This window comes from Dermacentor variabilis, chromosome 7, assembly GCF_050947875.1.
Source record: "Dermacentor variabilis isolate Ectoservices chromosome 7, ASM5094787v1, whole genome shotgun sequence".
Lineage (NCBI taxonomy): Eukaryota > Metazoa > Arthropoda > Arachnida > Ixodida > Ixodidae > Dermacentor > Dermacentor variabilis.
This window is the reverse complement of record NC_134574.1, coordinates 114,788,613-114,860,701: the sequence shown is the minus strand read 5'-3', so window position 1 is coordinate 114,860,701 and position 72,089 is coordinate 114,788,613. Positions and strand designations below refer to the sequence as shown.

The 72,089-nt window shown below is 47.6% G+C and overlaps 2 protein-coding genes across 2 annotated transcripts; both read left to right on the top strand.

The window, feature by feature from the left end:
* Positions 1-11,969: 11,969 nt before the first annotated feature.
* On the top strand, positions 11,970-34,655 carry LOC142587797 (uncharacterized). Its single transcript, XM_075699066.1, has 5 exons — positions 11,970-12,078; positions 18,559-18,688; positions 23,376-23,521; positions 30,524-30,656; positions 33,859-34,655. The coding sequence occupies exons 1-5, from the start codon at positions 12,024-12,026 to the stop codon at positions 34,115-34,117; spliced, it is 723 nt and encodes a 240-aa protein (XP_075555181.1). The 5' UTR covers positions 11,970-12,023; the 3' UTR covers positions 34,118-34,655.
* An 18,055-nt stretch (positions 34,656-52,710) lies between these two features.
* LOC142587796 (uncharacterized) lies at positions 52,711-67,259 on the top strand. The gene is made up of 5 exons (XM_075699065.1): positions 52,711-52,849; positions 57,133-57,265; positions 62,759-62,904; positions 65,919-66,051; positions 66,965-67,259. The coding sequence occupies exons 1-5, from the start codon at positions 52,798-52,800 to the stop codon at positions 67,227-67,229; spliced, it is 729 nt and encodes a 242-aa protein (XP_075555180.1). The 5' UTR covers positions 52,711-52,797; the 3' UTR covers positions 67,230-67,259.
* The last annotated feature ends 4,830 nt before the right edge of the window (positions 67,260-72,089 follow it).

The following is a 72,089-nucleotide window of genomic DNA, read 5'->3' as shown; positions in this document are numbered from 1 at the left end:
CCTCCAAGAAACAGTTATTTCGAAATGATCTTGGCAAAGCATGGCTGCAGCCTTTTCTGAATAAATTTGTTCTCGCTGTTAAGGTCCAGCTAGAAGACTGGAAGTTACGTCATACTGAAGGTTCCTAAGGAAGGCGTTTGCATACTGCCTTCATCAGAATACGGGATCAGTGTTGCGCATTGATCCTGTGACCATGAACCACGCACTTGAATCAAGGTTGATGCCGAGTTGAAAAGAGACTGCTTCATAAGAACTCGTTCTTGGACTATTGATGCCTGGTAAAGGGAGTTTTAACAGCTGGAAGAGAGGAAACACAGACAAGAGCAGAACGATAAATTCTGGTCAGTTTACTGGGTACGCAATGGCAGGAATGTATGCACAATACGGAGACATGTGCAAAGTGGAACATGAAATTGCATGGCATGCGAAAGGATAGTGATTAGTAGCTACTGACACAACCAGTTCTGCAAGAAGGTGGTCTTGTACAGCGCTAGTGAATGTTCACTGATGCAGTTTTCGATGTATTATTAATACAATACTCTTCTTTGAACTGTTACTGTCGAATTCTTACATTTAAAGAGAAAGCTGGGTTTTGTAAGTATCGTTCATCTAGCCTCTATCGACAGCGTCGTTGCACACTGAAGTCAAAACTCCAAGCTCCCGCAACTCTTGAAAATACCGCTGCAAGGTATACAGTCTTGTATTTGCTAATATGGTGGCTAATGCGAACCACACATATTGCACCCTTTCGGAATCCTTAAGTTTCATGAATATGTAATCGACTCCGGTCAACTGTGGGGTTTGACTAAAGGTTGTGCGCTACATGTGTATTTAATTGATAGCGCATGTGGACAGTGGAAGTGATTTAAAGCCGGAAGAATTGTGAGCACGGGGTCTTTCAGCTTCAGCAAGAGCATTTGCGTTTTGCAAATAACTGGAAGAAGGGACTTCGAACAACTAACCATTCAGAACACAGGAGTTGACGTTATCAGGCCTATATAAAAGAGATGGGAGAAGACCCTTTATATGATACGTGGATGGCGCCCACTCAAAAGATTCAGATAGCAGTGGACCCGAAACCGCGGACACGTTATAACCTGTAAATTTGTAGAATGTATGTGTCGTGATACACGTTGTATAAACTAGTGCTTCAGTGCACCATTCCAAAACTAAGTAACCTTCGCTTACATGGAGATAAATCGTGGATGTATCTTTCCAAATCTTAACGCGCGGCTCTTAGACGCCCGTTCCTGGGCTCATCGTTGATGTCCCTCGGCGCATGCGCCACTGCTCGCGCGTTCATCGTCTTCTTCCACAGCTGTATCCGATGTCGCTCATTATGCCAGAGTTCCCATACTGCCCCTCCCTCTACGAAGACGTTGACGGCACTAGTCCACTGCCAGTTTGGGTTAGTAACAACTTTATTAGGCAGTTTTAGAATAGCGTTTGTCGCATTACATATGTTAAACGTAAGCACATTTGCGGCACGTTACGATGCACGTCCTTTTAAGTCTTTTTGTTTACCATACGGGAACGCAAATGTAAACAAGATGTTAGAAAACATGGCGCCGCCTGGTGCCACGTGCCAGACGCACCCAAGTCAAGACAATCCATTCGCAGCCATCCTGCTGTTGTTTTGTGGACGCGTCCCGTTAGCCTTACGGGGTACAAAATCGCCGAACTATCTCTGAAAATGTACGCGCTAGGAGCTTATAACATCTTTCAGGTGAGTTTGGAGATAGCGAAAGCGCATTACAACAGTTACTGGCGATGAACGCAAGTGAGAGCGTAGCTATCACGAGAATTCACGCTGAAGAGGGAGCCATGGGTGCCGCCATGTCGACAACGCTATTTCTTAGCGTCTGCAACCATACGAACGTTAAAATCGCAAAATAACGTACGCTATAGCGCAGAAATGTTCCGTCGGGGTTTCGGCTTCGAGACTTAAACTTAGTCGGCCTCAAGGGGCGCTGCGATAGCGACGCTGCGCCTATTTAAGGCGCGGCGCTTCAGTAACCACTCTCAGCCTCGGTCCCCGTCTGCGTCTCTCGCTAGGCCGCCGTCCCGGCGTGCCCAATGTGGCCGGCGTAGCGTTCTTGGCGGCCACGCCGGCATAACATTGGCGACGAGGGCTAACCTTTCGTGCGCGCTGCTCATCAAGGGCTGCTATACTGCCTACAAGAATTGCCTTTCTGCTGCAGCGGACGCCGGACCCGACGCTACTAGCGTTGCACCTGCGCAACGCGTTCCCTCGCCATTCTTAACGTAACTGTGGCATCGAGGGTAATCTCCATGCATCGCGCCTACATGTCAGTTGCGCCTCCCAGCTGCATTCTCCGCCGCATCTTCCACTTCTGTTACCTTTCGTTCAAGCAGCATTTCGGCACTACCATTTCGCCACAGAGGGCTCCAAGGAAATTAACCTATACGAAGCGGCGCTTCAAGTGCTCGACAAGCACTTTCATGAAGAACACGCATCTTGCAGTCACGCCCACTTCAAACACAGAGTGCGAAGTCCTGCGGAGCCAACTCCGGAATTCATTCAAGATGTTCGACGGCTCGCCAAATCCTACAAGTTTGGCACCGCTACCGACCTGATGGTCCAAGACCAGATCCTTTGGGGCTTGCAGTCGCATCGGCTTCGCCGCCGCTTCAACCTAACTCGGCCATTGCTTTACCGTCAAGAAAGCATTGGAAATTGCGCAGGAAGAGGAACGCAGCGATAGAATAATGGCACAGCTCGGCGTTCTAAATGTAGGCGCCGTTTCACAGCGTCGGCAGCCACAAGATGACGGACACGACCAGCCACGCCCCCGCGCGTTCCCTCCCAACCAGGCAGAGATGGCGGACGCCCAGAGCGAGGGGGTAGACCTCCCCATTCAGGGAAGGAGGCGTATTCACGGCGTATTTAGAATTGCTCGTAGATACAGCGGGGCGTGCCACTTTTGACGGAGCTCGACGTTTCTACGCAGGTGCGAGTAAGAGCGGGCGCGAGACAGAAAATCTGGGTGCTTTTGCTCCTTGAATATATGACTCAACCTAGGCACTACGGAGGAGGTTTCTTAGAGCGCGTTGTATTCGTTTGTCCCCTAGACATGCCGGCATTGCGGAGTTCGGTCGAGTTGGTTTATACGCTCCGCGGCTGGCTGCCCGCGCGTTGAGGCAGTGGGCGCGGACGCCGCTTGGTGATCGCTGTGTCTGAAGGAACAATGTTTTGACTGGTGTTTTATAAGTCGCGGATCGCTTTTTTCGTCGCGACGATAGATCGGATTTTTTACGAGCACTGCTCCAGGAGGGCACATGTAACCGGCAAACGGAGGCCTCAGGAGAGCACCTGAGGTTATATTAAAGCAGGCGGCGCAGGATCTCCGGGGCACCCAAGCGGTAGCGGGGGGATCAAAGCTGGAAGCCGGGCGGCCCATGGGTTGGGGCCACAGAGGTGGAAGCGTGCCTGGGGGGGTTCGCATAAAACATTGGCTGTCCGCGCTAGCGGACAGCCGATCTTATACTCCCCTGGCACGCGCAGGCCGCTGCGAGCCCCAACCGACGGACCGGTCCGGCTTCCCCGTTGCCGCTTTGGTGTCCTGGAGGCGCCGCCAATAATGCGAAATAATGACACGTTGTTTTCATTAGTAAAAACATGATCGATTAAATATGATTGCGTCGAGCCGCCAACTTGCGATGCTAAGTTAAGCACAACCGCGCCCCGCGACTTCTGCCGGCACGCCTAGGGACAAGCGCATACACCGCGCGCCAAGAAGCTCCTCCGTAGTACCTAGGCAGAGTCGTATTTTCAAGGAGCAAAACTCCCCACATTACCTCTCTCGCACCCGCTCTCACTCGCGCATGCGCGCAAACGCCCGTCGTCTCCGCAAGTTCCACGCCCCGCTGTACCTACGAGCAGTTGGAAATACGCAACCGGGCGCCTACTATGCCTGCGCACCGTCGGCTCTGCCCGGCGGCTGCTTCCACTGTGAATCGCCGCATCATTGGGCGAATTATCCTGGTTGTCCTGCATGCCACAAATTTCGCCACACGCGTAACAAGAAATGACATTTCTTCCAACTGTGTCGTTCATCGGAAAGTACATCGGGACCAATCAATGAGCTGGAAACGCAAGAAAATACTGCGACCATTATTTATATTCAAGACGCTGTCAGCGCCCTATCGCGTATGCGTGTTCCCGTACAGGTGAACAACGTGACTCTACAGTTCATGGATGACACCGGAGTGGTTGTGTCACTGATGAATCTTCAGGGCTACAAGAGGCACTTATCACATATCCGGCTACTTCCATCGTATCTAGTCACCTAGAACTACACGGAGCAAGTGGTGAAGAATTTGGGATTTTTCTCCGCAAACGTCAAGTTTCAAGACAAGTGAGCTTCGGTGAACTTTCACGTGACTGAACTCGGTTTATCACTTCATCTCATCTTCACCACCGGAATTCGACATTGGTTCCCGCTGGACAGAATATCATCCGACTTCACTGAACTTGTGTAAACGGTGCAGTGGACTTTGACAGTGCACCACAGGCCAACGCCTGTTCGACTTCGCCACCAGCGAGAACGAACCAGTGTTGAGGGTTGGAACAGTCTACCACAGTTAAAGCAGAGTCCTTCCATGTTTTTCTGGTCACGAAACTCAGCCGTCACGCTATGGGAGAGGTTCATATGCTGCCCAAAGGTGCCGCGACGCGGCGCCACTGTGCCACAGAGGGCATCGTTCGCGTACCGAAACGCGCGCGCAGTGCGAGGCAAGCTGAGTGATCGGGTGCGTTATGTGCATGTGCTGCGCTATTTTTCGAGTGCTGGGCTGTTTGGTTGAAGTGGCGGGGTGGGACAACGATGCCGAACACGTGTTGCGTGCTTGGGTGCCGTTCCGGCTACAAGGGCACGACCGAAAAGGTGTCGTTGTTCTGTTTACCTAATAACAAGGAGCAGCGCGAGAAATGGAAGCGGGCCATACCGCGGCAGGATAGTGGCGGTTTTAATTTCGAATCGAAGTATACGCGTGTGTGCGCGAAACACTTTGACGCCTCGGACATCGTCACTGCGTACAATTTCAACATCAACGGCGACGACGTGTCCCTGGAGCGTGAGAAGCCGACGCTGAAGACTAACGCCGTTTCAAAGATGCTTTTAACAAACTTCTTGCATTGTGAATGGTGGACCATTTATGACCGGACGCCTCTGTACTATCTGTATTTCGCTCCGCTTGTTTTACATGATAAATAAATGATCGTGCTTGTATTTTGTTTTTGCACCAACACGTATTATTTCTTTTCTTAATCGAATTATAAAGTTTTTTTTTTCATTTTTCGACCATGATAAGAATATCAGGACCGGTGATTGCAACATTTTAACACATTGTAAATAGTTGCGAATTAAGAACCAAAATACCTAGTCTCGTCGTTTCTGCGTCGAAACCACGAGCAGCGTGAATAAGTGCTGGGCTTACTGACGCTTCTAAACGACTGCTTGCTAAGGCAATTGCCTAATTACAGCTAGTTTCAACTGAACCTAACACTTCAGGTTCGCCTTAATCCGTTGTTAAAAGCCGCACCGAAGACATTTAGTAGCGAAGTTCGTCTTGCATTATCTTATCAGAAATGGCATCGCTTTGCAAGAAATATTAAGCGCATGGAGCAGCTCAGTTCGCTTTTCTTTGTCATGAAGTATTCTACGGTAGCAGCCCTTTGCAATAGCAATTTCATTCTTTTGATCTCGTTATAAGATACTGCCCACAGAGTCCTTCTCTGCCACAGTTTAACAGAAACTGAACAGCTGTGCTCGGCGAACAATCTGGCGCTATGCGCAACGGAGAATTGGCGCTTACTCATCTGGTGATAAGTGGGACCATTGGCGTTTTGTTGCGAATGCGCGGTGTTTAATTTAAGGCAAATATTAAAAAGTGGAGCCCACGGAAGCGTTGAGGCGAACGGCGATGATGAAGAAATCCGGACCGAGACCGCCCGGCCGTGTACAGCGGACGCACTTCGACGGGGGCGAAATGCAAAACACCCGTTTATTTAAATTTAGGCGCATTTTAAAGGATCCCAGGTGATCAAAACTAATCCCGAGTCCCCCACTACGGCGTGCCTCATAATCGTATCGCGGTTCTGGCTCTTAAAATTCCAGATCTTTCTTTTCTTTCGGTCTGAGACCACCGCAAGCTCCATGTTATGAGCGGCTTTTTTTTTTTCGTCCCGTGCGCTCATCGCAGAAGACACGCTCAGGCAGTAATTTAATTATATTCAATGTTAAAAATAGTTACGTGAAACTAAAGCGATGGTTGAGGAAGTTGAGAAAGCTAGAATACCGAGGCTGCCCCACACACAACCACAGCGGCAGCGGCGTTCGCATGCCCTCTCATGCACGGTTGCGCCTCTAGCGGCGGGCGCTGGCGCTATATGAAACTGAGGCGGCAGTTTCGTGACCAGAAAAAACATGGAAGGACTCTGGTTAAAGCGTCGCGACGGCAAGCTCTACGGAAAACCCAGGTTAACTGTACATCACAGGTCAATATGCGTGTTGAGCGTATTCCTACCAGGTTTTTCTTTAGTCGCACGCATGCTTCGGCATATGCGCCTCTTGAAAATTCTTTTCTAAAACAGTCACATGCAGCAGTTACTTCGAATGCAGCAGCGAATTCCGCATTTCAGTGCAGTTCTGATTCGCGAGTGCGTTCTGACACAGCTCGTAAAGTCGCGCGAATGGGTGTTCCATGTTCGGCCGCAGGGCAAAAGAGACGGGCACGATTACTTATGCTGACTGAAGAGCGTTTCACAGGATCTGAGTATTCTGCTCAGGTACGAGTTCAGTGTCCGGCTGTAGTACTCAGCCAAAATGCACTCCTTGCTTCGCCTGATAAGTGTGTAACTGAACACACTGATTCAACGCAGGCACCTTCACAACGAATGAGTGATATGCCCAGTCCCTATACTTTCCCTGAAACACCTAATGCTAATGTCTCCGAGCCTTCGTGCTCGCATGCAGTTCTTCATAAGTCTTCGCTCCCAGCTGCGCCTGAGGAGCGCGTCTGTGAATCTTCGGATTCTTTTGGATCTTCTTGCACGCCCTCAGTCGTTTGACGGGCGCTTCAGTGAGCTAGGAAGTTGAAATGTCACGTCTTCATCTCCGCCCCCAGTTTCACCTTGTGGGTGCTTAGCTGAGCAGCAAAGCTTAAAAACAACTTCGGAGCTATTACTGGCACTTATAGACGAAACGCACTTTTATGTACCGAAATTGCCTTGGCGGTCAAAAAGGCCTGTTTTTAATTGTAAAAAAAAAAACCGCGATTGCTCTATTTGGCTACTTTTTGTTCCCCAGAGAGGAGAAAAGTTGGGAACAGATGCCAATGTATATCATTAACGCATCAATAATGATGATCCTCCTGCCTTCCGTTCAATACGCCTTCTGACCATTACTATTGTATGCATCACGTTGCTTCTACCCAGATTACTTTCCAAAAAAGCGGGATGGTATTAGGTCGGGGTTTCGGTTTCGAGACCGAAACTTACTCGCCCTCACGGGGCGCTGTGATAACAACGCTGCGCCCGCCTTCTGCTTCAATAAACAGCCGCTGTCCCCGTCTGAGTCTCTCTATAGGCCGCCAGCCCGGCGTGCCCAATGTGCCCGGCGTGGCTTTATTCGCGGCCACGCTGACATGACAAGAAACCCAGTAAACTTCGGAGCATACGCAGAACAATGCTACTTCTTTCCGTACGTAATGCGTTTACGTTTCGTTGCAAACGCTATTCTGAAACTGACTATTTTAGTCCTGCAGAGCTTTCGCGGACGGGCCTTAGGTCTCCCACATATATAGGGACGTCAAGGTGTTGCCTCGCCACCGCCTCGCGGGCCTGCTGGAAGGCCCAGAGTTGGTCGCCGAGGCTGGGGCTGCGCAAGGCAGCGGCCCACCGCTGCGGAAGAGTTCCAGAGTTAGCGCCGCGCAGGTTTTTGTTACAGTCCCAGAGCATCCGAGTTAAAGTGGCTATATTAGTGCGGCAGACATTGCATATATTTGTCGGGCATGTACAGGGGTAGAGCCTGTGGTATTGTGCCGGGCTAGGGTACATGAGCGTCTGCATTTGTCTGAGGTCCACCGCCAGCCCCCTGTCCAGCTTGTGACTGGGCGGAGGGAAGGTTGAGCGGGCCAAGCACAGTACCTTGGTAATTCCGTTGTAGCTTGCCAAGCAGTTTTTGATGCTATTCCATGGACGACGGTCGCCGGCGCGGTTCGCGAGCTTGCGCTCCTTGGCGTGTGCCGTTTCGTTTCGGTTGCGATGTGTCTCCGATACTTCTCCCATCTGCGCCGTAAACCACTGAATTCTGGTTTGATATTCTACCTCACTTCTTCTACCTTCTACTTCTACCTGACTTGGCGATTGTTCAGGACTCCGGCCGCTCTCCGTGAGATCCATTCTTTGGCGAAGTTTCTGACCATTTAACTCGAGACGCACAGAGCCGTCGCGCACGTCGGATCTGTGAAGGCGAGTCCCACCACCGCTTCCTCAGCTTCTTTTACGCGCTCGGACGCTACACTTGCCGATATGCGAGTTTTGCCTCTTGAATCGATGACCGCAACCGCGAATCGCGAGCTCTCTGCGTATTCCGCGGCGTCAACGAACCGTCTCCCCGTTTCATCTCCGTGGGTGTGGAGGAGAGCTCTGGCCCTGGCCACTCTTCTTTCGTTGTGTTCCGGGTGAACGTACCGTGGAATCAGGTCGACTCTTAGCGTTTGTCTGATCGCGTCCGGAATGGGGACTTTCTGGCCTTATGTGCGGTAACGGATACCGAGACTTTACGTGATCTGGCGTCCCGCTCTCGTGCCCGCTTATGTTTCTAGTTGTGAAGTGGGCTGCGCCTCGGCGATTTCACTCAGCGTGTTGTGAAGCTCGAGCTGGAGCAAGCGGTGCGCGCTCGTGGACTCGGATAGACCCAGTGCTATCTTGTACACCCTGCGGATGAGTACGTTGATCTTGGATTCTTCTGCCTTGTACCATTTGTGTAATGCCGCAACGTACACAATATGGCACATGGCGAAAGAGTCTATGAGTCGTGTGAGACTCGCCACCCTCATTTCATTTCTTCTGCCAGTGACCTTCTTGAGGATTCTCATGGCGTTAGCAGTGTTGTGCGGTAGTTTAGCAATCGTTTCCCCGTTGACGCCGTTGGCCTCGATTATCATGCCGAGGACCTCAATTCTCTGCTCTAGCGGAATGGTTGCTCCGTTGCTCGTGCGCAGTCTGATCTCTTCGTATTCTCGCCTGGTCTTCGCCGCATTCCTACAAACCTTGGGGGTCTGCCCCTTTGCGTGGAGCGGTAGAGTAGAAGTTCCGACTTTTTCGGCGAACATCGCAACCCCGTACCCACAATGTATTCCTATATTGTGTCGGTTGCTAGTTGCAGTGCCGTTTCGATGTGATCGTCGCTGCCTTCGTGCGCCCAAATGGTAATGTCGTCGGGGTATGTGGTGTGCCGGACGTCTTCGAGTTCTTGTAGTTTTTCTGCTAGCCCGATCATGACCAAGTGGAAGATCCACTGCCAGTCGGTGCGGTGATTTGGGTTTTAAATTCTTTGACTCAATATATCGCGAAATGAAAACACGCATCGGGCTGCACTCAAACTTCGGATTTGGGAGTGTCGTAATCGTCGGACAATTTTTTTACGCGCCAGCGTAACAGGCCAGCTCTTTAAATCGGCGCTGTTTCAGGCCGCGACGCTTTCTGTGCGGCACTAAGCCTGTTCTATGACTAATGTTGCTCATATTTTGTCTTATATTCTTTACAAAGTTATTCCTTGGAATATGGAGAATGAAAAGCAACAAAAATCATGAAACAAAAACCGGCAGCGCATGCCTGTTATGTTGAATTTTCTTAGACGGAAAAAATAAAAGTGCAAACCAATAGGAAAATATCGGCCCGTGCTAGAAGCCGCATTTTTGCCAGAAAGCTCACCTTCGTGCATATCCCTTACAGCCACCGTTTCCCGGTAAGCATTAAGCTTATATAATGTACAGTTGCCGGGAAGCATGAGAAGCAGTTAGAGATCTTTGAATGCTATCGTGTTTCGCTCTTAAAGGCGAAAGTTAAGATTACTACTCTTGCTTTCATATATATAACTTACGGGTAATCATATAGACGTGGTCATTTTAAGCGCAAGCATAACTGACCAGCTCATGAAATCGGCGCGCTGAGCACGCGGCAAAGCAACGCTACCTAGAGGAATTTGTAGGCAACGTTGAACGAAGCGGAGATTCAGAAACGAGGCCAAGCGTCGCGGAAGAGGAAGGTAGGCGGAGGCACGCTGGGTTGGCCTCCTCTCGCGGATGCTACAGGTTTTTATGCGATGCATACGTACCGTGTTCGTCTCGCGATAAGTTCGTCCTGGCGCGCCGTGCGCTTTGTGTGCGACTGAAGGCGTGCGACGACGAGCCGACGATGGCAGCACAGTCTCACGTGCGCAAGGAAAGGAAGCGCACCGTATTTTGTCGCGCACATGATACCGGGGGAGGAGAGGGAGGGGCGGCGTCGTACTTCGGCCGCGCACGGCCATGCGGGCTTTATCTTGAAAGCGATCTGCATTGTGGGCACAGTGCAGGTAGACCGACGGCGCGTAGCTTTGCGTGCGCTGTGTTCTCACCACTGAGTTTCAGCTGACGGGATAAACAGCACGAAGGTCACTACGCTCGCTGCTGCTGCCACGATTCCTCACAGCAACTTTTTAACAGCGATTGTGCACGGTCATTGAGTCTGAACTTTTCATGCGTGTCTGTGGGTGCTGACACCATGCTATAGGCAATTCAGATAGTAAGCGAATGTTTAGAACGGAGCGTTCTATATATACTCCAGTGGCTTCTGCGTACGACGCACGAAGGTCACTACGCTCGCTGCTGCTGCCGTGATTCCTCACAGCAGCATTTTCACAGCGATTGTGCACGGTCATCGAGTCTGAAGTTTTCATGCGTGTCTGTGGGTGCTGACACCATGCTATAGGCAATTCAGATAGTAAGCGAATGTTTAGAACGGAGATTTCTATATATACTCCAGCGGCTTCCGCGTATGGCGCGGCCGCGCGAGCCCTGTCTTGAATACGGTATGCGATGCGGACAGTGTAGGCATCTGAGCGTACCCATGGTCGAAAGCGTCGTGCGCGCCATAGCACCCACACGCTTGCGAGTCACCCGCGTTCCCGAAGTGAAACGTCACTTAAACTTTTTCTCTCTTAAAAAAATTTTTTTTCTAGAACCGCAGCTTACACGAACAGTCGTTACGTAACAAATATATGTAGTTCTCCTACAGAGTTGCCAACGACCGGGACCAGTGCCACAACGAATAACTTTCTCCTTGCGCGCGTCTTTATGACGAATCTTTTACCGTGCAAACACTCGCGAGGCCAAATCTCCGCGCAGACAACGCTCGCCAATGCCAGCGCTGGCTCCTCCCCGTCTCGAAGGAACGAAATAAATTCTGGGCTTGTCGCCGTCGGCCACCCGAAGCACGTGTGCTCGATGCAACAGCAGGGCAGTCCGATGAGGCAATGCGAAACCCCTTACAACGAGCGTCCAAACTTGGAACATCGTATCTAGCTTGCAAATGAACGTGTTCGAGGCGAGTCGATCTGCTCCGTCACGGTACCCACGTGTCATCGCCGAACACTTATTGCTTCTTGGCAGACATACGCGCCGTTCGATTCACGCGGGGCGTAAACCAGTCCCGCAACGTCCTTCCCTCGCCCGTCTCGGTCTGACTTAGTTTTTTTCTCTCCTTCCTTTTTTTGCGTGTGTGCGTGAGGTGGAAAGGCCATGACCGCCGCATACGGGTTTCGAAACACTACAGCGTGAGCGGAGACACAGACCTCTTGGCACCATCGCGACCTTCGTTTTGAGGCTAATTTGACATCGCTCTCTTATTCTATCCTTTCTTTCCTTGACGGCTATTTCGCATTAAATACCCCGCGCATGTGTGACTACCGTTCAGTTTGAGCGAGACACTAGGCGAGAACGCGCGTGCACTCGTGATGGCGGCCAGTCTTCATTTGGGCCTGCTCGTTCTGGGCACTGTATCACTACTTGGTGAGTTCAGCTCTGTTCTTGGGGGACGATTGTGTTCTTCCAGTTACAGCGGATGACTCCCCCCCCCCCTTTAGTGCAGTACCAGGCAGCCAAAGTCTACTTCATTGAAACGTCGGCGGAATCTTTCGTCAGCAGAGTAGTGTTCGTTACGCCGGATACGAAACCATCAATATTGTAGAAGATAGCTGTTCAGATTCAGTTTCACCGTCTTCTCTTCCTTCATCTGCCAGGGAAACTCACAGTGTTAATTGTAATGAATTCTCACTTTTCGGTGCCAAAGAGTCAATCTGGGCAGAAATATGTCTGCCAGAAAATTTCCTTTGACGCACGTACGCACGTAGATGCGACGTCTAAACCCAGGAAAGATTTTCTGACATGGTTCACTAGTTCTCGTGTTCATGCGAGCCACTCGTTCGTACGTACACTCGGCGAAGTTGGCGAATACGTGACTCAGGCGGCCTTAAAACAAAGTTACACAGCAACGTGTTTTTACAGCAAAGCTGTTCAGGACTAGTTTCCCAGGATCGTCTCCGGGTGTCGACACAAAACTCAAGCATTCTCCTCCGTCGTCCATGTCAGACGCGACCTGCATTCGTGCTGTCGAGTACGCGCCGTGAGTGACTCGGCCTTACTAGAATAAAACGTCATTACGTGGGCCGATCCCGAAGATAGTGCAATGCTGGGCCGACCCGCGGTGCAGGTGAAGCAGGTGCTAAGCATAGCCCATTCGTGGGCTGATCCCGAAGTTAATTTTTGATGCATTTTTGAGATATAGGCTCTTGCATTTTCACATTTTTCGTGCACTTCCCCAGTTATGTTGTTTCTATATCTAACAAAATAATTTCGTCACCATTAACTACCTATTGACAATCCTAGTAATGTATATCAATCCTGTACTTAATTCTCTGGAAAAGAAATTGTGTATTTTTAATTAGAGAAAATTGTAAATTTTCCTGCCTTCTTCGTGCAAAATTTTTAAACTGTTCACATTTTATCCGACGCAACGCCTTTTGTTCAAACAATGTGGGTATTTCGTAATTGGCATGTATTTTCTGATGTATAATTCCCTTTGTATACTAATACACTGGTTTTATACTTTAGTTCTACCAATTGGTATACAAGCGTACTAAAACGTGTACTTATGCAGAGTGTTTATCTGTGTATTGTTTTTGTTGGCAAGGGTAGGGGCAGGAACCATGTCAAGCTGCTACTTATCAGCTTTTTGTTCTTGTCCTCGTGTTCGTTATGGGCAGGTGCCGTAATGAATGTCAAATTGATTGATTGATTGCTTTATTGATTGATTGATTGATTGATTGATTGATTGATTGATTGATTGATTGATTGATTGATTGATTGATTGATTGATTGATTGATTGATTATACGATGCCGGGCTGACCCGCGGCGGCGGTCCAGTTCGCCATTAAGGGGCCCACATGCCCAGCTTCTTCACAGAGCGGAAGGGCACAGAGCTTTTTTTTTTTTTTGACTCAACAAAGCAATGACTTTGACTCAACAATGTGACTCAACAAGGCCTGGGAAGTGCAAGCACGCTCGTGCAATTATGTGGGAAAAAGCGAAATCTCCAAGAATAGACGTGAGCGTAAAAAAATATGGGGTTTTACGTGATAAAACCACGATCTGATTATGTGGCACCGCATCGTGGGGGACGCCGGAAATTTTGACCACCAGGGGTATTTAACGTGTGCTTTAATCTTAGTACACGGGTGTTTTCGCATTTCGCCCCCATCGGTCACGAATGTGTAACGCGAATGTTTAAGCGTTAGCTGATGCGTGAGCTTGGTGCGACGGCGTCTGTATGGCGAAAACTGTATGATGATGATGATGATTAAGTGATGATGACGGTGTGAGGGCAATGATAGATGTACATTGGCACGATGACCGTACTTAGCAGCTATCCCCTATTTCACCTCCCATCGAAATGATTTCGATGCAATGTTGAGTGTGCAGCAGGGATGTGTATGTTCATTGCCCTTTTGTACTGCCACCTTAAGTTCTCCTAAAGAGTGAAATATTATGCTCGTTATCGTTAGTATCGTTATCTGAGGATAGGGAATGCTTGAGGCTCTGGTCTTGTCCCACAAAGTTGATTGTATGACTGGTCTCTACACTCAGACGACGAGTGATACATATGCGGATGGAGTAGCACGAGTCAATCTAGGACAAGGCTATTCTTTCGCAACCTTAGCCTCTTTACCACAAGGCCTTCCGCGGCAGGGGCACTGAAAACGCATCGCAGCAGTAGTCTTATTCCTGGATAAATCACCTACAACTATCTGCTGTTATAGATGTCTCGTTGTGTAGAAGGTTATTTACCCTCAATACTAGCTCTTCCATTTCTGAAATCACGTGTACAGTGAATAAAATGCTTGTTTTTTGTGTATCACGACGCGGGCATTTGATGCCTACAATCTGATTATAATACTCTGGAAGCAACTTCAACATAGAAGCGGGTTAGTCAGTCATGGTCTCCATTAGAGGATTTATTAGGACTAATATAATAAAAGCTTCGTAATTCATTGGCTTTGCACAAATAGTTCTTGGCTTTATTTCAGGTGAATAAACTTTACGATAAAAAGCATTTGCGCTCGCATATTCGACAAAAATGTCAATCCGAATTTCTGGCGAAGTGATAGACAGGGTCGTGTGTTTCTTGTTTTTTACAGTCGCCGCTTTCTACAATGCGCTGCGATTTACTTGTTTTCTTTTGCAAGAAAGTAAAGGCTCGAAATGCACTAAACAATATTTACCATAACGATCTGCTTATTTCACTGAAACTCGCTTTCTTGAAGGAGCAGATATATTATATAAATGATAAACAAGGTAGTTGTTGGAAAATATATCTCTTGTTACACCACCAAGTAGACATTTTATAGCCCATATTGGCCCTGGAATGTATACAGTGGGGGGTTGCCTCAGCATTATTCTTAGGCAACGTCTGTAACTTTCACGTACCACGTGAAAGCAAGATACGCATCATCTGTAACAATGTGTTACAAACATTTTTGCAGCATGCATACATGCATCTTGATCTTCTTGATCCAATACCATATAGCTACGGTCTTTCACCGGTCATATTTCTCGATATCTTCTTTACCCATTCCGAATTTGAAATTCACTGGCCAAACGCTGCTCATTCTGCTCGCGCCCCATGGCCACAACATCGGCGAGCAGAGACAAACGCGCCAGCGTGTCTCGAAAATCTAAGACCTTGTACAGACGGCTCCGGTCGTCTGCGTGCAGAAATCAAACCAGCACTAGGAAGAAGAGTACTTGTTGGCGAGCTTCGCAAGAAGACCTGCTTCTCTTTGCTTGACTTAAAAACTTTCATGACACTGCTAGACGCCCAGCCACTCAAACTGCTCAATCGGAACTTCGCTACCACGCGTCCGTTCGCTGGGTCGGTCCAAAGCGGACTCACAGATAACGTAATGGTAAGCACTCATGTAACGAACATACAGCCGTATGCGCTACCGCTCTCTTTGTGCTGGCGATCGGCTCTATTCTCTGTGAAATTAGGCGAATAAACGACAAATGTTGCCTAATTATCTATACCGCAAGAAACATATCTTCTATATGCTAGGGCGAATCAGAAAGTCTGCCTCTATTTTTTATTATCCAATATAAGGTACACATAGGTAATTACAAATGTACCTACTATTCTGCAAACCTTGCACTATTTTTCCACAAAGTCGCCACACCGCTTCAGATATTTCTCCCATAGCAGCTCTAAATTTAAGCTGCCCCTGTGGTAGAATTCGTCCGGCTGACTGTACAAACACCGTCGAACTGCTGTCTTGACTTCATCGTTGCACGTGAATCGCAGTCCTGCCAAGAACTGCTTCAGCGGACCAAAAACGTGGAAATAACTAGGGGCCAGGTCCGGATGGTATGGGGGGTGGTCCAAACTCTCCCAATGAAATGACCAGTGCTTGTCGGCGGTTCTGATGACCACATGTGGCCCCGCACTGTCGTGGAGCACAACCGCTTTTTACACATCGAGAATCCCTCGGAGTTTTCGCGTGATGGCAGCCAGCAGACGTGACAGTGTGGAGCAGTAACTGTCGGCATTAACTGTTACACCTTGTGACAGGAAATACAGCAGCAGCGGTCCTCGACGATCCCAGAAGACCATTAACATCAATTTCTCAAGAGACAGCACTGAACCGATCTTTCTTTTATTTTTTTGTCACAGGGGAACCCGGTTGTTTTCACACCACGCTCTGCTGCTTAAAATCCGGCTTGAGATGCAGTATCCACGTTTCATCGTCAGTAGAAATGCGGTCCAAGAAGCTTTCACCCTTGGCGGCATATCGTTGCAGGTGATTCAGTGAAAGAATCATTCGCTTGCCTTTCATGATCTCATCCAACTGATTTGGCACCCACGGACACGAAACCTTCCAGTACCCTAAGGACCCTTTACGATGCCATAAACCCTCCATACGAGATGCCAAGCTCCCGAGAAATGTCCTTGAGGTGCACGAGCTGATCCGCATTAACCGTTGCATCCACGCGAGAAATGTCGTCAGTCAGCGGCGCACGTGGCATCCTCGCACAATCATTGTCATGCAAGTCTTCACGACTCTTTGCGAAACTCACGACACCACCACCACCTCACATTCCACAAAGCGATAAACTGTTTCCCATACGTGGGCTGCATTTCACTGTAGGTTTCAATGGGCGTCCGTCCCTTGCTTCATAGAAAACGAATCACACTTCGTTGCTCGTACGCCAAGGACGTGTGGAGCACAACGGCCGTCTTCAACGACTGATAGCGGCGCCATGCCACGGAGCTACCGGCAGATAAGGCCTGACCAGTCTAAGAAAGGTCCGCCGCTGGGAATGGATATGTTAACTTCGCATTTACATCCGTTATTTGGCTAAAAATTATGGGCAATGATTTTCTTATTCGCGGTCTTATACAGTATAATTTACTCATTAAAGTTCGCTCACCCCATCTTTCTCACTGAGGTTTGGCGTGTCTGTTTGGCTGGCTCCTTGCCGAGTAAAGCGGGCCGATCTTCTAAATAGTATAATAGTAAACGGGAACGATCCCGGTAATGGGAAAGCAAAAACCGTACCGATCCTGGAAACAGCGCCGTCCACTGCCACGTGGGTCACGTGTGGGTCCTGTGGGGAAGGTATCCGCGTGTTGCCGGTCAGGCACGTATATCCTTATGCTGCTGCAAAACAGCATGGACAAGATGAATATTTTTGTAGCTTTCAATAAACCGTTTCATGAAAGCTTCGCTACACAGATTCCGACATACCAGTTGGATCTACTTGGCTTTCTTTTATGTCCGTATAAAGCTGTACGTGTAAAACAAATTTCTTTCTTCCATCAAAGGGAATACCTTTGGCCCGCGAGTGGATTGCTCACTTGCATGATTTCAGGCATGAAACAGTTCCAGTAATGCTCTGGTAGGCTGTAGCGTTTGCTCGTCCACTTAGGTTTATTTTGTCGACATGGGTATTCAATGCATGGGTCACCAAATGACCACCATTCCTCGATGAGGAAGATGCACAATATTATTGCACCAATAACTGCAGAGAACTGCGTGGGAGATGCAAGTAGGGATGAAAAAGATGTGATACTGTGGTCTCCGTGACAAGCTAATAGTTGCTGCTGCTTTTTTTCTTCAATAATGTCAAACAGGGTATGCACTGGTGCAGCTAAAGGGGAATAGATGGATTATGTTTGTGTGTTTACAGTGTCATAGAGGTACACTTCCTTCGTTGCTCATTTCATGGTGCTCACTGTTGCCTGCATTTGTGAGTTTATGTGCGAGTAGATATGTGTGTGTGTGTGTGTGTGTGTGTGTGTGTGTGTGTGTGTGTGTGTGTGTGTGTGTGTGTGTGTGTGTGTGTGTGTGCGTGTGCGTGCGTGCGTGCGTGCGTGCGTGTGTGTGTGTGTGTGTGTGTGTGTGTGTGTGTGTGTTTACTTTTTTAATCTCCTAAGATATATTAGACCTGGCTAGCGTTCCAGCCTTTCGCTTGGTGCACTTCTACAGTTACTGTTAGCATTTCTGTCACCAGCGCGCACATACTTTTACACACTGGCGCGTACACAGCCTAATTGTTGTATATTCGTGAATAGTGGAGGCTGTGCGTACTATGGTTTGGCTATATAGTGGGAGCTCACATACACAAATACCAGATAAATTTGACGGAAATATAGCCAACGTAGTAACTTAATTGGTGACTGCACCATACACTAATGGGGAAGATATAGGTTCGCCTCCCACCTGGAGTAAGTTTTCCTTTGTCCACTTCCGTTTGCCCCGAGATTTCTACATTTCGAATTTCTACACTACAAGTAAACATAAGAATTTCATCCACGATTTCTCCGTGACTTCATTTTCTGTTTTATTTACATGATTTTAGCTAACAATAAATCTAGCCCCTCGAATTCCTATATTCTTCTCGCTGATTAACCATCGCCTATTCTTCTTCTCCAAAAGGCAGATGCGAGGTGAAACTGAACGCCGGCTGTAAAATCGAGACCCTGAGGGCTTGCAGAGACGACTACGTGCCCTATAAGAAAGGACCGCACCTGCACGAATCTGGACAAGAGTTCGACGAGGGATGCAAGTGAGTGACGCAGCAGAATTCATGTTCGTTTGAAAAGGAGCAAGACTGCTTTTCTGATACGACGGTGGTAGTGTGGCTATGGCGGTGTGCTGCCTAACACGAGGGCGCGCGGTCAGATTCCAGACCGCGACAGCCACATTCTGCTAGACGCGGCATGCAAATACATTTGTTCAAGGACATTTAGCTCAATTTGAATAACGTTTGTTGGTCAGATTTATTCGGAAGCCGTCTACTACGCTGTCTCTCGTAGCTCACAGTGTAGCTCAGTGAGTTAGACTTCATAATTAATTTTTTAGTGAACTTGGTGCACAGTAACCTCCGTATTCGCGGCACTCGTTGGCTTTGTCAATTTCAGATCAAGACAGCGCCTGACGTGAAGATGCTCAAGACACTCATCGTGTTTCCTTGGGGGCATTTACGTCATGCGTTGCCTTGGGTCTGACTTGGCCAAGACAAAAAAGAAGAAACAAGTGCGAGAATCGCACTTCTTTTAATCCGCCCCTGTGCGAGAATCATCCACCTTATCATGGATGGCATATCGTAACTGCATAATATCATAATAATCCCGCACGCATATGCAACGATCGCTCAGCTACTTGCCAACACATGTTTACGCATTTTTAGCAATATCATTAAAATCGAAAGATTACACATATATTGTGGCTGATTAGGTACCACGTCTTACGACGCCTTGGCTTGGAGTTTACGCGTCGATATATCAACCGTGAAAGCCCCTTAGCCGCCGATCCGTATTTCAACGTTACTGGTCCATGCTTTGAAGTTGTTGGAGCTTTTGTCGCCATCGTGGCTTCTTTCAAGGCGCCCTGACTGTTCTTTCGAATCGTTGCCAATTTTGGCGCTGTCTTCGCGTTGTAGTCCTGCCATGCGCGCTCCGTCTGTGCTTGGGCATCGATGTAGGAGACAACGAACGGCTAAGTCGACAGGACGTCTCTTCATCTCAGCGCTGGTGCACGTGGTTGCTGTTAATGTTCGAAAAGCTGTGGTTCGGCACCGCGATTATTCTTCGGCATGCCACTACCGGCACCGGTGCTAAGCGTACCGCTCTCCGACGCAGATCATCCTTGAGGCTTGCGCGTGTTGCTGCCGCTGTGCCTTGACACATTCTTCTCGATCGGCACTGTCGTTTGGCTCCGACTGTGCTCTTGCGACTCCTTACCGTCGACGTCGTTCCTGAATGACGAGCCGTCTCGGTCTCACGTTTGTGCCCACTCACTCTCTTCCTCGGTGGTCCCTTCCTGGCTGTGCACTTGTGCGCCTGGTAATAATCGCGAAAGCGGCGCTTGATGACGCATCGAGGTTGGCTTCATTTGTCTCGAGCTTTGCTCCGAGCTGAAGCTTCGATCTCGGCGTGTCCTGGTGAGGCTGAACCACCGCTGTGCCCAGGTGCCTCCTGTGGCAAGTCGGTAACTGGTCGAGCTTTCTTCTTTCTCGCTGGCGGGTCGTAAGCGAAGTGTGAGCCACGGCGTGTCGTCGCTCACGCCAGAAAAGGCGCAGGGCGCTGTTTCAACCATAGCGTATCACGCCACCGTATGTCATCCGCCGGTAGCTCACCTCTGGCGCTCTCTTCGCTGTCAGGGTTTGGCGGCGCTCAGGTACTAGGCCCGGCAAGATGGGCGATATGGATCGGCTTCCGCAGTTCAAAGCAACGGCTGGATTAGGGGTTGCGGAGAGACGCACCAGCGTACCCGGGAGTGCGTTTCAGTGACCGTTGGAAGTGCGTCATACCGGCCTGGTTTATTGCGCGTGGCAGGCGTCACATTCTTTAATTCTTTTCCTCTTATTCACTGTAAGTTGCAATAGTAGGCTGCAAACACAATTGGTTCCCTAGAAATAGTAGCTAAGTGTACCAGGTGTTTTACCGTGCATCTCCGATTTGAGAGAAAGAAAAAATCACTATATATCACCTCATTGTATTTTTCATTCGAGATATTTTTTTGTGAAATCAGAAATTCGACACCATGATCGAGGGGCAGATTGAACTAGTAAGGCATGTTCCGATAGCTGGCGTAGCAAGAGAAAAGCTTGAAAACGGGCGGCCAGTAGAAGTGAAGATCGCGCCCCAGGGTAAGTGGTGTGCACGACAGGAAGGACGGGTGCCGCGAAGCGGCGAAGTGGCGCAGGTACCACGCCAATAAATTGGAAGATCGCAAGCCCGCGTATGCGAAATTTCAGAGGGACTTTCTGGACAGACATTTCAGATTCAGCTGTGCGGTGTACGACAGATTGTGGTTGGAGAACGGTGTAATTGTAATTGGTAACGTTCTAGATATCGCGAAGCGGGAACGTACTGCGGTTTTGACAGGTACCCCTGCTCCTTACTTAGCCAGCTGCTCAGTTTGGCGGCGTCGAGGGAGCGCTAATAAGGGTAGCACGCATCGATCATTCGGTGTGAAAAGTGGCTGCTAACACGTCATTTGATGCATTACCGCGCCTGCGCAAGGAACGGAATAGGCAGTTAGCGTACGCTGGTACAGGGAGGCGGCAAGTTCTGCGTACTGCCGAAGAACAAGCTGCTCACGAGGTCCAACTTCGGGACCGCACACGTGAGTGAGAGCGGCGTGCGGCATGAACCAGCGAGAAGCGTGCAGAGGAGGCTGCCTGTAAGCGGCGTGCTTGACGGAAAGCCCCCCAGTTCGCGAAGCGATTAATGCGGCGCAATTGCGGAGGTACCACGCTCGGAAGACTGATTGATACTTACAGCGGTGCGGATGCGCGATTCCGCCGAGACTCCGTGGACAAAACGTTTGGCTTCACTTGTGTGTGGGACCGCTTGTGGCTTGAGAACGACCTATCGGTGATTGCGAGCGTTTCTCACCACGGCGGTTACAGCTCCGCTGGCCATACACCTTCACAGGGCGCAATGGCCTCGAATTGTTCAAAGCAATTGTTTCACGTTAAGGAGTCCATGTCGCAGAAAATCAGTTGTTGGCGCGCAGCATTTGTCGTAGGTAGTCACGTCACCAACGAGATTTTCGAACCACACATGCATGGGCCGTTCATGTGACGGAAGGAAATCACTTATATAATTGAATTTCTCAAGCTAAAACACGTGGAAAAATCGTAAACTACGACTTAAACACAACCTACAGATATGATAGCTGTCGGATTATAATTTGAATGTAGGAGAAAACATACTTCTGTTACGCGGAAAGTCAAACAAACCCCTTTTCCAGCGTATCGACAATGCACAGAGCGGGAGCCGGCGTCCGCCATTTGCACACGCCGGCGCGTAAATATCGCAGAGTGCACGGAAAGCAGCGCGCCCGCTTCCTTGACAGTCTTCCAGATGGCGCTAGCCTCCGCCGCATCAACCGCACCGCGATCCCTGCAAGAGGCCGCGTTTCGACCAGAAAGCCCGCCTTCGCGCATCGCGTTCGCCGCGAGCGTTTCAAGGTAAACATTGCGGTCACATCCGCTGCAGTTGCCGGGAAGCGCGAGAAGCAGTCACGGATCTTTGATTGCTATCGCGTTCCACTCTTAAAGGCGAAGCCTAAGCATCCTCCAAATGTTTTGACTGCATGATTGGATAAGGATGCAAATTTGTATCTGATTACTGCGCGCGAATGTACCTGCGCACTTTGCCATCTTCTCATGCAAATGTGATCCCATCTGCTTCCAATAACATTAGCTGCAGGTGACACTCTTTCTAGTTCTGAACATTTTTCCGCCCTCGGTTGCCTCTTTATATTGGGTAATAAGATAGCTGGTTGTCTATAAAGCAACACAACTGTTGCCAAAGAAAGGAAAAGACACTCGGGGCGAACCAATAATTCGTCTGAAAGATCAGATAAAAAAAAATCGTAAGCATATATGTAGCATGTAATCTGCTGACGCAAGAGAGGTGCAAAACTATTGATGAGTGTTCGATGACATATGTACGTCCGATACCACGGAGAACGTATAGTAGTGGTTTGGTAGCATAGAACCCTACACTACCGTCAGTGGAAACTGCGAATCAAGCAGAAGACACATGATAGGATTTCTCATGCATTACGGTAGGCGACTATATTTTGGTTATGACTGTACGACAATTGACTGTTCGTACTGAACAATAATTTTTTTCCTATAGCTAAGGGTTCTAAGTTTGTTCTGTTGTTTCTCTTCTCCTGAAGTGGCTAGATCGAGTTGTTAAGGGGCAGAAGAAATTTGGTTGTGGCAAATAAACATGATAATAGCTGCTACATACGACACGGAAACAGGCTTAAAAACACTTGAAGAGCTACCACTGTCAGGCTATCTTTTCTTACCACCTTTTCTGCACCAGGTGCTCTCAATTTTCAACTATGCTTCTCTTCTCTCATCGCCGCTGAATTTCAGGCCCACTGACTTGCACAATAAAAGTTTCTGACAGCCTAAAACTCAACTTAATCTTAAACGACTCATGGGAAAAGTCAACCCAGTTATGGGTGCAACAATTTTTACTCTGTAACAGTCTCATCCAACAAGTTTTACCCGGTTCCAAGCGGTTCCAAAAATCAGAGCAATAGTGCTTTCAACGCGACGCAAGTCATGTGGAATGCCCCATTGTACCATTCGACGTACAACACAGCGGTTAATTTAATCATTCTAACAATGTGTCACGAGTTTCACAACGTGTGCCATAGAATTTTGGTGCATATTTCATATCTCTGTGCTCCTTTACAAGTGGCCTGTGCTTTAATTCTAGGAAAGACAAGACGCAGATCCCTTGCACGCTCAAGTTCATCAACGAATGTACCGATGGATTACCCAAAGCCACGGCCCTGGTGGCGATAAAGGCGTTGGAAGAGAACATTGAGGCCATCTGCAACATTGGTTCGGATCCGTACGAAAGTATGTGCCTTTTCTTGCATCTCAGCATTTTTCTCAGGCATCCCGTAAGCATGTCTGGAATAAATGCTGAAAGCGCAATCGCCGAATAGCGTTTTCTCCGACAACATAACGAGACAACATAGAGTTATGAAAGTTCATTGTATTGCAGATGAGTTCCGCAAAATTCTGCAAGGTGGAGGACGAATCATGAAAGAGAAAATGTATCATCCACTCGAGAGTAGCGGAAGGTATAAAGGAAGCTAACAGAAAATGGAGCTGCGCAGTAGAAAAAAAGAAAAGCAGCCCTGGTTCGAGGAGTTTGTGATCATATTTATTCGGACATGTGCACCGAGGTGATAGCCAACAGATAATCAGTGAAACATAGCTCATAAAAGTTGATTACTTTATTGCACAACTTCAGAAGCCCACTACATATCTAAATATTTGCCATCAGGAACGATCGTTTTGTTTCAAATTAAAATTTTAGTTAAGTAGGAATAGTCCCTGCCGAAAGGGACACAGCACATGGCAATCTACATGGAATGTAACGTTCTTAGCTAGAAACGTCTAACTCGGTGAAATGCGTCTCACGGTTGCCATTTGGCGATTCTGTAATCAGAAACGCTGTTCGTCTCTCTAGAACGAACGCTGCTCGCTGTTCGTTCTAGAGCGCATATAAATCAGCTGCTATGTAGGTTGGTGTGAAGACTCGATGTTTAGGATTACTCATTCGACGGCTGTTGGTGTGATACTGAACAATGAGATCAATTAGCGCAAATTCAAAGACGAGATCCGAGCTAGAAATAGCAGTCGGCAGTACTCGCTATCACGTTACAAAGAGCTACTTGCAATAATAGCTGGAGAATAACCTTGCGCCACCGTTCTCATCGGGCACTGCTCCACCATGAACATACCGAGACATGCATGTTTACGCTTGTCTTTGATCTGACTTGGCGTGAAACGTGATCCTGGCTAAACAAATACAGTTTTCAATCAATAAAATGTCCATAGAAATTCTTGGATCTCCAACAATGCATCCTTTGTCAAAGCATTATATAGCACAAGTATGCGAGGAAAACGGAAACCTACGATTAAAAACCGACGTGACAGCCCCGAAAACGACGAAGTGTACTTGCTAATGTGGCTGCTCATCGCTCCTGTGAAAAATTTCGGCGTCCGCGCAAAATGCGTTCCATACTTCAAGAGATTACACCTCAAGCCCTCCGAGGACACACCGAACGCTCATGCGCTGTCTGGTTTTCTGGCATTCAGCGCTTGCCACTCCATCATCCCTGCAGCTGAATTGGCCATCGGAAGTACGCTTAGTGCCTCCGGTGACGCGCTGACGGCGACACATTCGCTGGCGTCGCTCGCCCCGACGGCATTACCGGCCGAACAATTGCACCTGAGCCTGGATCCCAGTTCCTGATTCCTGTTCCAAGTCCTTCGGCTACAGCCTGCCCGTCCCCTTCTCAAAATGCACATCAGACCGTGAGTGATCTGCCCTCAGGGCGGAGCCTGGCGATGACTTCCCAGTAACCAATTGGAAATGGGGCTCAAATTGTTGTGCCCGAGGAACCGAGTATCCCTATGGACTTGTCTTCTGCGCTACCATCTGTGCCGCCGGCTCCCCGTGGTTCTCAGAAGCGCCCTTTGGGACACTCGGCACCAGATTCGTCTTCGGCGAACAGCGGCTCCCAAGGCAAGTGTTCCTGTCTAACCACAGACCGCGCAGTTGTGTCGACACCGGGCGCGATTTGCTATAAAGCAACCAATAAATCTCTGGCCCCCACAAGCCTCAAGGAGATTCCGAACAGGATTGTTCAGGTGAATCTAGACGCGTGTCATTGCACCACAGACTTCCGCGGCATCACGGCCAGGAAGAAGACAAATAACATCGCTGTGTGGCTCCCGACATTGGCTGCTGTCGGGCGCTTGCAAACGCTTCAGCGTCTTTTGATCACAAGCGAAGTCACGGTGCTGGTCCAGGTGTAGCTAGTGCAGGGCTCGGACTTACAGTGCTGTGTCGTTTACAACCTTGACGAGGATCAGACTGCTCAACAGCGTGAGCTGTACTGTCCTACCCACCGTTCATTCAAGCGCGTTACATGGGAAAGGGGAGTTCTATAGTGCAAGGCCTATCAACTCCCCCAGCCCGCCTGTACTGCTACGGCTGCATTCTACGACCTCGGCCATATAAACCCAATGTCGTCTGTTGTTACAGCTGTTTCCGACCTGGCCACATGCGCCGATCGTGTCCGTTTACAACGCCAGATGAAGCTGTACCAGCCGGCACAGTGTTTTACCGATGTGGACTCTTCAAGGCCGACGACCACGAGATCACCTCACCAACTAATCCCACAAAGCAAAAGGCCACTCAGAAGGTTCCTCGCGGGAATCATAAACAATGGCCTCAACATGCTGCCGCACAACCAATGCAGACATCTAACAGATTTGCGGCCCTCCAGTGACATGACAACTGGCATAGCTTTCCGAGCACGACCCGCCTACACCCCCTTCTCAACAGACTTACAGTGAAAAAGTTCGCAAAGACCGCCCTTGCCCGCTGGTTACGCAGAAGCAGCGCATGCCGAAAGATTAACGCGATGATATGGCAGCAGTTGACAATCAAATTGTCCGCCTTTTAACAGAGGTTTCCTAGCTCCGACAACACCGTGAACTACGCACGCGTCGTAGACGAGCAGTGGAATCTCCCACCACCACAAATATCGATTCCGTTGCATCATCGCCATGTCGTGCCCTTCTGTATCGTTCACTGATTCTACTAGGTATTCTGCTCCGTGGCCAGATAACTCCGCAACATCCGTTCTGCGGTTCATTGTCAGCCAGTTATCCAACCTGACATCTGTGATTTTGCAATGCCTGGACTCGGGATCAAAATGGCGGGTAGTGGCTTTTGTGGTGTATTACAGTGGAACTGTAGAAGCCTCTCCACGAAAGTGGGGGAGATTAAATCCCACCTTCGCATGAACAAGCTGCAGGTGTGGGCCCTGTTACTGTAGGAGACCAACGTCTTCCCTGCGATTCCGAGCTTCAGTGGATACTTGTCTCCTTCGATTATCGACTGTTGCGTGTACACCGCTGCCCCTCCAGGAAAGGCGGCAGGTATGTTGATACGAGTTATCCTCAGGTCCGCCTTTCTCTTAAAATTGGTGTAACTCATATCAGGAGGTAGCGGCAGTAGCTGTGAAGTTAACCAAAGCAAGTGTATGGTGGTGTCATACTACTTAAGACCAGCCGGTGGCTCTTTTTCACGCATTAATCTGGGCTGGTTATTGAATGTACGTCGTCAATACTCAAGGTGTCCTATTTTAGTTGGTGGTGACTTCAACGCCCCTCACCAAGATTGGGGGTACCGCCCCTTCTAGCACCCGAAGTAGGCGTGTGCGGGACGCCTTCGCGGATGCGTTTGTTCTACTGAACCATCCCGAATCAGCAGCGCTGGCTGTGACTCCAGCTCGATCTACAACATACGCACCGGATCTTACGTGGTGGCTGGGTGCCGGCACTCGCATTTGGAACCTGGAGCCTGACTACTCGGGTAGTGACCACCACCCTATCATCATCGGTCTTTATCCGTGGCAGGCCCGCCGTTTGCGCTGCAAGTGTATTGAGGTAAACTGGCACAACTTTCGGTCCATTCTCAAGAGACCTCTGTGGGCTCATCACCACTACTTGTTGACCGCATAAAAAGCGCACTCAATGAAGCTACGAACATCAGTTGGGTAGACGTCGATCGACCGGCACCGGATGTCGGCCTGCTCAACTTGTGGGCTGCTCGCAGACAAGCTGAGCTTGCAGCATCCTAATACCCCACTTCTTCACAAGCACTTACAAGAGTTAATTTTCTTACTGCTAAGGCCCGCAGATATGAACGCAACCTCTCGCTGCGGCACTGGCATGCGTAGTGCTAGTGGTTTTAATCCAAGACATCCAGTGCTTATCTCTGGTGAACGTCCCATGCCATGGAACACGGTTGCCGCCGTCCCGACGCAACGGCGACAGGCTGCTTCGCTGCTGGCTTATCGTCGGATGATTTCGCCAGAGAAGCAGCCCAGAACTTTTTCCCCTAGTACGACATGTTGCCTCAAACAACCAATGCGTGGCTCCCTGGCAGGCATTTTAGCACATTTCGTCAAGTTACCATCTACAGCAGATGCAAAGGGAATTGCAAGCGGTTTCACCATGCCTGAGTTGCTTGCAGCGATAGATAATGCCAGTTGCAAGACAGCGCCCAGTCCAGACTATAACTTATGAGGTTTACAAGAACCTGAGCTGCCCGGTACTGCCTCAACTCCTCGACGCCATTAAGGTATCGCTAGATGGCATTGCCCCTCCGGGCTGGAAGTCTGGTTTTGTTATCCCGATTCTCAAACTAGGAAAGCCGCCGACCGCTCTTGGCAACTTCCGAACTATTTTCCTAACATGAACAATGTGCAAGCTTGCTGAGAAAATGCTAGCCACACGACTGTTGTGGTGGCTGGAGCACGACGGTTTCTACCACCCTGCTCCAATTGGCTTCCGTCCTTCCATAGGTACTGAAGATGGGCTGGTTGTCTTGGCATCGTAAGTTTTATCACCAACTCGCAGCCACACTATCCGTACTGTCCTCGCTATGGACATCGAAAAGGCGTACGATAACATCAGTCATAATGCCATCTTACCTTCAGTTGACATGCTGCATTTTCCCCATAGAGTACGGAATTTTGTCAAATCCTTCCTTGAAGAGCGACACTTTGCGGTCCGCCTCAGTAGTGACGCCGCCTGCGCATTTCGTCTTCGTGCCGTACCCCAGGGATAGCTATTGTTCATTATTTAATACTGATTTCATCCCGCTTGCGTGGCGCTTACACGATGCGCCTGACATAGAGCTCTTGTACGCCGTTGACATCACGGTTTGGAGCACTCATCGTGACCTGCAGACTCAAGCCGCTGCCCTTCACTCTGCTTTAGATATTACGTCGAATTACGGTTCTTCGGTGGGCCTTAAGCTTTCCGTCAGCAAATCTGCTTACATGCCAGTCGCTAACCACTGGGGCCGGCGTAAACTCTCTGTAACACCGACTCGGCTTCCTCTATCCGGAATCCCACTACAACAATCTTAAACTATAAAAATTATGAGTTGGACGGTCCACGAGTCAAGAAGTGGCACTCCTTGGCACTCCTTGGTGCAGCAGTGACGTGATGCTCACAGACTAAAGTCCAGCCTTTCGCACCCAACGTGTGCTCTCAGGGCGTACGCTTTTTCGCGCTCCCTTCTACCACCGCCATCGCCAGTTCTTCCTTCCTGGAGTTTTTACAGCTGAGCGATAACGAGCCAACAGATAGACGTCGCCCGACATCAACTCACGCGGCGGCGTCGTTTCGTGACCGAATCATAGCTCAAGACGCCCACCTGCTGTTTGGCTCCATCGTGATTTACGTTGATGCAAGCATCCACGACTGTTAAAGAACCACTCCACTTTGTTGCCCTTGCACACCTGCCCTGAATAACACGTACGGCTTTCAACTTCAAGAGCCTCCTTCCTCCTCTTGTGCTGAGCTCCTTGGTGCTCGAGAAGCGCTGTGCTCTGTGGCCACATTTCCCGTGGTCCCCACGGCCCGCATCATCATTCGCACTGATGCCGTCCAGGTGACGCGGGCTCTGCGACGCGTCACTCGCAGCCCTGAAATATGTCAGCAGATCCGTTTTCTGTCAGCGCGCATCCCACAGCAAATATCTATTGAGCGGATCCCACGCGACCTTCTGAGCTTCCAAAGCCATGCGGATTCTGCGACCCGTCTAGCGACCTCTCCATCGTCACTGCCTCAGCTCTTTCAACCAGATGATGCCACCCTCCTTTTAACAAGAAAGGAGCAGCCCCGGCGCCGCACACGTGCTCTCCTAGCCTCCGTGTGCGGTAAACCTCCCTGCGGTCTTACCCGCTCAGAGGAGGCTGCGCTTCGGAGGATCCGGGTCGGGGTTGTCCTCACTCCTGCTGTCACTCGGAAGAGGCCACACTGTCGCTAGTTATATCCCCGCCCTGGGTGTCCAGTCTGCTATTCACGCAATGCTGCAGCCAACATCCACCACCTGCTGTGAGGTTGCCTAGCGTTGAAACCGACGAGGCTCCAGCACCTCGCAGCAGCGGGACTTTCGCCATATAACCCTAGTCACTGCACTGCTTGAATGCAGGGACCACATTATCGATCCCTTCTGGGCTTTATTAGATCCGCGAATCCTTTTTTTTCATTATTTTAATTATCCTTATTCGCTCGCACCCTATATCCCTATATGCCCTCAGGCATTAACCCTCACATTAGGAAAAAAACGACGCACCGACTGCGCTGGCTTTCAATTCTTTTTCCCTTACGTTAGCGACCCACCGGCACAGTTCATGTTTCACTTAAGTATACATCCCAGTGCGAGCGCCAATGCTTGAATAATGTGTTTTCGCTTAACCATACAGATGAAATTACCATTAAATATGCTTTTTTAGTAGAGACGGCAATTGTTGCCGAAGGAGCGCTGTTAGCCAGACGCAGCCTCAACGTTCTCCGGAAAAGGTGGCATCTCGAAGAGCTAGGTTTACGGCATTACCAAACATGTAACCGTGCCACAGCGCCACTTTTGCCCGAAGTATTTCTGAGAAATTCTACGATGATGGCGTTCTGAATTTAGCTCGCTTCTACTTTGGACATCGTCTTTGAACTCGTGCTCATCAAACTTCGTGGAATGGGAAGTGGAACACCTCAATAAGGCAGGAATAGATCGGAGCAAACGAAGCGAAATATATATTTCCAAAATGCGCTGCAGAGTTCTCAATCTTAGGAAGCCAGCATACACCGTGAGGCACTGCCATTATTGACTCAACACACTTTCAAAATCCGGTAGCCCCAAGTTGCCATACCTAAAGCCCGTCTTGGTACGGCTGTAACTCTGAGACACTGGATATAATCAGGACATATTTTTCCTGTGTTTCTTATCTCCCGTTTCTTTATTCCGTTCAACTCCCGCACCAGATTACCAGAAAGGCATCAAGTGTATGAATTCCCAAGGCGGCAAACTTCACAAATGCATTAAAGACTTCGTAAGCATTATGGAACGCGCCATCGTCAAGGCACCTGCCAAGGATGTCGTTCACTACACGTGCTGGTGAGTTTTCTTTTTCTTAATGCTATTAGCATTCTTAGCTTAAGTCAGCTACTTTGTCTCGACCTACCTATGTCGCCACTTTACGCCGCTATCTCTTCAATAATAAGACAGAAGATTCTCTGAAATTTCTGCAGTGCTGGGCGGATTCGAACTCGCGTCACAAAGGTTCCTCTAGCACAGAAGCCCGACGCTGCTTCGCACTTTTCTGTGTCATATCTATCGCTGTGAGGGTGCAATAAAATAACTAAAAATGAGAAGCAGTTCCACGAGGTAAGAGGTGGTAAATGCAGGAACAAATGATTTTGAAAAGAAAACGCCTCGAAGTGTGCACGCATACTACAAAAAGTTGTGTTCTCTTTCGACAATTATGGTGGTTTTTTCCGCCTCACAGCATAAACGCGTAAATATAGACCGAGTTTTATGATTGCCGACTATCAGTGAAGTAAAGCAAAGTAGCCAAATTACTTTCTTGTAACGACTTTCTTGTAACTCGACACTTCGGCACGTAGTCCTCCTATTCTGAGACCTGCAAACAACGCCTTGACACTAGAGTCATTCGGAACAGCAAGCCTCACAAACTGCAGCTCCAAATTAATTGAAAGTATAATCATTGAACGAATACAGTCGTGGTATGCGAAACAAAATTTGTTGCATCCACATCTGTCAGGTTTTCATTCGGGGTGTTGTTATATGGACAGCGTTATGGACGTAGTTACCTATGTGGAGCACGAAAGAAGAAGAGGAAATATTACGGTTGCCATATTCCCGGATATCAAACGGGCATATGACACGGCTATTCACGCGCATCTCATCAAAGCCTTAGCGTTATACCCAGTGATAGAGAGAAGACCCTGCGTCTGATGAACTTTTTTCTCACGATAAGACGGATTTTCGCAGAGACTGGAACAGGTAAAACCTCGGAACATACGTTGAAACATGCAGTTGCACAAGGAAGCGTGCTAAGTCACGCGTTATTAAATGCAATGATTTGCGTAATAATATCGGGACAAACACTTAAAATCATGCAAGTAGCTTTGGAAGTCGCTTGTAACAAAGTAAATGAGTTTCTTCAGGAACGAGGCATGTCAATGTCAGCGGTAAGTCAGTTGAAAGGCTACCGTTCGCGCTAAAACTCGTAAGGATGTTAACATCCGTCATCCGTTGGGAACAGCAAAAGTTCATCGGTTTTGGAATTATTGCTGATCCGCGCTTACTGTGACCCAGCACTGAGAAGCTGCGGAAAGAAATGTAAATACTTTTGACCCGAGAGCGTTCAGGGCCCCGTGTCCCAGAAGATACGGTGTCGGCGTCCAGCGCCGTACGTCTTGTGAGCGAAAAATCATTCGGATCTACGCATACCGAACCACGCGGGCCCTCCGCGTGACTCAGAGGCGTCACTGCACTAACGGCATTTGTCAAAGTAAAATGCGTCAGAAACATCGTACAGTGCGACTTACACGCAGCCTACAGGCGTGATAGCGTCGGAGTGTAATTTGAATATACGAGAAAGCATAGCTCTGTTGCGCGGAAATTCAAACACAAACACTTTTTCCAGAGCTTCTATTATTCATAGAGCGCCACGCCCCGCTCGGTTCCTTGCAACACCAACCAGATGGCGCTCGCCGCCGCGCATGCGCGGCGGCGGCGCGCGGCGGAGGAGAAAAAGGAAAGAACCTTAAAGCTCGCCTTCGTGCGCAGCGTTCGCCGCCAGCGTTTCCCGGTAAACATTACGGTTATGCAAACTGCAGTTGCCAAGAAGCGCGAAAAGCCGTGAGGGCTCTTTGAATGCAATAGCGCTCCACACTTAAAGGCGAAGCTTAAGCGTACTCCAACTTTCATCTCAATTATGAGATACCAGGCTGTAGCGCGATGAGAAAACTCCACAGGTAACATGTTGAAGCTTAGTGTGACATATTTTAGGACATCCATTGCAAGTACCCTACGGTGTGTCACGTTCAGAACACATATTACGCCTATTGATGGGAAAATGTCTTCGAGCTTTCTCTTAGAGCTCCTTAGTCGGCATCAAGCCCACTGGTCATCACAGAAGCACGAAAGCCTCCAGGAACTGTTCTGAGGAAGACATTACGGCATTTTTTTTATGTTTACTCAGCATCCACGCCACAAGCTAGCGCAAGTGTTGCCCATGAGAAATAGCAAGTAATATAAATTCACAACTGGACGGGTACGAATCAACAATTCCCGTTTTTCAATACAATGATGAACCACTGCCATCGTGAGTATATCCGGAGCTGTGAATGCTTGTAAAGAGCGAAAAACATCAAGAAAAAGAATGTAAAATGTCACCAAGCGCTGCGGTACAATTAGTGTTGAACCAAGTGTAATTCAGTGTATATGGGAAGATGCAGCGAAGTTTCGAAACCTTGTTTCGCAGTGTCCGCCTTCGTGTTGCACACGCAAAGTAATTTCTTTATAAAATTAGTCATGCAAACTCGGCGTCGTGTTCTTGTGGAGTGGCGGACGAGGACATAGCCCAGGTGTTGCTGGACTGCTTCATTTATATGTCGAGCAAAAAACAGCAGCCACGCGACAAACTTGGGGCTGTGGGCAATCGTCCATTCTCCATTGGGAGAATTCTTAGACCATTCCCAGCGAGCCGTCTTGAAAGAAAGCTAGCAGTGCATTGAAATACCTTTTTCATAAGAATGCATATGTGCTTGAAGTGATGGGGACAATTTTATGCAGTAACTCATGGTCCCTGCGTCGTTAGGAAAACTGCTGCAATCTTTTATTTATTTATATATATATATATACATCGCATGAACACATATGTGGCATGGTAGATCGGATAAACCAATAAATACGCAGCAGTACCCTTCTTGCGTGTTAGTAGGACAAAATGGGGCGCCACGCTCTGGGAAAAGAGAGCCACACTGTACCAGTGGCTCCGTTTCGACTGTAGCTTTATTTAAGAACGCACGGATGACTTATCGACCGCCGACCTTTACTGTGCTTACGTTACTGTGGTTGGCCGAGTGCATGTGTGCTCGTGTAGTGCACAAATCTGGCAGATGTTTTTTCTGCTACCGCTGAATTGCGGGAAGGGTGAGGCCACTCAGGCAGCGCGGAGACGCTGCTATTTTTCTCGTGGCCCTCGATTGTGTAGAAATCAAAATAAACTGATACTGATTCATCGTTTTGATAACGCATAAATGATTCATTCTTCGTTCGTTCGTCGCAGCTCGTACTACGACGCGGTAGAGTGCCTATCCAAAAGCCTCACGCCGTGCGAAAGCGTCGGCTCCAAGGATTTCATGATCAGAGTCGTCGAGGAGATGTTCGGCGAGACGCTCAACCTGGTGTGCGGCCGCTACACGAAGGGTTCCGAAAACTGCAAGTCACTGCCACAGTTGCCGCGTCTGGGTGCCAAGGACCGGAGGGTCAACAACATCGTCGAGATCCTCTTGGAAGCGGCCGGCACTTTGGGCCGGAAACACTAGACCCGCACACGTGTGTAAATTAGTATGCTAAACATGTGCGAGGCGACAAACTTACGGCTCGTCCGCGGGCTTGGCATGTTCAGGCGACGTTTCATTTGCGCATTCGTCCGAACAACTCCATTTCGGACAGGAGAAACGTTTAGCGAACGCATCACCCCAGGCGTATTCTCTCCAACTGTCATAGCCATCACTTGAGTTCATCGAAATTAGGGCAAAAAAGCTCATTTAATAAAACTTCAAACTTAAAAACTTCATTTTAATAAAGACACTCTCGCCCAAGAATTAAGGCGTGCACACATATATTTAAATGCATTGTGCCGCGTGGAGACCCACGCGAGAAAAGCAAAAAAAAAAGAACCAAGGTTCCGCCCATGAGCTGACACAGCAAACATCGCCATTACCAGTCACTATCGTGTGCACCCCCCCCCCCCCCTTGTTGCGGAGAATGTGGAATAAAGAAAGATTTTGGGTGGCTCGCGAGATTGCCTTTGCCCCGCGTGTTTCTCCGGACAATAAACGTGATTGATTGTTTGACTGACGTTCTGACTGACTTATTGATAGGTTCATCGATAATCAAAGTGATTCACGTAATATCTGTTTGAGTTACTCAAATGAAAATATGTTCGAACCAAAATGAAATAGTAGATACTGCATATCAGTGGGCGAGAGAAAGAAAGACAGAAAGAGCGGGAGCTTGAGGTGGGAAAGGCACGAAGGTAACCCAAAGAAGGACATTCGCTTTGCCACCACCCTACACTGAGGCAGAGGCGTTAAGGGGCGACAGACAGATGAAGGGCAAAGCGCAGATAGAAAACACATTGAAAGAACAAAATGACTATATCGTACTGCCGATATGAAGTGAGTACGAGACACTAAATAAGGTTCACGGTAACGCATTCCTGACCATGCAAACTCTGAGAACAAAATCTTTACTAGTGCTTTCTGCAAAGGACACATTCAAAGAATTCCTGAAGCAATGTGCCTTACAGGTTTGCATGGTATAAGTAGTTTTCAGGGTTTTGTATCGTCCGTTCAAAGTCAGGCAGCACTTTCTATTTACCTTGGACCATTTACTTTGGGGACCTCGCCGGCAACACAACACGATGTATGACTACTTTTGGCCAGTGCAGATGGAAAACCGTATGAGGTACTGTGATGCCGTGTGTAAGGAGGAAGTCTTGCATAGGAGCCGCGATGTAGTGACTGGTGCAGGGCTCTGGTGGGGATGACACTAAGTCAATGTAAGTCAGTGCCGAAAGTGGCAAGCGAACGAAGTCGACGGAAGTGAGACGACTGGGGTGTGGTTCAGCGGGATCCAGAAGAGGCAGGTCAAGGCGGAGAGTACTGACGGAACAATCGATGAGAGCAGAATGTGCTGAGAGGAAGTCTAAGCCGAGGATGATGTCGTGGGGACAGTGGGCGATGACTGTGGATAGCACGATAGTGGAGCGATCGGCGAAGGAGACACTGGCGGCACACATACCAATTACGGGGGCTGTTCCGCCTTCGGCGACACGGCCAACAGGCGTCGTGGCGGGCGTGATTATTTTCTTCAGCCGCTTACGAAGGTCAGCACTCATTACCGACAAACGCGCCCCAGTGTCTATAAGAGAAGACACAGAGACACCGTCGACTTGCACGTCAATAAGGTTCAGATGAGTGGGCAACGTCAGCAGAGGATTTGGCGGCGTAGGGAGCAATTCAGCGTCACCTCGAAGCGCTGCATCGTCTAGTTTTCCGGCTGGGAGCGGCGTCCGGAAGGAGTCGGCAAACAGGAACGACGGGGCTGGGGAGAGCGAGATTGTCGTCGTTGGGGCGAAAGCGAATGAGAATAGGGGCCTTTCGGCGCAGGAGAATTAGTGGCAGCATTATCGGAGCTTGCGGCATAGGGACGAGAAGGGCCACCTGAAGGACGAGAGTAGGCAGTATAGGCAGACCGGGTCGGGGAACTCCAGCGACTGCGACAGTGCCGAGAAATGTACGCGATTCGACGACAGTGAAAACAAATGGGTTTGTGAGCAGTGCGCTATTCAGATGGGCTGCGGAAACGGGGTGGGTAATAAGATGCGGGACGGGGCGGAATCGAAGAAGCCGGGTGAGTATCAGCGCGATGGGCCGAGCAGACGGTGTGCAGACCCATGTTTGCGAACTCCTGGTGGACAACTGCCTGGATCAGGGGAACCGGGACTGCAGGTGCGTTGGAGGAGCTGGAGTCGAAGGCAGCCGCATAGGCGGCCTCGATCTCACGCCGGACAACCCTGGTAACATCGCCAGTGTTGTTGGGACGAGGAAGATGTCGCTGGGGCGTTGGGCAGACGGGCAAACTGCTGGTCGATACGTCAGGTGCCGTCGGCTTTCAGCGAGTTCCAGTCGGCGGCACTCTTCTATAACTGCATCCACCGTCGCCACGTTGTTGAAAACGAGCAAGTTGAAGGCGTCATCGGCAATGCCTTTGAGCATGTGGGAAACCTTGTCTGAATCAGGCATGTGTGCGTCAACTTTGCGGCACAGAGCCAAGACTTTTTGAATGTACGTGACTTAGGGCTCTGTTGACGTCTGCACACGGCCGGATTACGCCTTCTGTGCGGCAAGTTGGTGACCGTAGGGGTTGCCGAACAAGTCTCAGAGCTTTTGCTTAAGCAAATCCCAACTGGTGAGCTCATCTTCGTGCGTTCGAAACCAAACTCGAGGTGTGCCACCGAGTTAAAAGACTACGTTGGCGGGCATGATAGTAGGGTCCCACCAGTTATTGCGGCTGACGTCTTCGTACAGGCTGATCCAGTCCTCGACGTCTTCCCTATCTTTGCCCGAGAATGCGCCAAGATCACGGGGAGCGGGGATAGCGATGTAGGTCGTCGAAGTGGCAGCAGGTGTCGGCGCCGGCGGAGTCGAGTTGTCGTCGCCGGGAGCCATGAAGGAAGGCTCGACGTACCGTCCACTGCGAAGCTCCGTGACGCGGTACAGAGAACGTCCACCTCCGCCAGAAATGTTACGTAGAAAGACGCAGACGAAAAGCTATGTACAAGTATATTTACAATGAAATACACCGTACTTGACCAAGAGGCAACAGCCCGCGCTAGCCTCGAATCGTCGTCATCGTCTTCACACTGCTCGCGTCTTCGTCCTCGCAAATACTGTTCCGTAGCAATATGAACCATGGTATCAGCATGGCGTGTAAGGTTTAACGGGGGATATCTCAGCAACCTTCTACTCCCTGGTGACATTGTCATCTAGGGCGACGCTGCAGACAACTGATAAGGAGAGTTTGAAAGCCTAAACCAGCTAAGTCTAAGGATAGGTTTCAGAACTAATATACAAGAACTAAGGAAAGGACTGGAGAACTAAGGGCCGATCCAGAAGGGCCGGTGCTGCTTAAAGAACGTCTCGAATTGCTCGCAACCGCCAAGAGAGAAATTGGCATGCTCTCGCTTTTATGATCAACTTCTTGCTATGTCTTGAGAAGCCCAGAAACAGGTACCAAGGAAAACATAACAGAAATTACTTCTGCTTACTAATTGAATTAAAGAATTGATACATCAATTTCAATGAAAGTAGATGAAAAAACAACTTGCCGGAGGTAGGGAACGATCCCACGTCTTTCCTATGGTATTGTTGCGGCTACGCTTTCCCGAACATATGAACTGCATGTAATGACGCAATTGCACCATCATTCGCGTACCGCCTGAATTTGAGAAAACGTCATGAACAACCGTTACTTTATCAAACGTCACGAAAGCCTCCGCATTGCTGACACTGTTCATGATATTTCACGCATGTAAAAGTTACAAAAATTCGACTGGATTGAAAGTCTCGAAATTGAAAATGTGTTTTGTGGTTCCGGTATCCGGCGGCCATCGTCTGCTCCAGTTGTGGCGGTTCTCTGAAGCAGAAGGTTTTGCCGACACTGAAGTTTTGCTGACCCACACTGCAATGCGCATGTGTGTTCTGTCGTGTGTCTTCCTCTTTGTGCGCAGAATTTGCGCACCTCTCGGTTTGCCTGAACGCAACCAGAACTGTCATCGTTCGTTATTTTACTGTTACCGTTGTAAGACGCGCAGCAGCAACGCTGCGTTTCTCGTGTCTGCGGTTAATGTTGAACTTGTGTTCCAACGGCCGCGTTGCTCAGGACGAGCAGATCACTGTCGCACCGCTGTGCAGTCGTTGGCTTCGCATCGTCGCACAAACAACACGACCGAGCCCTTGGGGACACCGGCGTGGTACACGGCGCAAACGGAACACGGAGAAAAGCGCAAAAGCCTATGCAGCTTCCCGGAGCGCGTTTGAAGGCCCCGCCTAGCGATAGTGCTCACTGTGTGAACATATAAATTCTGTGTTAACTCCACCGCATAAGGGACAGCCTTTGAGTAAAGCTAGTTGTGTGCGTCGAAAACCGCAAGTTATGTCTTTTATGTGAACGTCCAAAACGAAATTTAAAGAGAGCACCACAGTGACGTACAGTAAGTGGAGGGTTTCGGGCACCGCCCCGCGTCCCCGTAGCCCAAGCCAAGCGCGCGTTTGAAGGAGCGGAAGCACCGCAGCGGATGTGGACGGTGCTCTTTGTTTGCCAATAACTCCGCTTCCACGAGACGCATTCAAGTATTTTGGCGGCAAAGTATTACTAAAATATGGGCCCTTGTCGTTGTTGTTACTAAAGCATTGAAAATACATTTCGCAACGTTGTCAGAAGTTGCGAAATGTATTTGCGCAATGTCTCATGGGGTCCCTACAAAAGAAACGGCACTACATGAACGTGCGTGATAATATAATGAATTTCAAGAGAGAGAGAGAGAGAGAGAGAGATACAAATCAATGGTAAGGTGGCTGACCAACAGACGTTCATTTTGCTGCCGTGCATGAGGTAAAGGGATAGCGGATTTCAACAGATAAGAAGGGAGAAAGGCAAGTACATACACAGGAATTGGCGCTAAAAATTGAAGTGGCACACGTCACTGTTGCAGTCTCTCTGACAAGCCTGTAGACCGCGGGAAGAGAACTAGCACTGAGGCTTCCTACAGCGCCCGTGTCTGTTGTGACCCCTGTCAACGACTGTCCCATACTGACGAAATTTTTTTGCCCTCAGACAGTGGTTGGCTTTGCGGTGTCTATAAGGTGGTACACTGAACGATAAGAAAATCTACTAATGTCTTCCACAAATACACATACACAAGGACATAACTGACAACAAACAGTTCCGCCAATCCTGTGCAACAAAGGGAAGCTTATTTAGACATTACAACGCGTAAATACATAAAACTACAAGAACTGCGTCCGGGTTTTTCTTCCACAAAACGAAAAAAATGTATAGGCCAACAATTCTTTAAAAATAAAATTATGGGGTTTTACGTGCCAAAACCACTTTCTGATTATGAGGCACGCCGTAGTGGAGGACTATGGCAATTTCAACCACCTGGGGTTCTTTAACGGGCACTTATGTCTAAGTACGCGGGCGTTTTCGCATTTCGCCCCCATCAAAACGCGGCCGCCGTGACCGGGATTCGATCCCGTAACCTCGTGCGCAGCAGCCCAACAATATAGCCACTGACCAACCACTGCGGGTGCAAACAATTCCTGTGTCCTTTCATACGTTTCCACCTAAAAGAGAACAGTTCAGCTAGATTCACTAAACTGCGTCTGCAATATACACCCAGACCTCGACAGTAGCTCTGCTTGCGCTTCTGATGATTCGGTCAGCATTTCCCAGAGTTTGAAAGAAGAGGGGCAAGAATGAAGAGTAGCACGAAATAAGCATGTTAAAGCGTATGTCCTTTACCTTGCTTTCTTAAATCCCGAAAAGTGGCCTACGAGTACTGAATCACACTCTTAGTTTATAATTTTCAAAATGAACCATTTTCGCAAAAGTACAATGCGTGTGAGTGATAAGAATTTCAACAGCTTCAACTCCCGTTGACATGAACGTAATGCGAAGCATGCTTGGTGTGGCTGAGTTGGCTGAACACACATGTTCTGTGAATAACATGTGTGTTCTGCAGCGAACGTTACTGTTCCTATGACGTGTCTATCATGTCTGTTTATATATCGGGCAAGAGAAGTTTTGTTTATTTAGAGAGCTGTGACAGATGAGTGAGTGAGTGAGTGAGTGAGTGAGTGAGTGAGTGAGTGAGTGAGTGAGTGAGTGAGTGAGTGAGTGAGTGAGTGAGTGAGTGAGTGAGTGAGTGAGTGAGTGAGTGAGTGAGTGAGTGAGTGAGTGAGTGAGTGAGTGAGTGAGTGAGTGAGTGAGCGAGCGAGCGAGCGAGTGAGTAAACATTTATGGGGTCCAAGAAAACGCGATAGAGCGCGCACCCGGCTAATACCACGACGGGGCTCACAGGTCTAGCCTGTGGGCCCAATAGCGGGCGCGCTGGAAGGCCAGGATTTGCAGGAGCGCGTCCCACTCTTCCTTGGTGAACTTCGGGCCCAACGACCCACACTCCCAGAGCATGTGAGACAAACTAGCAGCCTCACCACAGGCCACGCAAGAACGATTCGGGTAAATGTCAGGATATATGCCGTTAAGGGACGCCAAATTTGGGTAGGGGTTGGTTTGGAGGAGTCTGAGCGTGACCGCCTGCGGCCGCCTTAGCTTGGAATGAGGCGGCGGGAAAACCCTTCTCTCTAAGCAAAATAGTTTTGTAATTTCATTGTGCGTGATAGGAGAATCTCTGTGTCCGGGAACAGGTGCCGCAGTATAGTATGCTATGCGCCCTCTTAACGATGTCACGCATGTTAAGAATGAAGAAGTGAACGTAGTCGAGTTTCTCCCACGGTTTGAGCGCGGTAGGCGACTTCTGTATCCACTAGGCTTCGGTATTTTTTTTATTTAGAGGAGTCACCGGTGATGCTTTTTTTTTTCATCAAAAACATCGCTCTTACTGCTCGACTCGGTTGCTGTGATGGTGGAGTTAAATTTGTCGAACTGCCTGCTATAAGGTGTCCGAAACTTCGGTAGTTCTCATTTCTGCCGCCTGTGGGAGAAGTGGCAGTGCCGCCGCCTAGCTGTCAAGACTGCACATGCTGTTCGTTATATACTATCAAATTTTTGCTTCACTGAGGGTTTCCCACCGCATTTTAAGGAATGTTTTCTGCGCAAAGACCGGTGTCGCAAAAAAGAAAGACAAATTGTGGGTTTACTTGAAAAAAGAAAACTTACAGTGACCTTTCACTGCTTCAACGCGGGAGACGCGCAAGCGTATGGGTGCAATAGCGCACACGACGCTTCTGGCGCTCGGTGCGCCTAGACACCTACACTGTCCGCATCGCAGATCGTATTCAGGACAAGGCTTGTGCGGCCGCGCCATACGCAGCAGCCGCCGCAATAGAAGGACCCGTGGTAAACATTCGCTTACTATCTAAATTACCTAGCATGGTGTCAGCGCGCACAAGCAAACATGAACACTTCACAATCGATGACCGCGGACACTCGCTGTCAAAACGCTGGCGTGAGGAATCGCGGCAGCAGCAGCGAGCGAAGTGACCTTCGTGCTGTCTATCGCTTCAACGCAGACTGAGGGCTAAGAGCACAGCTCACGCAAAGCTATGATCCGTCGGTCCAGCTAGACTGTGCCCCCAAAGCAGATCGCTTTCAAGGTGAAGCCCGTGCGACCACGCGCACCGCGCCGTAGGACAGTACGGTGGTACCGCTGGCAGGGTAGCACCGTTCAGCTCCGTATGGTGGCACCATGGTAAGGGGAGCGTTCTCTCATTCTTCCCCCGTAACAGCGAGCAGTGGGAGACGCTGTCATTGAGACGCTGCGCCTGTGGTCGCAGCGTCTGCGATCACAGGCGATGGCAGATGCTGCATGGGTTATCGAACGCGTTTCTCGAGGAAGTGGCGCTGGAAATACCGGTTGCCTTCCATGTACGCGCAAGGCACGATGGTAAGGAGGAGTACCCTCCATAACAGAGTGCAATATAGTGCCGCAAATAACCACCTCCCAATGTATGCGTATGCTTAGCGCATTCTTGAATACTAAGCGGAGACTGTCCTTCATAGTTTATTTTATTGTCCACTAATAGCAAACATTTCAGCAACGCAATTTCAGGCATTGCATGTCAGACTTTGTGTTGAAAGTATTAGTGTAAAGAATATGAAGGGCGCTTAACGACTTTTGTCCTGAAATTTCTGCGTTGTCGTTCCCTGTTGCCTTAATTAAATATGCAGACGACATTTGCGGACTAACCGGAGCCAGCACGGAGGCCCAGGCGCTTTCCTCGTTCGCTTGATTCGCGGCTTCAGACAAACACCGCTGATTTGGGTAGCTGGTTAGTTAGGCTGCCTAGTAAAAAATATGCAATTGATTGCTTGTTTTGTTGTGTTTACTGAGTCGAGAAAGCTTTGGTTCCGATTACCGAGAGTTTTTGTGCGTCATCCAAAAACAAAAGCAACGAATGTCGAGCCTGTTCCGTTTACCCGCAATTAAAGTGATTTCCCTTTACTGGTATTCTACGCATACAAATATATATAACGGCAGGTGTGTGGAAGTAATAAGTAATAATACCGTGAAAAGTGACATTTTTAACGGTGGCTATTCCTCGAGACGCGAGATGCCTTAGGCGCGGCTCATCGCAGCCATCCACATGTATTTCCCCTTCCGCCACCGCAGAAAAAAAAAATGCTTTGTATGGTTTTTAAACGCGAACCTTTTCTTTGCTAACTTCGTGCGGCTTCGTGAGGGAGGCCGGGGTCTGGATGTTCTCTTGCTAAATAAACCAACGAAGCACAGCGAAGTACGCGCGCCGTGCGCGCCGCTGGGTTCCTTGCATTACGACGAGATGACGCTCGCCTCCGCCGGAGCTCACTGCTTAAGTAACTACTTAAGAGAAAAAAACGAAATCAGGAAAGAAAGAATTTATGATAACTCAAAGGGAAGCTCATTACTTTTCGAAGCGAGATCGGGATGCCTTAGAACACGCACCCATAAAGCGAGATATAGGAAGGAAGAAGCAGCTTTTGCTTGCTGCGGAAAAGCTAGGGAAACGATGGAGCATGTTTTATTAGAATGTGAAGACATCTGCCCAGTGGTCGATTGAGGCACCACTGGCCTCCTTGAAGCCCTCGGGTTCAGCGAGAGCAGTGGAGAAGTGAACATGCCCGCAACAGGAATTAGTAAGAGGCGACTAGAGGATTAGTGGAAGAAAAGCAGGGAAACGACGAAAAACGGCGACGTACAAAAGCACAGTTCGCAATAGAGGATCATAAAATCTGGTTATGAGAGTTCATAGTGTTTTTTTTTTTTCTTTTGTATTGTTTAACCTAGGTAGGACATTAGGCAGTATAATAGCAAGAGCTTGGTGGCGCAGCCCACCGCCCCGTTCCAAAGGGGACGCTCATCATATCCATCCATCCATGGCGCACAGGCAGGCAAAGAATGCGCAGTTGCCGGAGGATGCGTGCGTGCGTGCGTGCGTGCATGCGTGCGTGCGTGTACTCGTGTTTCGATTCTTTATGTGTTCACACAATGCTTCACTGTACAAGGATACCAACTGGTTGGACATGCCGCAATTTGTTTCTTTTTTTTCCCCTCCTTCTTCGATGGTGAGGACAACGCTACCTTGTCCATGATTCATCGAAGCGATCCATGTGTCCTCTTCCATCCTTGTGTCAAGTTCCCATTTTCGAAAAACTCTTTTATTCTAGTTATTGATTTATTTCGCTAACGGTTTATTTAGAGCCGCATGTTCTTCCACGTATCTTTTGCCTTTCCGACACTTCATCATCGAACATGCTCTGCAGTTCTGTTCACTCCGACGAAGGCCGGGCCATCAGCTGAGCCTTTAGTAATTAATATTTGCTGTTGTTAAACGTGTGAAAAATTGAGCTTTTCAAATGTTTTGAACTTAGGATTGCATTAAATCTTGGGGTGTTGTATTCCAATAAATTATATGTTATAATACAGAGAAATGTGTCGTATACCCGTCAAAATAAAATTTGCATCTTGACAGACATAGCATGGAGTGCGTCAGTTTCATCACTATTTACAGTACAAGATGTACGTATACAAAAGAAATGCTGCGTATTTCTCAACAGTCCGGCATGTGGTGCTTTCTGGCTCGTTTGAGGAAAGTCTTGAGAGCATAATCGTTAAATGTTCTTTGCTATGGCAAGGACTCTCTGAATGACGTCGAGTTTATTGCCAAGGACTTTCCCGCTATGAGAGCGACCACAGCATGTGGGTATTTTTCGTAGCGTTTGCGTGTATCCCGAAGACATAGTCTCACTCGCTTGGTAATGCGGTCGCGCAGTGATCTGCTCCAAACACGCACATCTTGGAGCCTGGGCATCTTATAGCTTCCATGGCGGCATTTGCTATTGAAAAGAGAACTTTCATATCAAAGAATATTTATCGAAAGCGATAAGACTACATTTCTAGCGCCACTTGTGTAAATCCACATTTAGTTAACATAAGTCGGTTAAATTAAAAACCTATGAACAGCCCTTTTGAAACTTTTTTTTTGAGTCCTCGTTTCTCATTCCGTAATCAAAACAAAAGTCCACATTCAAGCTATCTAATGCAACAGCATCAACTGTAGCAAAACTTTTCCCCCTTCTTAATGGCGTTACGGCCCATAAATTTTGAGGAAAACGGATAAATTGGGTTGTATTCTTTCTTACTCCGGCAGTGTTACCACCTCTTGATGATGCCAACAGCAGGGGACAGCAGGGTACATCTGTAGGAACATGGTTCTGGCACACGACACCCTGAAGAAACTCACAACAGGAAGCAAAGAATACCGCGCAGTAATGTCGCACTGGATGCCCGTCTGAAATATTGCTGGGAATGTTGAAGTTCATGAGGTAGCACAGCAAGTAGCGGTGAACAGCCCAAGGGAACAACATAGCATCTGGACTCCTGCCATAGCACAAGGGCTGTCGATAGTTAGAGCTTTATTAAAGTTTTTAAAAACGTCAAGTAAATTCTAACTTCACCCTCGTCTGAGTTGGTACGCCGCGCACATTCGACATTACCTGATCTAAAACATCAAGACGGTAAGTTGAGCCAGTTGGTTAGGATTCATCGGGAGGTTTGTAACCACGCAAAACAAGACACGGACAGAAGGAAGCTAAAAAAGACGACCATTCCACTTGGTGAAAATAGAATGGCAGCTAAAGCTGACGACCGTCAAAGCTCTCAAACGAAAAGCAAAGTGCTTTCTCTACCATTCCATCTTCACAGATTGGAATGGTTGTCAATTTTCGCGTTGCGAGTCTGGCGTCGTTGCTCGTTCAGTGGTGCCAGGGCTCGCGATTGTCGTTTTTGTTCGAAATCGCGGCAACGTTCTTCGTTGGTGGTGGTTGTTCTTCGGGTCTATGAACTATACGTGTCCGTCCCATCGATAACGCAGCTGTTTTCAGTGCCGATACCCCTCCTGCTTATATGTTGCGATAACCTTGACGTCACGCTATTGTTCACGGCGAGCGTCCTACCCTGTTCTGCATTTTGACAACTGCGCCACCGCAATGAACCCACATGAATTTTGGTAGAAATCGCCAAGTCCGTTTCTGTTGCCCGACGCCGAAAAAACTACGAAAGATTATAGTCATATACAGCTTTCGCTCTAAAAGAACATGGCACCGTGTTGTCGCTTTTACCTTCCGTCCATGCCTTGCTTTGCGATGTTACGAACTTTACGATGGATCTAAAACAGTTCACCGTTTTTGAGCTCCGGTCACACTAAGCGATTTATCCGCAATGTACTTGTGGCCACGTGGGAGAGGATGTTTAACTTTTGTCTATTAAAAGGGTCACGACAGTCTAAATATTAGGATCGTTTTGATACGTCACCATGTGGGAATAGGCCACGCGCATGTGATGCTAAAAAGATATCATGTTCATGGTAGGCGCCTTGCAAAGGCGCACGCTTTAAAGATTTCTGAATGCGAGTCTTGGTAATACTCTTAGTATTTATTATTCGGTGAAGCTTTATCTGCTGTAAACTGAATTCAAGCGCCTTTCTCTTATGTGATTTTGCATTTTAACATTTACCCTAAGACTATGGCTGTTTTTCGACGTCTACAAGACGGTCTACAATTGTCAGAGTCACTGATCTCGTGATCTCCGTGCAGCAACAAAAAGCTATGAAGCGCCTCTCTATGACATTCTTCTTAGATGTAAAAGGTACCTACGACAGCGTAACTGATGAAGCCATTCTCCAAGCTCTTGAACCTACAGATCTTGGTGGCCACGTCTTTAGGTACATTAGCACCTATCTGTCACGGAGACGTGTGTTTGACCTTACAGAGGATGGCCCGACAAGTAGATATATCTCCACTCGTGGTGCCCCACAAGGTGGAGTGTTGGTTCCCACACTCTTTAATATCGTTCTCGTGCGGCTTGCCGAAACGCTACCGCAGACTGCTCATGTCTCGCACTACGCTGACGATATTTGCACCTGGGCGACTGGCGTAACAAGGCCACAAGTGCGTGCCAGAATCCCGACAGCGGCAACTCTGACAGTGGTATACCTTCGCCGACAAGGTCTGACCATTTCTACAGAAAAATTCGCACTCGTGGCATTGCCCGAAAAGCGACGTCTTTGTACCCGGTGTGTCTCGAGGGCCAGTCCATCGCGTACAAAAAAGCTCACAGGTTCTTAGGTGTTATTGCGGATCGTTACCTCACCTGGAGTCCGCATGTCTCATACACGAAGAAAAAAACTCATTTGTATTGCGAATACGTTCCAATTCGTAGCTGGAAAATCCTGGGGACCGTCCGTGCGCTCCACGTTTAAACTATCGTCATCATCATCATCATCATCAGCAGCAGCAGCAGCAGCATCAGCCTGGTTACGCCAACTGCAGCGCAAAGGCCTCTCCCATACTTCTCCAACTACCTCCATCATCCATCATCAGCCTGGTTATACCCACTGCAGGGCAAAGGCCTCCCCCATACTTCTCCAACAACGCCGGTCATGTACTAATTGGGGCCATGACGTCCCTGCAGACTTCTTAATCTCATCCGCCCACCTAACTTTCTGCCGCCCCCTGCTACGCTTCCCTTACCTTGGAATCCACTCCGTAACCCTTAATGACCATCGGTTACCTTCCCTCCTCATTACATGTCCTGGCCATGCCCTCCCCCTCATTTCTTTTTCTTCATTTCAACTAAGATGTCATTAACTCGCGTTTGTTTCCTCACGCAATCTGCTCTTTTCTTATCCCTTAACGTTACACCCATCATTCTTCTTTCCATAGCTCGTTGCGTCCTCCTCAATTGAAGTAGAACCTTTTTCGTAAGCCTCCAGGTTTCTGGCCCGTAGGTGACTACTGGTAAGACACAGCTATTATATACTTTTATCTTGAGGGATCATGGCAACCTGCTGTTCATGATCTGAGAATGCCTCCCAAACGCACCCCAGCCCATGCTTATTCTTCTGATTATTTCCGTCTCATGATCCGGATCTGCTGCCACTACCTGCCCTAAGTAGATGTATTCCCTTGCAACTTCCAGTGCATCGCTACTTATCGTAAACTGCTGGTCTCTTCCGAGACTATTAAACATCACTTTAGTTTTCTGCAGATTAATCTTTAGACCCATCCTTCTGCTTTGCCTGTCCAGGTCAGTGAGCATGCATTGAAATTGGTCCCCTGAGATACTAAGCAAAGCAATATCATCAGCGAATCGCAAATTACTAGGTATTCTCCATTAACATTTATCTCCAGTTCTTCCCAATCCAGGTCTCTGAATATCTCCTGTAAGCACGCTGTGAATACCATTCGAGGGATCATATCTCCCTACCTCACTCCTTTCTTTATTGGGATTTTGTTATTTGCTTTATGGAGGACTACGGTAGCTTTGGTACCTCTATAGATATCTTTCAGTATTTTTACATACGGCTCGTCTATATCCCTGATTCCGTAATGCCTCCATGGCTGCTGAGGTTTCGACTGAATCAAATGTTTTCTCGTAATCAATGAAAGCTATATATAATTGTTGGTTATATTCCGCACATTTCTCTATCACCTACAATAAAGTTTATTCACTCACTCACTCACTCACTCTATCACCTGATTGATAGTGTGAATATGGTCTATTGTTGAATAGCCTTTACGGAATCATGCCTGGTCCTTCGGCTTACAGAAGTCTAAGGTGTTCCTGATTCTATATGCGGTTACCTTAGTAAATACTTTGTAGGCTACGGACAGTAAGCTGATCGGTCTAGAATTTTTCAAGTCTTTCGCGTCCCCTTTCTTATGGATTAGGATTATGTTGGCGTTCTTCCAAGATTCCGGTACGCTCGAGGTCATGAGGCATTGCGTATACAGGGTAGCCAGTTTTTCTAGAACAATCTGCCGCCATCCTTCAACAAATCTGCTGTTACCTGACCCTCCCCAGCTACCTTCCCCCTTTGCATAGCTCCCAAGGCTTCCTTTACTTCTTTCGGCGCTACATGGGGGATTTCAATTTCCTCTAGACTATTCTCTCTTCCGTTATTGTCGTGGGTGCCACTGGTACTCTACAAATCTCTATAGAACGCCTCCGCCATTTGAACTATCCCATCCATATTACTAATGATAATGCCGGCTTTGTGTCTTAACGCATACATCTGATTCTTGCCAATTCCTAGTTTCTTCTTCGCTGCTTTTTGGCTCCCTCCATTCCGGAGAGCATGTTCAATTCTATCAATATTATACTTTCTTATGTCAGCTGTCTTACGCTTCTTGATTAACTTAGAAAGTTCTGCCAGTTCTATTCTAGCTGTAGGGTTAGAGGCTTTCATACATTGGCGTTATTAGATGAGATCTTTCGCCTTCTGCGATAGCAATTACTGGTATCCTGTCTAACCTGTTTACTGGTATCCTGGTACCGACTTCTGTTGCACCCTCCTTAATGATGCCCGTAAGATTGTCATTCATTGTTTCAACACTAAGGTCATCTTCCTGAGTTAAAGTCGAATACCTGTTCTGTAGCTTGATCCGGAATTCCTCTATTCTTCCTCTTACCACTAACTCATTTATCGGCTTCTTATGTACCAGTTTCTTCCATTCCCTCCTCAAGTCTAGGCTAATTCATGTTCCTACCATCCTATGGTCACTGCAGTGCACCTTACCGAGCACGTCTACATCTTGTATGATGCCAGGGTTAGCGCAGAGTATAAGGTCGATTTCTAGTCTCGCCATTCGGGCTCCTCCACGCCCACTTTCGGCTATCCCGCTTGCGGAAGGAGGTATTCATTATCCGCATATTATTCTGTTCTGCAAACGCTACTAATAACTCTCCCCTGCTATTCCTACAGACTATGCCGTATTCCCCCACTGGCTTGTCTCCAGTCTGCTTCTTGCCTACCCTGGCATTGATGTCGCCCATCAGTACAGTGTATTTTGTTTTGACTTTACCCATTGCCGATTCCACGTCTTCATAGAAACTTTCGACTTCGTGGTCATCATGACTGGACGTAGGGGCGTAGTACGACCTTCAATTTGTACCTCTTATTAAGTTTCACAAGAAGACCAGCCGACTTCTCGGTAATGCTATAGAATTCCTGTATGTTACCAGCTATATCCTTATTAACCAGGAATCCGACTCCTACTTCTCGTCTCTCCACTAAGCCCCGGTATCACAGGACGTGCCCGCTTTTTAGCACTGTACATGCTTCTTTGGTCCTCCTAACTTCACTGAGCCCTATTATATCCCATTTACTGTCCTCTAATTCCTGCAATAGCACTGTAGAGTCGACTCACTAGATAAGGTTCTAGCGTTAAACATTGCCAGATTCTAGTAGAGGCCTGTTCGGACCCAGGTATTCTTAGCACTGTCTGCTGCGTTGCAGCTATACACGGCACCTTTTCTCGAATTTTTGCGATACAGTATTCCCGTTTCGTCCAAGACATGCAAGTCTAATCTACTTGCGTTACCGAGAGTACAAGCCGAAGCACTTCGGGCATGTCGTGGCCTCCCGAGGTGTTCTTCGACAGCTGCAACGATTGTCATTGCCCAGGAGCACCTGATCACCACTCATATCGCCGTTGAGACGCTAAAAGCGCACATTCAACATCTCTCTCGACTACCATCCCACCATTTAGCCAGTTCGCCAGTGCGACGACCACAGGCCAAATACATTCTGTGGCATTGCGACAAGACACCATGACTCGATATCATCTGGCTTAAAGCCTGCGAAGCGCCCAGCATTGGCATTGTGGTATCTCTGGCAAATTCATGTGCGCCACTCAATTCCTGGTACTGCTAAGAAAGCAGACTTGTCACCGCTAGCCCTGAAGCAGTTGTCTCTGCTTCTCCTCAACGAGTCTTATTTTGACCGCATACAGATTTATAAAGACGGTTCCACCAATTCAAATAGTTCTACCAGAGCAGCAGTTGTCGTACCAGACGGCGTCTCTTTGCAATGTAAAGATTCGCCAATACGAGGTCGACAGCAGCAGAACTTGCGGCTCTTCAAGATGCGCCAGTTGCGCGGGCTCCAGCAGCGACCAAACCGTTCAGCCATTTTCTGTGATTCTAAAGTAGCCCTACAAACACTGCTGTTTGCTCTACGTCATGGTATACACGAGCAGGTAGTGTACGAAATAAGGCACACGCTCATAATCACGCGGTCGAGAAAGGCCACGACATTGTATTTCAGTCGTTGCCAAGACACTGCGGAATTGTCGGCAACGACAGCGCAGTTGAAGCTGCCCGTTCGGCTCACCAAAAACATCAACAGGTTCCTATACCACTTTCAAGAACTGATGCTGCGTGACAACTTCACTCAATTTCTCGGCACATCATACTTCTACGATGGAAGTCACCGAGTTTCACCAAGTCACGCTTGCGCTATCTCGACCCTAACCTGAGACTTCGCCTGCGACCTGGACTCTCCCGTCGCGAAACAACTTTGCTGTGTCCCTGCGGCTGGGCGTCGCACTTACTGATTACTGCTCATTCCTGATGAGAATGGCAAACAGTGCGGCGTGCAATTTGTGCGGATGCGATGAGCCTATAGAGCACCTTCTGTGTCACTGCCTATCCATTGACACTCAATGACGTACTTTATAATCGAAACTATACCTGCTAAACACTAGAGCGCTCCCCCATTGTAGGGTAGCCAACCGGGCACGTCCTTGGTTATCCTCCCTAATTTTCCCTCTTCGTTTCTCTCTCTCTCTGTCTCTCTCTCTTGGATTTTACATTTTACTGGTTTAGACTTTGTTATGTTCAGTGCACTCTTGTTCCCGCATTATTATACTTGTTTTTATAACACCTGTAGCATGCGACAGTGTTTTTGAGAGTGCGTATTCGTGCCCATTAACAGAAAACAACGTACAATTTTAGAAACTTTGATTCGTTGACGCAGATTTCTTACAGAACGGTCACCTGCACTATTCACTTGGTTTTTTCCTTTCTGCCCGTTCCCAAGTCAGGAACTGTGTGCACATGCATAGTGTTACTAACAAGTGAGTACCTTTGTCATGTCAGTAAGGTTCCGTTCTTGTGCTAATGCGCTTGAAAGCAAGCAGCCAGAAAAAGGCGAAAGTTACTTTTTTGCCCTACGTGATACCCTTAAGGGTGTTTCCCTTTTATAAGTTGCATTTTAAGACTTGGTTTGTTGCAGCATCAAAAATCAGAGCGAGTGTTACACTCGCTCGTACCAGGTAAGAGCACAACCAGGGTATTCCCATTGTAATAACATTATTTCCACTGGTTTCCAAACCTGCCATGGGAATGGCGACTTATGGTGCCATAGTTACGCCACCCAAAAAATTCTTGGCTTGGGACAGCGTCGTTCGGATGGCATGAGCCCTCGGCTGAAGTAGGCTAACCTGCACGCATTCCCAGCGTGCTGTGCAACACTTCTTAGAATGTTACAGAGACAACCAAAAATAAGCGGTGTTCTTGCGCGAAGACCGCTGAAATAAAATAGCTTTTTTTTTAGTTCACAACCACAAGAAGCAAACTAAATGCAGTGATTTCAGTGCACTAGGGAATATTGAAAATTCTGCTAGCTGCTTCCTAACACATCGTGTTTCACCAAGACATGATGCGGATGTCGCCTCTGAGGTGAAAGTAAATCTGGCGCTCAAAAACTGATCCCGCTATCCTAGCCGCCATCTCTTCCTCACTACATTCTCACTGTTTCCAAGGCTACCTTCGACTGACATGATAGCTTTACACATGAATGTGGCACCTCCGTGAGCGGGAGGTCAGTCATTAGGTGTAGGGCGACTCAATACTGTAGAAAAGCCTACCTGCAGTATTTCAATGTATCCCCTATCACTACTAACAATCGCTGACCTTTCGAAGACGCAGTAACTAAGGCTCTGGCGCGACCGGAGACTAAAAGCGTGAGCGCCAAATTGAACGTCTTGGAAGCCAGAAAAGGGCAACTGGCTTATTTACTAGGTTGTATTCACCAGGACATCAAGATTCGATGACAAAGAGCCAGCAACAAAATCGCCACACCATCAAGACGCTCAATGGGAAAAGAAAAGAGAAAATAAGCGATCAAGCTAAAAATAACCTATGGGCCCATGCACGAATGTGAGCACGGGGCGTGGTAGCGTGTAGGGCGCTGCGTCTGTGAAGGGCGCAATCATGAAGGAACCTAAGTGAGGAAAACTTTGCCCGTTTTTACTTGTTTACAGAGGGACTTTCCTTGATTACAGCGCTGAAGTTCCAAGTCATTCGGCAGCGCAGAATCCTAGCAGAGCACATCGACAATAGCAGAGAAGACTGGATTTACTTGACAGCATGCTCCGTCCTCGGCCCACCAGCTTTTTTGCTGTCTTCATCATTACATGTGGTGAGTGTAGTTCAGGCTTTTACGATATTACCGCTCATTTGCTCTCTTACTTTCAAGCTGGTAAAGTAAGTTTTAGGACGTCTTCTGAACATTTGAAATGAGAAGATAGTTTTATTACATAAGGTAGTCAGTCCGATTAGGGAGGTTTTTCTTCGGGCCCTAACATAGGTTTGGTGAAACAGATGATTATTCTTTTTAAAGCGAAACAATTTTTTTTTTTGCTCGGTCGCCAGCGAAGTAACATCGGTCGGGGTATCATTGGGTGGGTGTATCGCATGATAGAACTAGACATGTCTGCTTATATAACGCAGAGTTGACAAAAGAAATTATTCCAGTGAGAGCACAAGTTCTGTCTCTTTGTTGCGCGTAATAAGACAATATTGAATCACGACATGAAACCTGTTCATACAGTCATTGCTTATAAACTGCCCCTCGGCACTTTAAACTCTGGGACCTACTCCTGTTCTAATATTCACCATATACTCTCCGGTATCCACATATTTTTCAATAGAACCTTTAAACCTTTAAATCACAGAGACGTCTTAATATAATACATAATGGTACTCAAAGACTTATTTCGTTTTAAGTTTCTTACATGTGGGCAGCCCCAGTCTCGGGCCATTGAATAAGTTCCCATTCTAGGCCAAAACGTGCATCAGCAGATAAAACGCACCGCAGAGGGAATAACGGTAAGGAGAGGCTTATAGGGGCACAATTCACAGTGCATATGCAAATACATATATGGATTTCATACATCTATGTTCCAGAGGCATATATATATATATATATATATATATATATATATATATATATATATATATATATATATATATATATATATATATATATATATATATATTTATATATGCCTCTGGAACATAGATGTAAGAAATCCATATATGTATTTGCATATGCACTGTGAATTGTGCCCCTATAAGCCTCTCCTTACCGTTCTTCCCTCTGCGGCGCGTTTTATCTGCTGATGCACGTTTTGTCATGTGCTGCTGTATAGACTTGCCAGTCGAGTAATAAAACCAGTGCCACTAATTTACGCAAGCAAACAGATAATACTTACTTGCACTGGGCATCGTCAAACGCCGACGGTTTTCTTTCGGGCTCATCGGGAGATGAGATGATCTGATTTAGCTCGATTTCACTCTACGAATGTCGAATCCCTTTCATGGGTGGTTGGCCAGAAATCAGGTATTATTAGTCACCTGGCGGAGTGATGGCTAAGCGAACTTGCCTCGCATTTCCTGTAGCAAACGGGTAGTGTTGGAGGCATCATTCGTCTCATGCGGCGTACAAGGTGATTGCACCTCTAGATATAAAAAAAACCGCAGCAGGTTGAGCGAGGCGGTAAAACTGCATGTTTACCTAGAGAGAGAGAGAAAGACAGAACGTGAGGAAAGACAGGGAGGTTAGCCAGTGTAAGTACCGGCTGGCTACCCTGTGCTGTGGAAAGGGGTAAAGGGAATAAAAGGAGAAAGAAGGAAAAGAACACAAAAATTCACACGCTAACGCGATGCCACTCGCAGCAACATTCAAAGACGGACGTACAATTCACAAGCCCTTAAAAACTTCAGCAAACCCCTTAAGGCCTTCAGTGCCGAATCCCGTCTGGATCAGTGTCTTAGAACTTTTTCTTCTGCGAAGGGGCGATTGTCCAGTTTTTCGAGCGCGGTCACGGGCACTTTTCTTGACACATTGTAATGGGGACAGTCAAAGAGGAGGTGGTGGGTCGGCTCCTAGCAGTAGCACGTGTCGCAAGTAGGGCTGCCAGCCATTCCAATGCGGAAGGAATAGAAGTTCGTAAATGCCACGCCGAGCCACATTCGGCACAGAAGTGTTCCTTCCGCTCGTGGCAACCATGGTGGAAGACAGAGTTGCAGACGTAGATCCAATCTGTGGAGACGTGCGTTCGTGAATTCACTGGTGTTCCACAGGGTCTGCGTAAGCTCGCGTGAGCGCGAGCGAAGACTTGTGGCTGCATCTGTTCTTGACAGTGGTATTGGTGTAATATGGGCACCATCGTGGGCTGATCGGGCAGCGTCATCCGCACTGTAACTTCCCGAAATTCCACAGTGACCCGGTATATTCACTGGTAGATGATGTTGTGCCCCTTGTTGATTCCGTGATGGAGGAGTAGTCGGATGTCTGCGACTAATTGCACATTAGGTCCGTGGTTGAAAGAGGCCGTCAGACCCTGGAGAGCTGCCTTCGAGTCACAAAAGATGGACCATGAATGTGATGACTTGCGACCGATAAACTCCAGAGCAGCACGGATAGCTGCGAGTTCTGCAGCCGTCGATGATGTAATGTGAGACGTCTTCAATTTGGTGGTGACAGACTTAGCTGGAATTACCACTGCTCCAGCTGAAATTTTAGAGGAGACAGAACCGGTCCACGTAAACGTGGATGCGTTTTTTTGCGCTTGTGATGCAGGCATGTTTGCCTACCTTGGCGAACAAATCAAGCAGAACCTGAAGGAAGGTGACGATACCACTCGAGCGCTGACTCACGAGTGAAAGTTGAGTGCAAACATGTCACATATGAAAACAAAAAGTCAGGCATGCTCAAAACCAGCAGCCCTGAATAACTCAAGGAAAACACCGCGCCGCACTATAAATTCTCACCGAGACCAGATTTCATACAAGGTCAAGCCATTATTGTATCTCAAGGTCGAGTTCTTTGAAAGTAGCGTTGTTGACTTCTCAGTTATGGACGCGTGGCCACGTCTCTTAATCTGCTATATGTTCAATCTATATATGTTCAGTCGTGCCTACGTACAAATACCTGGGAGTAGTAATTACATCAGATCTTAGGTGGAATGAACATGTAACATACGTTTATAATAAAGCAATGAAGAAGCTAGGCTTTTTAAGGCGATCAGTAGCAAACGCTTCACCTGAAATAAAACTTTTAGCACATAAAACATTCATCCGACCCATTCTAGAATACGCTGCGATTGTTTGGGATCCGAACACACAAACCAACATCACTAAAATTGAGAAAGTCCAAAGAAATTCAGCGAGGTTTATTTTCAATTCGTACAGCTGGCGCACGCCGGCATCATCTCTTCTAGAAGCTGCAGAACTGGAAAACCTTGCAATAAGGCGTTACCGGGACACAATGAAAATTTTCTTGTTGCTCTATAATAGTCAATTAGGAACAGATAAAACAATTTATATTCTACCGGCTAGCCACCGCTGCGCGCGCTCTTATCACAACAAAAGGGTTAGAGATTTTTCCTGCAGGACCAAGCATTCAAAAATTCTTTTCCCGCGCACGATTTCCGAATGGAACGCATTACCTGCCACAACTGTCGACTGTCCAACGGCTTCATCTTTTCGTACTGCACTTTGTGAATAAACTATAGCGTTCATCTATCGTTTTTACCACTCAAATCATGATTGTGAAAAGGTTTCTCTTATGCTGTTTGCTATGCAGGTCTTTGTTCAGGGTCTGTTATCTTGTTTGATCTTATTTCGTACTTTTTCTTTGTTCCACATGCCTACTCCTGCCTAAGGCCTGGTAACAAGGCTGGCAGTACTTGTAAAATAAACAAATAAATAATATGTTTCCGCATTAGGTGGGTATTTTCGTTATTGCTCCTGCACATCACATGCGTTTCATCCGCTACAAGTCTACAACCAGACGCTGAGAAACTCAATGACAAGTGTGCTTTGTCTGCGCTTCTCAATCAACAAGAATAAAAAACAACGTACAGCACGAAGGACAAGGGCCGCGAGAAACGACATACACTGTGCAGTGTATGCCGTCTCTCGCAGTCCTTGTCCTTCGCGCTGTACGTCGTGTTTTATCATAAATTACCAACTAGCCCAAGCAACCACCCTAGTTTACTGCAAGAATAGTTCGGTTGTGCGATAGCGTCTTAACGTGTTCTAGGAGTCAACAGTCGTTCTGCCCTTGCTCTTCAAGTGTTCTAGGGTGTTGCTGCCAAGATGCCACCGCGGGTTTCTATGGAAACACTTATTGCACTCTCGTCGCCAAAAAAGGCAGTACCACTCATCATTACACATCACTAGCGCCTAAGAAGTTTGCAGGGACGACATGGCCCCAATTAGTACACGACCGGGGTTGTTGGAGAAGTATGGGAGAGGTCATTGCCCTGCTGTGGGCGTAACCAGGATGATGATGAGGATGATGATGATGATGAATGACTAAGAGTGAACAGTCTCGCAGTTTCCTATTTTTAATCTGCATCGTAGCTTCGGCATATCGCATGACGCTGAGCAACTAAAACGCACCTTGTCGCGCAGCCCTGGGCCAAGAGCTTCCTTTCAAGCCTGGCTGCACGAAAGAACAGCTGAATGACTGCGGCTCGGACTTCCTCATCTACAGCAACGTCACGCGGCTCCCCGCGAGTGGACAAGAATTCCTCAACAACTGCGAGTATGAACCCTAGGCGCATAAGTATTCTTTTTTCTTTGTTGTTTGCCATTTCTTGTAGATGTTGTTTTAGCGTGGTTCCAGCCTGTACTATAGAAAAACCATGTTCCATTACTTAGTGCCAAAGTGCAACGATTGATAGAGGACGTAGCCGATAGTTGCAGATACAACACTCGCGCTCCCGTATACAACGCGGAATGAAAACAGGTGGATAAATAATTCACAGTCACTTAAGTATCCTTGTGTGATTGGAATGCGAAAGCATTATGTCTTCTCTAGTTATTTGGTTACTTCCATGATATGGTGAAGCCATACACTGTCAGGCGTCTTTCACAACTCCACCATAATCCGCCTTGCTCAAATTTTTACCAACCTCACTCCACCCTAATCCAATTTAATCCACTTTGCTCTAATTTTCACCACCCATAATCCAACTTAATGCCTATTGCTGTAATTTGCACCAACCATAATCCAACCTAAGCCGCTATAACGCTGCAGCCACCTGGCTGCGATGTGACGTGTTCAATGACGCACGCACTATGCCCCCCTTAAGTCAGCCAGAACCGCGGAGCCGCCGTGGCGTAGAAAAAGCGTGCTCCTTTCGCAACCCGGAGACCGGCGTCCGTTTCTCACCGAGACCCAATTGCAGCGAATTTTCTTTTCAAATACATTAATTCAGTTTGTTTACAGGAGTCTCCATACATCTCCACGAGAAATCCGACGTCAATCCGGGCATTTTTTACGTAGTTTTACTGTTTGTGCCGTCGGCCATAATTTTTCAACCATCGGTCGATCCCACCGAATTTTCTGCCTCATGCGGCCTATAATGATTTCGCAATAAAATGCGGCTCTGCCCATATATCAGCCTGCACAGAGCGGGATGGCGACTGATGTCTACGGTACGCCGCGTTGCGTACAGATGGAGCGTTGGTCGTGAATGTCGCCGCGCCCGCTAGAGGGCAACAAACGGTGCAAAACACTTGCAAAGTACGGTCGCCAGCTGCCGAGCCTTAAACTTACAGGACGCGCGCAAACAGCTAGGCGTCAGTGAGTAGCAATTAAAAGGTGAGTACGTTGCTCATCCACATAATAGACAAACATATCAAAAAGCATACACGAAAAGCCAACGAAATGCTTCCACCTCTAACAGTTTACTTATTTAAACATTGTGGTTCCGGGCTAAATGGTCGAAAATAAAGAAAAATACTCTAAAGAAAGCTTCTCTTCTTGAACGCAGGCACGCATACTGTCCTATCCAGCTGGCTTAGGATGGCGTGCACCTTATTCAGTCTCATTTTTGGCTGTTTATATATAGCTTGAGCCTCCCCCACTGATCTATACAGTCTTTCCTTCCCTATTTCAGCAATACGGTGCAGAAGACAGAGAGAGAGAGAAAGACAGAGTGAAAAGAATGCAGAGCAAGGCAGGGATGTTAACCAGAGGTAGTTCCGGTTGGCTACGCTGCACGGGGGAAGGGGGATAAAAAGAGAAAGGGAGTTAAAGGGGGAGATAGAGAGAAAGAGGGACAAGCATGAACAAAGCGCGTACATATAGAGTTATCATGAAATAGCCCATAGGTATCGCTTGAGGTGTCGCGCGCTCCGACCACCGGCCCAGCAAGTCGATAAAGCGCAAGCGGTCGCGTTTAGGCGACTCCAGACAAACACATACCCACACCCAAAGTACATTAACAAAGTCGCAGGGGGCAAGGAAAGCGACCAACGCAGGCTCTGTTCAGAAACAGGAACACTCACACACATAATGTGGGAATGCAACTCGCTCCCGTTTTCTCATCCCCCCGTCAGCAGCGAGACTGGATGGACTCAGTTCCGGGGACGTCGACCGACAGCTTGAACTGATGGACTGGGCGGAGAAGGCCAAGCAGGCCCAGGGCCTTACTTGAGCCCGATCCCTCAGCCACGTCTTCCTTTACCCTTCCTCCTTTAAATAAAGTTTACCGCCACCACCACCTGTAGAGCGGTAGAGGGCGGCATTCTTAAAGTCTATCGTGAAGCCCCGTAGACCGCAGTAACCTTAATAACGCGAGTAAGGCCTTCAACGCGGATGTTCTTTCGGAGCACTTACCTAAAGCTTTGAGTTCTGATAGCGGACGATTGTCCAACTGGTCCAGTACGTGCAGCAGACAGTACTTAAATACACGCAGCAGGCACGGAGTTAATGTTTATCAAAGATCGCCTGTGATCCCATTCGCGTTGCTCGTCCAATTAGTTGCAGACATCAATCAATCAATCAATCAATCAATCAATCAATCAATCAATCAATCAATCAATCAATCAATCAATCAATCAATCAATCAATCAATCAATCAATCAAAAATTTACCTTTAGTTAAACAATTCGCCACCACGCAATCGAAAACGGGCAGAACATCATCTACCAGTGGATATCGGGTCCCTGCGGAATTTCGGGAAATCGTGGTGCAGATATGAAGTTTAACTCCATTTCTCGACAACGATAATAACGAGTCTTTCAGGGCCCCTTTAAGAAAGCGTGCAAGAGGAGTGCTGCTGCGGGACACGCCTCCATAAACAACACGTTTTTTGCAGTTGCAATACGTGGTCTCGCCGTATTGATCCAATGCTAAACGCATTACCGCCGGCAATCATCGTAAGGTGGGCTCTTCCGAACTTGTTTCTATATTTAGTTGTTCATTTACAAATACCACAATCACATTGGACCAAGTAGGCGGGATTTAGTAGATAGTCATTAATAAGTCAGAGGTACGCATTATGCAAAATGCAACTTAACTTGTATGTACGCATCATAAGTAATAAAGAAATATGTTGAAAACATGATGCAGCAGAACAGAACGAGCACAAGTATTTTTAACAAGTATTTCAGTAGAGGGAGATGCAGTGATACAAGCTCTAATTATATGCTGATGTCAGCCTGGCTGATCACCTCACATGCTATTCAAGGTGCTGGGTGACGACTATGATGCACACAGTGATCACATAGGCACGTAAGCACCACATACAGTCGCACGCAGGCATATATATATTCACTATAGATTTATTTATAAAGTGTCCTTAAGGCTTCTGGCCCACAGGGGCGTCAGCAGCGCTTTCTTGGAGCGTAACGCGCCGGTGTTGTTTTGGCACTGTCGAAGAACGCGCTGCAATTCCAAGTTCGAGTCCCGTTGCAAGTGTGGTGCCGCCTTCAAAAATTATATGAAAAGTAGCGGCAGCAGTCGCACAGAACATGTCGCAAACTTTCACGTGCTTTACAGTCAGACGTCACCATTGGTCATTCCGTCCCTTGAATTTTGACTTGCAGTAGTTAGTGTAGGCCAGGTTGGGTCTGATGCAATGAATGCATGTTTGCATGGACTCGCATGTGAGGCCTCGCGGCATATAAACGTCACAAAAATGGATCGATTTTACACAGGGGTCTGTACTGGTGGCTTGTACCTGTCCATAGGGATCGCTGTAAACACCACACGTACGTGCGCAGATACTAGCAACGCCGCGTATTTTCTGGAGGAAGGTATCTAGATCATTTCTCTCGAAGCGTCGTGTGTAGATTTTGCAGCGCAGTGAGCCTGCACATTGTCAGTACAACACAACGACGTGGCATAGTTCGCCGACATTGATGCATAGGCGTCTGACATCGACGACGAGTTGTTCCTGCATGCGCAGTGATTCCAGGGACTGCATGACCGCCCTTCGATCGGTGAAGATGACCCAAAACTCAGCTCTCTGGTCTATGATGTAAGCAAAAGTTATACCCACGATGCAGCTAGTTCGGTGGCTGTAGCTGAAGTGCGGTCGGTGACTGAAAGCGGCAGAGATCGCAACGCTCGCACAAGGAATCGACACACCAATGGCTGATGGTGCAGGCGTTACGGAGCCATCAGCTTAAATATTACGGTGAGCCGTTCAGCTCGTGATAATGTGTTCTAGAGTAAAATATGTCAGCGCTGTCACGGGTGAATTTTTTACTTGTTCTTGAAACCATGCGCTGACGCGACAGTTCACCACGACGGAAAAGTATCTCATTAGGTACGAACTTGTGTTAGCTTAAACGGCAAGCTGAGGCATCACAAATACGATGAAAATAGAAAGATGAGCGCTAGTACAAAATACCACTATATGCAGTAGCAGCAATACTAAGGCGTAACAAGAAAGCATTTCGCGTTGTATGGCCCGATAAATACTTCTACTCTCGTTTTATATATCAGAAAGCGTGGGCGCTATAACGTAAAACTATTCCAAACTTTTCTATTCCAGTTCTGCAATCAGCCCACCGCCATTGGCCCAAAACATTTTTGGACCACCCCCACTTCACCTGTCTGTCAAGCGACGTCACGAAAACCGCGATAGCTCTCCATCTGATATGACGTGTACACACTGATTATGCATGGTTTGACCGAACAAAACAAAACAAGTTATTTTTTATTCGACGCGTTTTTGCCATTAGCCCTCGGCTATTGGTCAAAAGTTTTCGGGCTGCACCCACTTCACCTGCCTGTCACGCGACGTCACAAAACCGCAAGAACTCACCGCGTCAAAGTGACGTACGTGTACGCGTTACAGATGCATTAATATGCCGAACAAAACTGAAATTTCTTCTGAATAGCCGCAGGCTGCCCCGTTCCGAAAGGTATAAAATATGGCTGCCGCCGATCGCTCAGGTACTGGCTACCTGCACTTGCCGGATAGCATGGGTTTCTTTGCGTATAATAAAACTTTTTGCGCGGCCGTGTAACGTTTTCGAGCACTTTCGGCTCGTTTGCTACCTCCTTCTGCTAACTCTTCTTTGTTGCGGATCCGTTTTAGCGTCATTCTTAAGCTTCCGCTGCACGCCGCCGCGATTTTCGACCAGCAACCGCAAGCTAAGTAACTGAAAGCGGACCAATCGCAGGCGCCGGCACCACCCTCTTCATCCGGATTTTCAGTACAGCGGCTCGGCCCATCCAATCCCTCTCCACTTGAGCGTGCTCCTCACCTCTTCTCAGCCAATTAGATAAGACAAGCCGCTCAGTGTAGGCAATGTTATTCGTTTTTCAAGCCAACAAAAGGTACCTCCTATGAACGAGGAGAGCGTTTGATTGGTCTGTTCAGAGAACCCTGCGGGTGATCGCCCGATGCTTTCGTCGACGGTTGCGCAAATTTGACGTCAGTAGATTGGAATAAAAACATATTGGAATAGTTTTACGTTATAGGGCCCCTTGTTTATCCCATACTTTAAAGCTCATTTTCATAAATTCACAAGGCCTGTGCCCTTTCGTGGTAAACATATACAAATAGACCCCAAGTGTTCATTTTCCGAACAATGCAAAAATAAGAAAAACTTCATTCGTCCATTGCCCAAGCACTGCCGCCGTGAAGTGAAGCATCATGAATTTTTTTTTTCTTTCACGTACTGCCGTAGCGTCTCTGACACCGCCTGTATCGCTACGCATATTTAACGCACGTTTCCAACTTCTAGATGTGCGTAAGAATCAATCAGTAGGTCTCATTTTCAATCATTGCAGGTACCTGTCTAATCAGCTGTCATGTGCCCTAAAATTCTCGAAAGAGTGCCTGGAGGGCCTTCCAAGAGTGGCTGCCCTTCTAAGCTTGAAAGGTATGGAGGAACAATACGAAGCCGTCTGCACTGAAGGTACCGAGCACAACGAACGTGAGTGATCCTCCAACGGCAATTCTGTGCAGCATCCGGCATTACCTTTTTTTTTTCACATTCTCGCTTTTCAAAGCAAAGCTTTCCATATGAAAATGGTTCGCGGTAATGTCTGTGACCTCGAGAACCATCTTCGAGAAATTTCGGCTTATTTTTTTTTTCTTTATTCTGGTCCTTAAGCAGTGCCGATAACTTGTGATTGCATTTTACTGGGCCGGAAACAAGGCACACGCCTATGCTTGTAAACTGCAGTTGCAAGTCTTTTCTGCCCAGCTAAAAGATTGGAATACGCTGTAGTGCTTTATTTTGCTAAATATTATTACTAGAGGGAACTCGGACGCTAGTGTTTGAGGGAGCTGCGAGCATGGCGGTTCAGGCAGCGTGGAAATTATTGTTAGTCCGAGGATTTGGCCTAAGCTACACCCTTATGGCTCGCAGTGGCTTTGTGACTTTGTAAGCTGGTCAGTTTAAAGCAAATATTTTGTTGTAAGTGGTACCATCCTCACTATTATGCACGTGCGCAGGTTATTACTGCCTTAGTCGTTTACACAAATAACACTGCTTTGAAAGTTAGGCCACTTGAGGCAGATAACGCTTAATAAACAAAGCCACGATTGTGAAAATAATGGTGAAACATGTATCAACCATCATTCTGATGAAAACGGAACAAACGCTTCGTCTGAGTTCCATCTCGTAATTTCACAATAAACTGGGGTTATCACATAAAATCAATCCAGTCGTTTGTTCACATTGCTCTTAATTCCATAAAGAAAGACGTACACGATGATGAGTTGTTTATGAATAAAAATACTCAATGTATCGTGCAGTTACGGAGAAATATTTTGAGGTCACATTCGACTGTGACATGCTTTGACAAAAGAAAACATATTAAAAAGATGTTCTCCGAATTTGAGCACAGCTCTTGCATTGATATGAAGGCCCGTGAATTCTTTGGTACACCGACTTTGCGGACTCGCCACTTGACGTTTATGCAATGTAGCTTCAATTAAGACACCGAGTCTTGGGAAAACCTAGAAATAACACATTTATTAACAATAATTTGTTTACAGAAGCCGGAGTTCAGAATTCCCACCACTTCTAGGACTACTGAGAGCAGCCGACTCGTAATTTGGTATATATAATCGCGTGCTTTCGTCGGATTCAATTCCCACCTTAAAGGCCGATCAACTGATACAGCGAATAACGATGAATAATGATCCGCTACAAATCAGTATCTTTACGCTGCGAGCGCGTAGCACAAGAAATGCATGTATAACTTTTGTTTCAATTTCTCCCTCGCCACAAATACGTACAGCAGAAGATTGGTAAAACTTACTGACACTTTTATCTTCAATTGTGTATCCGCTTTTCAAAAATTTAAAAGCAATTTCCGCTGAAAGGGGGGGGTTAAGGGGAGGGAAATTGACAGAAGATCGGTCTTTTGTACTGAGGGTCCCAAGTTCAAGGCCCACCGTTAACGACACGTAGACTCGAAACGAGGCGAAACAGGAACCTATATATCTATACATATCCCAGTGTGCATATTATCAGAAACAGATTGTGTGTACGTGCGTGTGTGTGTAGTTTTCTTCTCCTTTTTTTCCTTTTTTTTAATCCTTCTCTCTCTCACCTATCGCATCCCCTTGCCCCTCGCCCAGTACAGGGTAGCCAACCTGAGATAATCTCTGGTTGACCTCCCTGTCTTTCCATTGCCTTTCTCTCTCTCAGGCAAAGAGTGCTTCATATCGAAAATAAGCAGTTTTCAGCGATTCCTCTTGAACTGCACTCGTTTGCGGCAGCATAGCTGGCACGATGCTTTTATAAATAACGAGTTCTTTGCAATGAGTGGCACAGCAGTACACTTGCAATCCTGACGCGTAAACTCCATCTCTTCACAATGTCGCCTGTACCTCCTATATTGTAAAGAATCGTAAGAAACGACTTCGAATTCGAGTTCGATCATGCTTTGCAGCCTATCTATGGACGCATCCGAGGGAGAGGTGTACTAATACTTGCTTGTCTCGCGTAAACGGATGTTGTCGTTGCCGATTCACGACGTCCATTTCTGTCAGCATACAACCAATCGTGAGCACGACGATACCTGTATTTCTTGTAGCGGCGTCTGCTGCCGTAGCGCCAAGGAAGTATTCTGCAGCTTCGTCTCTGCACGGCAGCGTCACTGACAATTCCAGCAGTACAGTAAGTTCAGGAACTAGGCCTGAACTTTACCTGCACTTTTCAAAACGAACGGCACCTTGGAGGGGGTCTCACGCTTGCGCTGCCTAAACAAACTGCGAAGTGCAGCACTGCTTGAACTAGTTCACGAAGCGTCGGCAAATCGAACGGACCTTTAAATGCGCGTTACCGCGGTGGGAGCAGAACGGTAAAATTTGCTTGCACCTACATGGCAACAACTTAAAATTACGCACATAATGTGTGCTTTTGGAGAGCATCTCAACGAAACATTTTACTCAATATGTCGGGCTTCGCTTAACGTTGACTCGAAAAAAGTGCGTTTTATCTGCTGTAATTTTTTTGCTGCACTCTATGGCAAGGGAGAAGCTGAGGGTGAGAATTCCTGACGATGGCCGTTATAGTTGCAGCAGCAGAAGGAACTGTCAGAGAGACAGACACAAAAAAAACAACACTTTAGTGGTTCAAATCGCTGTCGCGGTGAGATATTATATTTGTATTTGCAACAATCTTCAAGTCTTCGTGCGCAGCTATATTATGCATTCATGTTATAGCTGCACAGCACGAAAAAATACATGTGCACCAGGTGAAGAAAGGACAGCACGAGCGCTGCCTTCAAAATGACATTTATTACACGACAGAGTGGGAAAAGAACGCAAGAGTAACGAAACATGTGCGTGCGCATCTTTGCGCTTTGCACAGTGCGCACACAGCTAGCGCTGGCACTGCTTTTCTTCTTTTTTTTTTTCACTCCGCCTTTGTCATCTTAGCCTCTGCGCATTGGCCGCTTCTGCCCCTTATCGCACTTGGGTCTCTCGCAGTGTACGTGAAGGGCATCGGGTGCATGAATGAAGCTGGCGACCAGTTGCACCGCTGCATGGTCACCATGCGCGACGACATGGAGACCGGTCTGGTGGCTGCGCCACGAGAGCAGATCATTTATTACTCCTGTTGGTGAGTACAGCATTTCCACTGGCGCAACTGTGGTTGACGCAGCCACAGAAGATGGGACGTCATGATATTTCAAGCGAGCCGCGTGAGCGACAAATATCTTGGAGTTAGTGCACACAATGTCTAGAGCACAGCTCTGGCATTTGTACTGATTGATTGGCGCTGTATTGCAAGAAATCTAGCTTTACCTAGATTTTTAAGAAACCGATGTGTTATTATTCATTGAAGCACAAAAGTAAAATTAATCTAGCTTTAGCTAGATTTCTAAGAAACCGATGTGTTATTCATGGAAGCACAAAAGTAAAAACAAAGTAAATTAATTAATTTAAAAAGTTAATTCGCGTAACTACGTTCATTGTTAAATTGAACATTCAAATTTCACGTAGAGGTAATGGCTGCCTCGTCGGGTAATTTTCAATGACAACCTTTCAACTTGAATGGGCAGTCTTTGAAAAGTTTGGTGCAGCTAAAAAAAGAAACGCCCCATATATACGACAGTGCTCCCCGATGTCATTGCGATTTCAGTCTAAGTTAGCCCAATAAAATGACAAATTCATTATTCTCGAACCTAGCACGTTTAGCAGTGCTAAGATTCATTGTCAGTGTACAACGGTAGACTATCTAGCACATACACCTAGGCTTGTCTTATGTACATCTCTTGTATGTAGTATTTGTTACGGCGGACTTCCCGGTGTGGTGGGGCCAGTCAAGCGCGCTACCACAGTTTTTGTTCTCACTGCCTTCAATTGCGCATAATTCGCAACAATCATATTGATTGATTGATTGATTGATTGATTGATTGATTGATTGATTGATTGATTGATTGATTGATTGATTGATCTTGTTAAAGTGTCTATAAACGTTGTAATGTCTATTTTGAACCTGCGTCCTCTCTTATGACTGTTCGCCCTTGCAGTGCGTTCCACAAGATCCAGGACTGCTTTGACGATGCCCTGGCTCAGTGTCCCAACACAGCCGCAAAGGAATTCATGGACGACGTCATGGAAAAGGTCTTCGGGGAAGTCTTGGGACTCGTGTGTGGCCAGTACTCGAGAGGCTCGACGGCCTGCAAGGAGTTGCCAGCATTGACGCCACCGGATTCCGAAAACTTTGGCAAGATGGACCTCTTCGAGCTAGCCATACAAAACGCGGCCATCCTAGGCACAAAGGGCAGTTCGTAGTCGTGGCTGGAAATAAAGCGTTCAGCGCAACAGGATGCTTCTTTGTTTTTCCGCGTCCCGTAGCCTGCGTAAGACGCCCTAATTGTAACCAATTCCATTTGACCGAAAAGCGTATAATTTCAGTCGACAGTGTCTGTATAGCTACGGCTCCGAACAATGTCTCTTATTGAAGACAAAGTCGTGAGTGCCTTCACACAGAACGCCACACTGAGATAAATTCAGAGAAAAGGGGGATGGAGGGGGGGATATTTAAACAAACCCATGCGCCGACTGCTTCTGATTTGAGCCTGATAGATTGTATCCCTGTTCGACGCAGCTACGTTATCTGTAAGTGGGTCTGTCCTCGAGCCCTTCCGCAATTGACATGCGCTGCTATCTATGACTTGTGCTGTAATCAATAGACACCCATCTGCCACCATTTTAAGAAATGTTGCAACCTCCTAGCCGGAAATGCGCTGCAAGGACACCTGCGAGAACCAGCTGCAGCACAAAGTGGTAGTTCTCGCGTATTTTTCTTATTCTATAATAATACAGGAGTGGATCACGACACCAGCGTGCAAAAAATTTGTCGGCTACGTTTGCCGCGAATGCCCTTTTGTTGTTGCACCAAAATTTACAAGCGAATGTTGGCAACAAAATCGATACAAATGCGAGATCACATTTACACCACGAAACCAAAACAAAATTAAAATTTGTTCATCTTTATTTCATAATATGCGGAGTACATATCCCTACTAAACAAACAGCGGAATGTTATCAAATTAGAAGGCATTTAGTATAATAGTTATGTATTTACTAAACCAATGGCTGAGCTAGCCCAAACTGAAACTTCGCAACAGCTGGTCAGAAACGTTACTATCGACTTCCATTTGAGTTTCGCGCGCTAAAATCGGCCTCCGTTTCGAGGTACCAAACTCAATGCATCGAACCTATACGTTGGGCATTGCGGTGTTCAAGAAAGCGATGCTGTTTCTTTGACCCTTTAGCCATGTTATTAAAACATACGCTTTTTTATTTTACAGGGCATGATTTGTTAAAAAAATGAGTTTGGCAAACGTTTCTGTACGATAATGGCGGCACGGCAAAAGAATGCGCCACCGCACATCTTGCCAGTTGGCGTCCCATGAAACTGCCCAGACTGCAGGCAGTACAGCCACGTGACAAGCATTTCGCACGGTCGCAGTATGGAAGGAGGAAGAAAGCGAATGTTTTGGCGCTTGACCAATCCAAATAGAGGGATGACCGTAGGCGATGAGTAGTTGAGATAGGAACTTGCGGGCATAGCTATAGGGGGTGTTGGCTACGCGTGCCTGGTCAACACGCACGTGGCCCTGAGAATGGAATCCGCAGTAAATGAGCTTCTAGCCCGCTTATTTATATGGCGTCCACGTTGGTCCGCGCGCATGTGATCGCTACCGCATATATAGCTACACAGATCGCAAGGCTTTGCGTTCCTGCCCGGCGACTATCAACTCTCCTCCTCGACCGTAAATGTACTGCGGACAGGCATTTGAAGGGTTTTTTTCCTGTTCGTCGCTTGTTTTGTTTTCTCCTTACTTACAGCCTCCAAGTTTTCGAACAAGTGCGAGGCTGACCGCTTTGCACGTATGCTACGTTCTTGTGTCGCCAGAGTTTTACGACGCCGAAAACTGGTCAGCCATAGCTTGGTAAGCAAGAAGGCTCAGAAAACCGATTCTTGTGAACACTGGGAAAAAGGAAGGACTAAGCATACACTATCGATGGCGTGTAGGTGGCCTTGTTAAATAATTCTTGATTGACGTTGCCATCGCAGTATAAACGGGGCACAAAGAGAAGATGTATGCGTCGCGACCGCTGGGCTGCGACAGCTGTCGAGCATTTACGATCTTTGTACATTGTCTATGCGCACAGGTTATATTACGCTATTAACATTACAACAAACTTGCAGCCAAATAGCCCGTCGAACAGTATTTCCTAAGATTCTGTTAAAGGAGTCCGTTTAATTTGTTTTGCATGTGACTCCGGGTTTTTACTAGTCATTATCAAGTTGCGTGCAACCGAAAATACGGAAATACGTATTTTGAGCTGTTCAGCCAGCAAGTTCGGCTGAGTGCAGCTTTTTAACGGCCCTTCCCAACGCAACCAGCTACGTTTCGGCAGAAATGAACATGCATATCTTGTAATGCGACATGCGAAATTCACGAATCATTCAAACACTGAGGACTTTAGAAGCATTTAGATTTCTAGGAACCATGAGGCTAGTTTATTTGGACATAACAAAACTAATACAAAAGCACCGTATGTGCATGGATGGCGATAACTGAACGGAAAAGATGAGCACATGAGACACTTTTAGAATCGATGTTAGGTGAAACATTTTGCAGTTAGCTGCCGATCCAGCATCATTTGGGGTTCTACAAAACGCTACCAGATGGGCAAACAAGTTTGTGTCAGGTGAAACGCTGTGTCTGTGATGCGTGCAAGTGTGCGACGACAGCGCCAAAGCATCGACGTTAGTACAACGGTAATGACCCCCCCCCCCCCCCATAACAATTGATTTACTGTACTCTGGCAAACAAACGTTACACCGTGTTCTGTTTTGACTTAGGCTGATACCGAAGGTGGTACAATACAGGGGAAACTGACGGGCTCTAGCATTTATAAGTAAGCTGTTTCTATACGACGTGACACAAGTGTGATCAGTTTCAAAGCGCCGGCTGGGCTTAGGCCGCGGGAATGGCAGGCACGGGTCTCTGACTTGAAGGCAAGAGCTTTGGGCTTTCGTGCTTATAGGACCTTCATTTTTGATTGAACATACTCAAAACAAGGCGATAGAGCAACCAACTACTAACTAACTCAAAGTGTCTAGTATGAACGTCACAACAAATATATTCATTTCTCCTGCACTTCCGCAGCAGCTTTTGATCTGAAGAGGTACGAAAAGCACTCTCCTGAAACTTTGAGGCACAATAGTCGGCGTAAATAAATTCTGCCAGTGAATATAATTCACGAAGCATAAGTTGAACGCGTTCTCCCATTTACGTCGCTTTTATTTGTTTAAAAAGTTATAGGAGCTGTTCGTCAAATGGAACGAGCAGAACTAAATGAGCGTTTCGCTAATCCTTCTGAGAGAATGAACTGTACGTTGCGACTTTGTAGATGTGAACATTGTACTTAACGTCGGCAGATAAAGGAAAAAAATATTGAAGACTCGACTCGACTCAATCCTGTCCTCAAAAACGCGGGCGCTTGAAAAGCATGGCGCACGATTTTTCACTAGGAAGCACTCACAACATATCAAGCTTTTGTCGTTTCAAATGTTGTCAATATGGCCTACTTTTCTAAGGTTTTAGGAAATGGAAAATTGGTGCACAAATTGAGCCCGGAGTTACATACGAAACCTGCGACAGTATCTCGGAAGGACAACTTCGCACTAGAAGAGTAATATCCGTCCTGATATGGGTAATCGTACGCGGAACTAGCGGCTTTCCGGGCCGTAGTCTACTTTAAATTGGGGTGCATGGGGGAGGGGAGGGGGTGCGGGGAGGAGGGCGACCAAGTTGAGTGACCTCCTGTATCCCCAGCGAAAATGGAGAATGATGCTTGCCACACCGACAAAAAAAAGTCCTGGCATCGGCCCTCTTCCGAGACGGTCACTTCACCATCTCAGTTGACCAGGAGGCTGGCAGATTGCTTGGCGAGCGTGACTTATCGTCAAGTCGAAGTGCGGGTACAGTGAGTATGAAAAATTTGTTCTGCGGAAACGCGCAAGGCGTATGACTTTAATGAAAGGGAAATACTGGAATTCCCTTGCGCAGTAGTTCCAAGCTACAAAGGAAACCGTTACTGACAATGCCGTATGGGTTTTCTTCGTAGATTCGTGTAACGGGTTTCCTAGGTAGCTTCTTGCTACTGCCCAGATTTCTTACCGAGTGCCAATTTCCTGTTTTATCAACAGGCTGATTTGCGTTCGAGAAAGTTTTCGGCATTTTGCTTACAATTCGCTAGAAAGCTTACCCCTGGTTCCCTGCGATATTCTCATCATTTCTAAGCAGAATTGCATGTGCTGCATCATGTCCGCTTTTTTAATAGAGCAAAATTTACTCAGAAATACGCAATAAACGAATGGGGGCTAAAGGTATGGCTGTCATAAAGCTTTTTAAGCTTACACTACCATTAAATTTACACACGAATCCGCACAGCGAATACGCACCGATATGGCACCATGAATTGTAACGAGGGAGAAGAATCTGGTAAGCCGAAGGACTCAATTTTCCCAGCAACAGTACGATATGGAGAATTAAGCCTCGGGACGCACAGGTGAAAGGAGTAGTCTCCTGTTGAACTACAATTATCGATGACGAATAAACTTGCAATAAAACTTACATTTCTAATAAAGGAAAAGGCAAACGCAAGTAAAAGAAAGGCCAGCTTTCCGCCCGTGAGAGTCGAACCTACGATATCAGCACAATCCGTGCGAGGCTCTGGCAGTTGAGCTGTATGGCGACGGTAAGTGGGGCCTTTTCATCATTGAGCTCCCACCAGCGCTACAGTTTCTTGCAGTATTGTTTCATTTCTTCTGTCCATTCATTAGGAATATCGCCCCTCGTTGCAAACTTGACCTTCGGGACAATTATCTCCAGAGGGGAATTGAAAAAGAGGTGATTTGTCGTTGGTTTTTCTCGCTTCATTGCCTGCTGGCTTCATATACTTGTCAAAAAACAAATACATTCACAAGCAAATTAGCGCCGCTATGGTGCAGCTTAGATCGTACAATATCAAGCAATTCGAGTTCACGTCGGGACAGGCTCACATCCCAGGATTCAGGGTCATACCATTGCACGAGCTTGGTGTGTTACCCAACAAAGATTACTATAGGCA

Excerpts from the sequence above, each read along its gene's own strand:
- LOC142587797 (XM_075699066.1), top strand. The coding sequence starts at position 12,024 with ATGGCGGCCAGTCTTCATTTGGGCCTGCTCGTTCTGGGCACTGTATCA. Across the intron at positions 12,079-18,558 it reads GGGCACTGTATCACTACTTG|GCAGATGCGAGGTGAAACTG; the intron begins GTGAGTTCAGCT and ends CTTCTCCAAAAG. Across the intron at positions 18,689-23,375 it reads GAGTTCGACGAGGGATGCAA|GAAAGACAAGACGCAGATCC; the intron begins GTGAGTGACGCA and ends CTTTAATTCTAG.
- LOC142587796 (XM_075699065.1), top strand. The coding sequence starts at position 52,798 with ATGCTCCGTCCTCGGCCCACCAGCTTTTTTGCTGTCTTCATCATTACA. Across the intron at positions 57,266-62,758 it reads GAATTCCTCAACAACTGCGA|GTACCTGTCTAATCAGCTGT; the intron begins GTATGAACCCTA and ends CAATCATTGCAG. Across the intron at positions 66,052-66,964 it reads ATCATTTATTACTCCTGTTG|TGCGTTCCACAAGATCCAGG; the intron begins GTGAGTACAGCA and ends TCGCCCTTGCAG.